This window comes from Spea bombifrons, chromosome 4, assembly GCF_027358695.1.
Source record: "Spea bombifrons isolate aSpeBom1 chromosome 4, aSpeBom1.2.pri, whole genome shotgun sequence".
In the NCBI taxonomy this organism is placed as follows: domain Eukaryota; kingdom Metazoa; phylum Chordata; class Amphibia; order Anura; family Pelobatidae; genus Spea; species Spea bombifrons.
In genome coordinates this window covers 100093729-100165817 of record NC_071090.1, presented here as the reverse complement: position 1 = coordinate 100165817, position 72089 = coordinate 100093729, and the positions used below count along the sequence as shown (strand labels likewise).

Sequence of the window (72089 nt, the reverse complement as noted above, 5' to 3'; positions counted from 1 at the left end):
AGCGGATTGTAAAGGAAATAGTGATGTATCGGCCCCAGAGGACAAAGCCCAAAGAGCTTTGTGATTTCTTAAGCTTGACCAACATTCATGGAGTAAGATGTCCACTACAAAGTACCACAAACGTCTCTGGATTATAAGCATTAGAAGTGACTGTAACCCTTATGTCTTGAGTATACTGTCAACAAAGTCAATACATGATGAATTAATAAACATAGTTACATAAGGATGAAAAAAGACCTAAGTCCATCAAGTTCAATCCTTCTACCTAACCTTCCTACTCTTGATCCAAAAAATAAAAACTTTATAAAACATAAACAAAACATAAACTCAACCTTCAAAGCCTTAAGTACCTCCAATAATAACCCAAAGAAGAGCTGTATGTCTGAATTACATCGAGTTTACCAATAGGCCAAATATATGAGTACATCCCGCCTCACAAATCCACAAAGCGGTGGGTTCCTGTGTTATTATTATTAAATAATGATGATCTACCAGTGTAACGCATCACATATAAATCATAGGATCACGCCACGTGTGCAGAGTACATCGGAACATGTTATCTCGGTGGGGGGCCATAAACTGCACACAGGACGAGCATCTCAACACAGAATTAGGAGATTTGAGAGCGATGGAAAGTGTGACGGGGAGAAGGTGCTCAGGCAGGGCTCTGTCCTTTGGGAAAAGTGCAGTAAATCGAATCGTTCCAATGGAACATCTCCAGAACGATAATAACAGGGTTCTCCTCCGACCTTGGGGAATGACCGTTCTCTTGTCACTGCCACCATGAGTGCATACATGAAACTCCTATGTGTCTCAGCAGTTAAAGGGTTATGCAATTAATTAGGAGTGTTTACAGGGTCCCGTGATACCCAGACACTCTTTGAACCGCTTGTGCAGAAGACATACCGGGAAGTGTCATGGGAGAATGTAGACTGAACTCTGAGAATATTTCATCACCTGCATGAGGACCAGGCGGGCAAATCAATACCGTGTGAGAGCAGCTTCATCGATTTCACTGTTTACTAAAATATTCATGGAGAGAGAGCGTGTGCGTGTGTGTGGTGGGGGTGGTGGAATAGTGTATGTTGGTTGGAACTGGATGAGATATTGCGTGGTGTGTATGGTGCGGTGCAATGTGGGGCTGGAAACTATGCTTGTAGGCAATAGGACTTGGTCTGGGGGCAGTGGGCTATGAGATGAGGTTTGAGGAGCGTTAGTTGTGTTATTTGGGGGCCGTGGGCTGTGTGAATGGGATTTTGAGTTTAATGGGTGCCATATGCTTTGGAACAGTGTTAATTGTGGCCAGAAACACTCAGCACTTGCCCTTGAGTTTCAGGTTTTTTTCTCAGGGCCACACATCCTGGAGCTGACTCCTTTATATTATAACCAATAGGTGCTTTTCTTTCACCAACAACACATCTGAGATCCCTGCTTGAATGCAGGTAACTCAATTCAGAGTATTTTAATTTCCTGACAAGTCAGGGTATTCATTAGGACCATAATTAGAATGATTTGATTACTTCCTGATGGTATATTAAAGGGTTAATATTTTGAAAGCCTCAGGCTGAGCCCATTTACAAAGCCCTGAAGGATACACCTAACCAGTATTTCACCAGCAGGCCAGGTGGAATAAAAAAAAAAGTAACACGGACCAAATTCTAAACATATATAAGAAAAAGGGGATAACCTTAAGTGCTGCCTGGTGTTAGGGCACAGCAAGGCCTGTTGTGGCTGCAAAGAATTGGTTAATGGAGTATCCTACACTAGAAGAAGTTACAGGAATAAAGCAGCTTCAGGGGACAGTCAAACAGGACCCCCGGGAAGCACTTTACCTCCGCTGATTAGTTTTCGGAAAACTGTTTTGAAAGGCACTGGAGATGTGATACAATTAGTGGAGGCTCCTCTGGGAAGCCGCTCGTTCACAAACACATCGCCTACTCACACAAGGAGCTTTGATGTCCCACTGAGTATATGTCACTTAGGAGTCACATTTCCAAAGCTTTGAGCCAGCGATAAAGGGGGGATAATGGGGACTTCTTACTCTCTGAGACAAGGGGAGAAGACAGGAGTTAAGAGTCTGCAGGACATGAAGGAAAAGGGGCTACTGATCAGGCCAGGTGGTATTAATTGACAGTCCCCTGGGTAAAAATGTTTAGCTGCCCCTGTTCTTTTTTTTTAAAGACACACCTGGTAGCTTCGTTCTAAATTAAGCAAAGGAGAGCCCTTAGGAGACTAGAAAACCAGAGCCATGGTGTCCTCTAGGCCCATAGGCACCTCATTATTATTATACCTTTTTTTATAGCGCCATCATATTCCATATCACTGTACAATAGGGACAATGCTGAAAATAACGTAATAAGTATTTCCTTTACACCTTTGCATCTCTTACGTTATTCCTTTAAACCCCCATTAAATCCCATTCCACCCATTGTCAATTTCCTCCTTCGTTTAATTAACCCTTCATTCTTTTCTTTTAATCTGATTGTACCTAGTTGCTTCCTATACCACATTTAGTGACTGGTTGGGACATAACTCCTAGGTGCCAGGCGTGTTACAGATGGAGTGTCAGTGCCTTCTTGCTCCATCATTGGAAGGCTTTGGACGGTCCTTGTACATTTTTAATATAGATTTGTCCTTTATTTGTTCAAAAACTGTTTCATAAGATAGACACAATATAGTTTTCGTCATTCACAGCTACATCTGGGCCTCACTCATGGTGCCCCGGTCTCATCTCCTTAGTTGCCCGACTAGTGAAGCGTTGGACCTCACTCTTGTACTGTTTGAACTGGGTACAGACTAAGGTTTATCTGAGGACACAGAGTCATTAGTCTGAGTATTTTATGTATAGTTAGGCTTTAATAATAAGAACCTGATCACTGTCATCTCAAGGCTTCTCCAAGGTGACCTCAGGTCACCGCAGTCTCTGGGTTAATGAGCAGATTCCCCGGATCATACGCTCTTAGCATCCCAAAGGGTACTTTTCTCACCAGTATATAACAGCTGAAATTCCTGCTTAAATTCAAATGGCTAAATTAAAAATAATTCAAAATATATTTCCCTCCTGACAAGTTTAAGGACCATTACCAAGCCTTTGGTGGCTATAATTAGCGAATCACTTTATCACATAACACATATTTATGGAGTGCCAGCAGATTCAATAGCAACATAACAATAGGGGACAGTGAATATTAACAACACAAAGCACAATTTAACAATAAGATTTACACGGAAGGAGAAGAGGACCGTGTTCTTGCCAGCTTACAATCTACTACGATAGAATGTTCCTTTATGTTAAAGGGTCGATATTAGAGGAGCTTCTGGATGAGCTTATTTTCTTAATGTCCAGGTAGCTTCATTATTGAGTTGATCTCATTTCACCCCCCAAGTTCATCTCCAGAGTTGATCCCCCCCCCCATACAATTTAATTTCACCTAATTCACCACCAAGTTTGTTGACAGGGTGCATAGATTGTGAGCTCAGTAGCGAAACATAGCTGAGGTGGGCTTCGGGTAATTCTGTTTGTTGTGGGGGGCTCAGAACCTGGTGTTGGACGGAGGGGCATCCAGATACGTTCCTGTCCTGGTGGTTATGTTCTGATTGAGATTGGGTTGAGAGGTATATGGGGAAGGGTGTCATTGTCCTGGGGTATCTTGAGTGTTTGTAATATTTTGGGCAATTACTTTATCGCTGTAAATGATTGCCCAATACATATTACACTACGGCCATACTATACCTATAAACCTGGTGTTGGTGTGTTTATTTCGGTGAGGTGGTGACTTCACTAATCCCAGGTTACAAACTGACGATTCTTAGGTTCTATCATTCATGGGACAGTGTGCTGCCCAATCAGCTCTAACCACCCTCTGGTTTAGGGATAAGTGGTTTCATTTATTTCATCTACAATCCCACAGGGTGATATGGCGGCTCTTTGTTTTACCCAAACTGGAAACTTCCTAAAATATTTCCCAAAGCGCTGACTTCCCCTCCTGTTGTGTCTAGCAGGGAACTGTCTGTCACAGCTTCACTTACTCCGGGTTTGTGCCATGATTCCATTCCTAGTGCTGGGTTTTATTACGTGACTCCAGAATAAATCGCTGGCCTAAGGTCTGCCCAGCCCCCTTCTCCTGCTAGTGGCACCATTCAATCAGGTCCCGCTGAGCTGACGAGTGAAAGGATTGGAGGTACCAGGGGAGTCTGTGCTCTCAGACCAGGAAATGTGACTGATTCAGATCAAACAGCATGTGTATGGAGTTCATAAACAAGGCCACTGAATGACAGATCCTCTCATCACCTCCCTTTGAAGTCCCACACATTGGGGTCCCAGTTTAACCCCGCACAGCCCATTACAGACTCTACAGTTGGACTGGGAATGTTTTTTTATTTATCTCATTAGATTAAGAAATAAAACATAGCCAACTATCCTTCTATACTACAGACACTAAATATAGATACATACAAATATAGGTATTTACATGTATAATACATACGTATGAACGTAACGTGTGGAATAGGCAGGGGAAGCGTTTGTCATGGAGATAGATGGATAGATAGATAGATAGATAGATAGATAGATAGATAGATAGATAGATAGATAGATAGATAGATAGATAGATAGATAGAATAATAAGTGTAATAAAATCCATACCTTCCAACTACCTTAGATTCCTAGCTGTAGGTAGAGACCCAGATCCTGGCACTTGAGGCACACTACATGGGCCATTCTTGGAAATTTCACTATTTCTTGGGAAGCTTTTATTTTCCCCCAGAGCGACTGACTTCAATATGGGTGTCACACAGCATCTCTACCTAGGGGACCAAATGCTTTCAAATGCTTGTTTTATTGACCTAGACCTGCGCCACCCGCACCACATTGACCACCAAAGCGACTGCTTGGTCACCAAGCTGGTAGAGGAACCCCACTTCTCTCCAATAATCTTCTCTACAATAATGTAAAGCAAATGCATGCAGAAAAGCGCCTAGTTCACTCAAACCCTGGGGCCGGCCCTGTTTTATATGGGTTTCCATTTGTTGATTTTAAGATCCCATTTGGTTGGAGATTTTTTATTCTTCTGTCCATCAGACCACCTTGGAGCATTGCGATAACATTTTGTAGTATCTCCTTGGCTCTGTCTTTTAACCCAGTTTACATTTTTTCCCTCTAATAGCCATAACGCCATATGAAAAACTGGATCAAAACTGATAAAAGTGCCCAAAAAGAGCAAACTACATGGACCGAATGGTTCTTATCTACCATGAACTTCTATGTTTCTTGACAGTTCAGGGGTACAGTTAGTACCCTATCCCCAATATTAACGTTACTTGTAGAAAATACTCTTTGTTTTAACTGTGTTCTGCCAAATGCATTTGAGGGGCTTGATATACTTCCCAGGCCCTTCAAGCACCCCTAGGGTAACACATACCACAGGTCAACAAACACCGCTTTGTAGTGCATGCATGTAATACCTATTAATTATAATGTCCTGCGCCAATACAAATTACAATTATTGCTCACGGTTTACGTTTTGTAGTTAAAATAACAAGTAGCGAGTGACTCTGGTGTCACTGGCCAGGGGCAAATTGTTCCGGGAATTGTTTTCTTTTTTTAACCCTTTCAGACCCCCGAGTGCTCTTTTCACTCCTGTAGCTTGTTTAAATGCCTGTAAATACTGTTCTCACCGTTTATTATACAGGATCAGCTAGCCAACAGGGTCATGATAATTACATCACTAAATCTGAATCATAAAAAATGTGTTGTATGAGCAAAGATTGACAATGTATGTTTAAGAGCGCCCCTCTCCTCCTCCCTAAACCTGTAAGCTCACAAGACCACAGCCGTCATCTTCTTCTCTACCAGTATGCCTTACTGTATGTTAATCTTGCTGTTAAATTGTAAATTTTAACGTGATTTTTCATTTTCACAGTTCTCCGCAATGGGAATCTGCTGGCGCTCTAAAAAAAGATATAACAAGAGCTTACAATCTAATTTCTCAGCACACTACGCAAAGCATTGCATTTTGGATGTCAGCGGGTACTAGCTCCGATCTGATCTCCCGTCTCTGCGGCGCTTTCTGTCACCGTGGGTCCGGTAAAGCCTTGAAAGGGGTTAAGCAGATAGTGAGTGGAGGTTTTGGTGGTATTGATCTGTGGTCAGGATTGAGGTTCAGATTATTGCTTCGGAGCTGAGCTGTGGATCCTTCATTCTGTGCTCGTCTCTAAGGAGAACTCTGTGCTTATTGTACTTCCCAGACTCCGGCCGGAGGATCCTCCAGCGCTCAGGACTAATTATCCGAACAGTATGTGTGTAATTACACAATTCCATTCCCAGGGCCTCCAGGCTCCACGGTTTAAATGATACAATAACACAAACGGCTCTGCCTTATTGCCCCTTTGCACACTGGCACACTTTCCTCCTGTTTGGGGGCACTGCCGCTCCCCATGTTGTGACTATTTGTGGTTTGAATAATGAACTCTACCTTTCCACACCCAGAGACACACAGCTACACACAGCTACACCAAGCAGTACTATTATGTGTTACCATATTTATGGAGTGCAATTCTGGGGGGGAAAAAGTAGCAAAATTGCCACAATCAACAACAATATTGTAATGTTTGTTTTAGTGGCTGCAACACTTTTGCCACCTTGCACCAGAATGACCCCTTATTCACCTACTCCCAAAGACTATGACCCACGTGCCACAGATGTTGATGTTTAGGGGGCATTTAAAGAAGACCCATGACACTTCTCTTTTTATTTGGCTGCCCTATATTTCGAGTGTGTCTTCTTATTATTATATAATGTGCTTTGCCAATATTTATGTTATTGGATGACAGCTTCACAAAGGAAGTCTGTGTCTCTCTTTTGTGTTGTGACCGAACGTCGGTCCCCGGATGATACAATGCGACGTGTGGGGTTTTCTCTTACGTTGAATTCTGACGCAGGCAGTGGAGATAAATGTCTTACTTCCAGTGGAAAGGTGACAAAGAATCCAAGAACCGGGGGTCAAAATGGAGGGAAACGGGAGATTCCATAATATCTCCACAAAGACATGTTCAAGGAAATAATCGCTGTAGTTTTCAGGGTAAAATAGTATATAAGCATCTGTCAAAGCGACATAGAGTTGATGCATGGTTTGGTGTAACGCAGAGATCTTGATCTGTCAATCTATGATGAAGTGTATAGAGAAGAGCTGTGTAGGTTCTAGAGTACATCGGTGTTTGTGACAAGGCGGGAAGATCTCTTTCTATTCTTCATGTGGCAGCATGAAACAAAAGTGATCTATGTCTGCCTTCCCATGGCAGGGGGACACAATGACACAGGAGGTTTCTTTGTCATAATTGTAGCTTTGACACAGATAATATTTCTGTGCCTTTAAATGCAATCTTCAAATACTGAGGATCTAGGTCTGACTTCCTTTATCAGTGTAGTCATCTCATATGTGACTTCTGTTTGTGTCTAGAGCCCGGGCTCTGGATAAAACAAACACTGACAGGGCATGTGTGTTGTTTGTCAGCAATTATGTTGGACTGCGGAGCGCAGAGTTGATGACAACTCATGTGGATTCAAAGGGTACATTTACATTCCTGGCTTCCTCGCCACTTTACAGCGTGGGGGCTTCCCCGAGACTCCCAGAACACCATTCCTCTTCTCCGCATCGCAATGTGCGATAGAGCAAGAAGGAACACAGAGTAACATTTTGTGTGTACCCACACCATTTCCTCATGATTTGCATGTGGAATCAGGTAACCACGGTCCTACTCTTGTAAGGAATGCTCTTATACCCTCTGCAGCCATTCTATACAGTACTCATGTCATATATACTGTATATAACAATAATAATTATGGAAATAGGAAGAAACCCAGTTTGCTCCGCTGCTTCCATGTCTTCCCAGTTTGTTACTGTTTAAGTTGCGTGTGACGGTGAATTCAGCTGCCAGTGATACATACTTATCACAAACTGTGTCGCAGCATGTTTGAAATAAAAGTCATGCACTTTTTGTTAGAAGACGTTCTTGAGCCGTAAAGCCCCATCACCATATCCATGGCATCAAACACAGGTCACCTGATCCAAGAAAACCTCGGAGAACTGGACCCTTTGGGGAAATCAAAGGTTCCTCTTGACTGCCCCTTGAAGGTGACCAAAGAATGTGAGAAAATGCCATATTTTGGATCATTTAATAAATATGGGGACTGCCTCTTCCGCTGCAGCGGGTGATTGCCACAATGGTTTCAATGAAAAACATTGTCATAAATATAGAAAACATTTATCATTTTTATCATAACCAAATCATGGGACACATATATATATAAATAATACTGAGGTCTTCGGGATTATCATGCACTGTATCTTACCCATTATTAATTTAACAATTCCAGCTCCAACCTTATTGGGTTTGCACCGTCAGGTTTAAACAGAGAAACTATCCAGGTATACTTCCCGTCTTACTTTCTATGGGATCTCTATGGTCTTCCTTTTCTCTTGAGGACCCAGATAACTAATTTCATCTGCTTCAGTCAGGGAGTTGCCCCAGGGCCATAAATAACACGAATAGCCCAAGGAGGATCGTCTTAGAACAAATCACAACTAGAACCGGGAAGCCATTGACAACCCACCTTGTTAATACTTTTTAACCTCTGGCTGACATAATCATGTAGACATCGGGGATCTTCTCCTGGGAGTCAACTATATTGCCCTGGTACACAGCTCGATAGTTCCGCAGGAGGACACCAGCTAGCAAGGGAAGTGGAAAGATATGAAGGAACCAATGCCGTCAAGGAATTATAAGCATTTTAGAGCAAATGCATTCCAGACCATGCTTACAAAGCAATTTTGAGTTGACGTCTCCCCAAGTTCCAGCTCTGGGGAAAGCTCAAAGATACAAAAAATACACAAAAACACTCTAGGTCCGGCAGGCGTGAGATGTAGCTGCTTTAGATACATTGTCCTCAAACCAAATGCACTTAATCACACAAAAGCAGGAGCTGATAGGTTGTTGCCATATAAACTGAAACAAAGTGTCTTTAAGGCTTCTACGTTGTCTTTGGGAAGGAATGAAGTAACAGATCTGCTAATGTTTATTAGCTTAACATTAGCAATTAACATCTCATGGAAATGGAACAGCACCTTTAAATATGAGTAATTGGCATACATGGAGTAGGTTTCCAGTCATAAAGATGGAATCAGTGTGAGAATTGAAGTGTATGTGGGATAAATATTAGACTGTCCTTCACGTGAAAAAGGAGCCATTAAGGTTTGAGGTCTTATAGTGGGCAGAAGGATCAAATGGCTCTTGTCGTTCATCAAATTCTAAAGTGGTTATTTATTATTATTATTTATTGTTTTATATAGCGCCATCATATTCGGTAGCGCTGTACAATAACGAATTCTAGTGCAAAGTGGTTATAGCGGCACAGGCGTTATAGCAACAAATGAAATGCTGCCGGTGAATTACTCCTCTTCTACAACGTTGCACAAAACGTGTCATTAAACACTGCAGTTCAAAAGTTTGGGGTCACTATCTGTTTTCATAGAAATTTCTAGGTGTAACATAATTACTAAAAGGGTTTCTAACGATCAATTTTCCTTTTAAACTTAAACTTGGATCAGCGAACACAACGTGCCATTGGAACACAGGAGTAAAGGGAGTGATAAAGGACCTCTGTACGCCTATGAAGATATTCCATTAAAAAATCAGCCGTTTCCAGCTACAATAGTCATTTACAACATTAACCCCGTCTGCGCTGGATTTCTCATCTGTTTCGTGTTACTTTAATGAACACAAATTCACTTTTCTTTGAAAAACAAATAAGTGACCCCAAACATTTTATGTACCTAGCACCAAATGTTCTTAATCCCTTAAACTCCACAGCATCATTGGGTCTAATCATTCTTCATGATGTGTCACACAGCGAATGATCTGAGAAAAGATGCCATGACCCTAAACATGGAAGAGTGGTGCAGGGCTCTATTAACAAGAGATCTCTAAAGGGAAAACCGAAATGAGGAGACAGCAACGCCACAGATTTCCAATGTCTCCAGAGCCCCTCATGCAAAGGGAACATTAGAGGTCTGCAGCATTCTACTTAACCGGTGCGGTTTTGGTCTCAACAGAAGCAACACAAGAAGAATCCAGGAGGGATGTTCTTATCAGGGTACTTAGGTGAAAAAATATTATCTAGCTATACCTCACCTCCATACAGTGACTATGGTATAACGCTCAGATCTACTATTCAGAATATAAATCAAGACCAAGGACTGAATATGATTTATGGTTTGTGCAAGCAAGCCAAAGGGTTCTTCTCTGCCATCAAGTTCATCAACTTAGCAGTCACCTCACTCATCATCCCCAGTATGGATCCTCCATATTTGACGTCTCTAAAGGAACCTGCACAGTTCATGGCAATATTGAGACATTATTCTGGATCAACAAAGGGTTAAACTTGATAAACAATTACCTATTATTTTCAACCTAAATCGCTATGCTGCTGTGGGTCCATTGGCCGCATGGTGGAATCATACCTCACTACACTTTATATGACATCATTATACATCTCTAACCCAATACATTAATATCTGCATGGCCTCTTCCAGCAAATATCACGATTCAATTCCCAAATACTTATCAAACAAAAGCACATGCAGCAACTACAACGCTACGGAATATGATGGCGCTATATAAAACAATAAATAGAATAATAATAACTAAAAGCTTTCTCAATGCTGGAGGAGTTTTTCCGATACATTGTTTTTAACCTAAAAACGTCAAACACCACGCTAAGTGCCTAAATTCGGTTATTCTCGAAGGGGTTAGTGTTTAGTCCTCTGCTGGAGGGGGGCTTCCCTGTAACTCGTAACGCTGTTGAAAGAAAGGTCCGATGTATTTTGATGGTTTGGGTGCAGACTCGCCAGACTATCAGGAAAATTGACACTAGAGACCTTTTCACGCAGAGCACGTAATTTGTCTACTGTAACAGCAATGTCTAAGTGTTTGTACACCTTTGTAGTGTCTCTTTGGTAATGATCTGTCGATTGAAGCTGGACAGGTAACTCGGAGGTCCCTTGCAAGGTCCTATCTACTAAACCTCTCGTCTACTTGCGTAACTTCAAAGAATTCTCTTTTGCTCGCTTTTATCACAACTTTTCGCAGAACTGAGTTCACCCATTAACACGACATATGGCCTGTGCATTTTGTTTGTCCACCAGTGTATTTATTAGAGAGATATATAGACTAGATGGTTAAAGGGAGGACCCGGTCATCGGAGGTGTATTTATCGAGCTGATAAAAGCGTAGTACATATTCCCCAAAGAATTTACTCCACTTGATTATATACTTTCTGATTCGCTTCCATTGCCTGCCGCCTTTGCTTGTTGTTCCTTTCTCCCACTGCCTGGCCCCATCTATACCCTCCTTTCTGCTTGTGGCTCCCGTCTGCCCCGGCCGGTGCATAATTAGCTGCGAGCGCTGGACAGCAGGGAGGTGGAGTGAAGCGGCGGAGGTACATAGTGAGGTGGACCGGCCATAAATCATGCTGAGGGGTGACAGTGTGTGTTAAAACATGGTGCTCAATAAAGAGATGAGCCTAACCCTCTGATGCCACCTGACCCTCACTAATTGACCCCAGCCTGGGACTGCGATTAATCATTGTGACACCGGGGCTGGGAGGGGAAAGGAGGCAGCACAACACAGACCGCAAAGACATACCTCCAGCACTGAAGTGTTTATACTCACTAATACGGAACGCACAGAACATACATTACACGCAAACCCGACCATATCTGACCTGGGTCTAATAATATGTATCCGGGAGATTCCTTACATTACATACAAACCCAGCACTGTGTGAGCCTGTCCTGATAATCTGCAGTCACATCCCCTTACATTACATACAAACCCAGCGCTATCTGAGCCTGTCCTGATAATCTGCAGTCACATCCCCTTACATTACATACAAACCCAGCACTGCCTGAGCCTGTCCTGATAATCTGCAGTCACATCCCCTTACATTACATATAAACCCAGCACTGTCTGAGCCTGTCCTGATAATCTACAGTCACATCCCCTTACATTACATACAAACCCAGCGCTGTCTGAGCCTGTCCTGATAATCTGCAGTCACATCTCCTTACATTACATACAAACCCAGCACTGTCTGAGCCTGTCCTGATAATCTGCAGTCAGGCGATCATTACCAATTGATGTATAAGAAGAGTTTAAATGCACCTTGATTACCGCTAGAAATGGGCACATTAGTGTAATATGTGAGGTGTGTTGGGGGCAGATGTCCGCTGCCCCCTGGGAATCTCCTCCTCCGCGCACTCTCCAGGTGTGTTCTGCTTGCCATCTGTCCACATTTATCATACCGCACTTTCTAGCACAAAAAGAAAAATCACTGCCGTGCAGGCAGTCAGATATCTCAAGGTATTGTGGCTGTCAGGAACAAGTGTCATCTTACATCATTATTACAAGAAATGGAAGGAAACCTTCAAATATATGAAGTGCCCCGTAACCACAGAATATACATTTACGCAGCCTGCCTCTATATAACATACAGCGCCAGGGCCATGAGAACATTTATAATGAGAAGGCCCCGGGACCCTCTAAAATGTTAACAGGTAGAATCTCCATTACACATAGGGTTAATTCACCAAACCCACCATCTAATCCGTGCAAAATTATTATTATTAATTATAATTATTATTATTATTATTATATACATTATCATGTATAGCCCTCCTTTCTATACATATAATCTATATAGACTAAGACAAACCAGTGTACCTTTAATATTGTTCTAACATCCTAATATATAAAGATAACAAATATAATAATAGCAGATTTACGCAAACATAACATGTCTCGTGTTCATAAATAGCCTACGTATTGTGTATCTTTTTTCAATAATTACTGCTTTATAATGCACGAGAGGATTCGCTGTGTATCTATCTCATGCTCTGTCTTTTCTAAGGCCCGTAGCCGTTGGATTGGGATTTTTAACAATTCTATAATATAGAACTATAATCTGCAATAATATCATACGTCGGTCCTGTAAGCAGTAATGGCTATCGCGGGATAAGCTGACATTGACAGGAGGGGATGTGTATGAGCCGGGGTGGAGGCAGCTCAAACTCTTCTTCTCGGTTAGGTTTTTTGGCCCTCACAGGCATCCTTACAGACACTTAACAAGGACTTAGTGTTCAAGATTTTGGCTTGCGGCTTGCGCTGGCTGGATAACCCACCTCTATGAATGACTAATATATATATAATGTTCATGTGGGGGATATTTCCTATTTAAGAAAAAGCTGGAAAAAATGTATTTAAAATTATTTAACCCGGATCAAAATTCCTATTTTCTTTTTTTTTTTTTTTTTTTTTTTTTTTTTTTAAGCAAGTGTGAGAAATAAAGTAGCTGATCCAGAGGGGGATGATGTTGTGCAAATAATAATAAAAAAAAAAGCTTAAAACTCTTTGCAAATAGTAATAAAAAGTATTAAAATATTTTTTAAAAAATAATAAAATAAATAAAAATAATAATAAAAATAATAATAATAATAATAATAAAAAAATCACTGTTCCATTTACTATAAATATTGTTATATTGTTTCGGGTGTAACAAACAGGTATTGCTGGGGTGGAAATACACCTCTCAGGATGATCTTTCAGCATGTACCCAAACAAATACTGGCTGAGGATCATGGGGGTGGTAATTCAAAACCAACATGAGTGTTACCTTTACCCCAGATCGTAAAATCCACGTGTGTCAGTTGTTTTCTCACATGAAATCTGAGTTTGTTTCATTGTTATAATTTCTTTTCGGGACACATAGTAAATACTATTGGAGTAAGCGTGCTAATAAATCATATTGTTAGAAGTAAAATGATATTTTCTAGTTGAACAGAACATTACAACGGGGCGGACATGATTTAGCAAACAAGGAATTGCAAGAGGAGATTGTTTTTGATAGCAGAGGGCACTGGAGACGCGTTCCATTTTACAGAAATGTTTGTGGATTTCGGCTAATATAACATGGGAAATCAAACCTGCCTCGGAAAAAGATTGTGCTATCTTCACAAATAACAGCCAGAGGTTGGGACATACAGCTCAAAGATACCTTAAGATTTATATTTACATTTACATGCCAATGTGTATATATATATATATATATATATATATATCTAATGCCTAGTTATTGACCTTTGTCATGAGAATGCAGTTGAATGTCAGATGCTAAATGGGCAACTAGTATATAATCAGGTATATATATATATATATATATATATATATATACACACACACACACACACATACTGTATATACATATTATGGCAAGATGGCGGCTTACAGAGATCTTTTGGTGTCACAATACTTCTACTCCCTGTCCCACGTATATATATATATATATATATATATATATATATATTTATGTATATAAACACATATATTGAAAATGTGTTGTTATCCCTTCCTTTTGTCTCTATTAACCATATAATTCGTTTTAGATTGTAAGCTCGCAAGCAGCGCCCTCAGAAGCCTACCATTTATGCCAAGAACGTTGGATTTAAGGCCAAATCACAAACTCATGGACACAGTCCTCAACTCATATAAGGCCCTTCTAGTCTGCCCTTTTTTCCTAATGTAAGACTCAGACCTTAATCACTCCTTGATCTGGTCTTAGATTCAGAATAGTTTTATGTCCATCCCATTCATGTTGAAATCTCCTGACTGTGTCAGCCTCTACCACTTCTGATGGGAGGCTGTTCTATTTATCTACCACCCTCTCGGAAGTAAAAGGTCTGTTGTATCTGTAAACATATCTTTGTTACCATATTTAAATTGTACGGTGCTGCAGTTTAATAAATGAAGACTAGAAATAATATTGTAGTGCCCTTGATAAACGTATCTGTGATACATTCCCCATCATAGCACATACATTGCACAACCCTCGTTCTAGATCCTACGCTACACTCCTATAGCTATAGAAACACCCCCTACGCTGCAGGCGGCTGTACAGGTTAACTCAACGCTAACTTTCCTCCCCCGTTTCAGAAGAGATCCGTGTCCTGTGCGTGTGACCTAAATGTCACCGTGAGTGACATTGTGCCGCCTTTGTGTCACTGTGCTCAGGGAGTCCGCCCTTGCACTAAGCTAATCAAACGCCCCGCGCTGAGGATTCAGGGGACACAGCCTCACTAATCAGGCAGCTAATGAACTAGCGCGTCCCAGGGGCCCCTGCACTTCTGCAAAGGACAGAGGCCAACGCGGTGGTGTCCAGCGTCTCCGCGCTCGATTCAGGAAATCGCCGTGGAAAATAAGTCGCCGGATCCAGGAGCTGCCGTGTCCACCTACACACACACACACACACACAGGGGGGTTCTGTTATTTATGGACAAACCATAGGATTCATAGGAAAAAATATGGAGTATTTAATAGCAAGGATACAAATGTATGAAGAGCATGAGAAATAACTACTTTGAGGGAGCTTAACGACACGCTGTAAACTAAACTATTCATATTTGCCACCTGGGGAATTTGTCTATCTATGATACGATGACCAGAATAAAATCCAGGGTCATTTTCTTAATAAAAAGGAGCAGATTTTAGATTGCATTTGGGTTTATTTAAGCCAGGACAGACATCCATTCACCCCCGTTTGTATTGTATTTTTTCAGCGCTGCGGGGGCATCTCGCCTGGGTGGTCAGTGGTGTATTCTGGCCTTGGCCGACAAGGTCCGGGGGAGTGAAGCAGACTCTGCCGGCCCATTTACATTATGGAGGACAATCTTCATACAGCTTCACCTGGCACTGCACATCCTTAAGTGGCGGAGAGCCAGGATATGGCATGATATCTCAGCTTTCGGCAGTGAGGAGGGTTAACGTGGAGGGGTGGCTGGGCGCTGTTCTTGGTTTAGCCTAGGGCAGTGACATGACAAACGTGAATACATCACTGGGGATGTTAGAAACCTTGGGGCCGTCTCTAGTTATGTCCACCAGCACCTGAAGTCATAAATCTAGAAACCTTTCTGTAGAATGGAACACGTCCCCTAGTGTACTCCTCCATCAGTGTACTGTGCTTGTGGACCTGGGCAGCTAGCTTTTCTAGGCCGTCTACTGGGGAATGTTTTGGCTAGTTTGAATTGAAAGGATTTTTTTTTAACATTTTGGTAAACCGCTGTCTTCTTCAAATAGCCAGGAGGCAGCCTATGCATCAAGACATTTTCTCTGTACATGCCATGGTACCAGGACTATAGCATGTACTGTATGTACAATCATGGAGTGGCTTTTACAAGGATTTGATGTCTACTTTGCAACTACCAGGGGTCCAAAAGAGTTACTTTTCGCTGCATTGCTACAATGCTGTGAAAAATATTCGCCCCTTTTGGATTTCTTCTATTTTTTGCATATTTGTCACATTTAAATATTCCAGATCACCCAACTGATTTTAATATTAGACAAAGATAACAACATGATGCCAGATCTAAAGAAATTCTAGAACAGACGAGAAACATTGACATCTATCGGTCTTGAAAGGGTTGCAAAGCCATTTCTAAGGCTCTGGGACTCCAGCGAACCGAGGTGAGAGCCGTTATCTACAAATGGAGAAAACTTGGAACAAAAGCGTGAAAATCACTGCTGACCAAAAAGAACACAAAGCCTCATCTCACATTTGCCAAAAAACATCTTGATGACCCCCTAGACTCTTAGGATAATATTCTGTGGGCTGATGACATAGGTCCTGGCATAAAGCTCACACAGCATTCCACAATAAGAACATCAAACCAACAGTCAAACATGATGGCAGTGTGATGGTCTGGGTCTGCTTTGCTGCTTCATGACCTGGGCAACATTCCATAATTGATGGAACCATGAATTCTTTCTACCAGAATGTCCATCCATCAGTAAGTGACCTAAAGCTCAAGCACAGTTGGGTTATGCAGCAGGATAATCATCCGAAGCACACAAGCAAGTCCACCTCTGAATGACTCAAATGAAACAAAATTACGTTTTTGGAGGCCGAGTCAAAGTCCTGACCTGAATCCTATTGAGATGCTGTGACATGACCTTAACAAAGGGAGTCCATGCTCAAAAACCCTCCAATTCCACCAAGAAGAGTGGGACAATATTCCTCCACAGCGATGTAAAAGACCTATCCCCAGTCACCGCAAACGCTTGATTGGAGTTTTTGTGACCAATAAGTATAAAATCGAGAAGAGGGTTAAATACGTCTTCACAGCACTGCATGTAGGAAGGCTAATCAAATAGCATTAGTGGACAGACATGAAAGTGTGACCTGTTTTGATAACATAACATGTTCATCCCTCGTCACCCATCATCCCTCATCACTTGAAATTTAATTTAAGTCACAAATGTATTTACTGATCAGGATAAACATACTGATTTTCCGCAAGCAGTTGTGACTGATTAGTATGGGACATATTCACACATCTGTAGTCATGACAAGGTGGAGGAGGAGAAGGAGTGGAGGAGTCCCGGGAGGATGTGCTTACGACAGCAGCACATAAGGGATACGAGCTGTGTTTGTGTGAGTGTGTGTGTATTTCTGTGTGGGAGTACACCAATTGTATTGCATTAGTATAAACAGGTCCTCAGAATATCAAGAAGAAACAAGTCCTACAAAAGGGGCAACCATGGAGACCAGACAGCATAAGGAACGGAACCCTACTACTTATCACACTGACCCTACCATGGGATGCAACAAACATCAGAGGGCCATGCATTCTGTGAACCCAACTCTATGATTTAAGTATAATGGTGCAAATATGGGGGTAGGGTAGGGTATCTCTATGTATCCTGGATGCCAGGTGGCCGCACACTACAGAAGTAGGCCAGTGTTTTGGAAGTCACCACTACCCGTATGCCACCATAGTTGAAGATCCATTAGTTGTAGCTGGCAGGTTTAACTAGTCTAAAACTAGACTGTCAGAGGTTTTGTGCGTAATAGAAGGAAATTGTACTGAGAGGGCGGTTAATGCGCGGAACAGCAAGCCAGTGGAAGTGGTAGAAGTTAATGCAGTGAGGAAAGTTAAACATGCATGGGATGGGCGCGTGGTTGTCCTTAAGAGAAGATAAGATCAAGGACCAAAGAGAGGTGTTTACAGTGGGAATAATGGACAGACTAAATAGAATGGATATAATCCCCTGTTGGATTCTTTGTTTTTATTGAAGAGTGAAAAATCCATTATTTTTATTTGAGACTGCGATGTCAAGGTGATGAATAATATATAATGTATATAATAATAATATATATGGATATATATATATATATATATATACATGGCCTCTCCTGTTGCATGCACCTGAATTTTATCCAGAGGGACATAAGGGGTCCCAAAGAGGGACTGCTCCTCCAGTGGTGGCTTTGATATGGGCGGAGCTACCCACACCAGGGGGAGGTTATCCATGTATGTGGGCGGAGATAGCTGTGCATATAGGTAGGGCTGGCCCCAAACGCCTTTTAATTTGTATGGAGGAGGGAGTGGGCGTGGCTAAACACTGCTCCCGCGACCTGGAAATTGGGCATCGGCTTACTTGGAGTCCCCAGAGAAGATCGAGAATGCAATGCACTCTGGGAAATAAAATGCCACATTCCATTCATGCAACGTCCTTCCTCTCTGATCATGTTTATTAATGACTCCTACCAATCCCAACCAAACAGAGCAATAGCAAAGTACTGGAAGGCCTCAAGCTACACCCCAAGGCCCAGTGACCCTCAAGGCCCAGGGTATAAAAGTTACTGGGTTATATAACCAGTTCTTTCGGGGATGCAAGCTACATCTTTCAGAGCTGATTTCACACCTGATCTGATAAAAATCTCCTGAAGGCTGAAAAAAATTAATGGGCTTGTCAGAAATATTCTCTTGTGAGAGCACACGTGTTCCATATTTCCGCAAGTTTACATGCATTAACCCTTTCACACACCCACGCACAGGGTGAAATGTAGAAACGCAGACACACATGTGCAAAACAAAAGAGAATGCAATTTATATTGGGCTTGTGCAGGCCTGGGAAAATATCGTTTCACCGGGCCAAGTTACTAGTCAAGAGGAGAAATGTTTCTACTCCATCTAATAGAAGGGCCTCTTGGTTTTCAGGAGCCATAAGCAAAAAATAAAATAAAAAATTGGGCCTCATTTTTAACTCAATAAAAACTATTCATAAGCATAAGCTAAAGAAAAGACTATTTTATTAGGAAACGGAATCACACTTGTTTTGCTGTTTCTACTTTATCCTCTAGATAAATAAGGAGGGCCAATAAGGGGGGCCTTAGACCAATAAGGGGGGCCTTAGGCAGCAGCCTAATGATCTACTAATATGATAGTGCAATTTATTTTTTGATACAAGGAAAACATTAATGTTTCTACATGTCTGCTGGTTTTCCTTGTCATAGACCATGGACTCTTGCATGCACCGTGCACAGCAACAGCCCCACCAGCTATGCATCATATATGGTGCAGCCACCCCAAAGTCTCATTATCTGTGCCGTGGAAAGGCCAGCCACCAGATTGCTAATCCGAGGCCAGTGAAAATGCTTTCCATACTACAAATTAGTTATTCACTGGGTATTACTTATTAGGTACCAATTTAGTTATGTCATTAGGATTTCAGGAAATTAACCTATTTCGGAGTTAATTGGACTGTGCTTAGGCCTTATGCGGTGAGCAGTCTTCCTAATTGCTGGGTATCAGGTCACTGTGACAGACTGAGTCTGTCTGCGGGAATTTATTGAGTTAATCAGTAATACTGGCCACATTTGTCACTGTGACTTGCAGCCATCTGTCAATCCACGTGTCCTCCACCCTCCAGCAGTGATCAGGTTAACTACACCACAAAGCCACTGAAATAACAGCTCCCTGGCTGCACAGTGAGGGAAAGGATGCCTGGGATTCCTCTGGCAAACGGCGCTGGTCATTAATTGTGTTAACAAACGCTTGGTCAGAGCGTTCGTGCAACAGCTTCCTCTGCTAAGTGAGTGCAGAGGGCATTGTGTGTGTTTGGATGGGTAAGGAGATGGGGAAGAGCGGCTATCTGATGCAAAGTGTTATCCCGTGTCAAATCCATAAATAAATCATCAGCGTTGAAGAGTCTGCATATGTACTGCCATTGCACCACAACTCAAACCACACTCAGCATGCCAGAATTAACCCTCGGCGACTCAGATGAAAACTTCCATTATCCACAACCAGTTAGGTAGGTGAGTAGGTTTGTGTGTATTTCAGAGAAATTCTTTTCTCTGTTTGCACATATTTGAGGTTGTTGGCTCCTCATCAGTCTGGTTGCAGCTTGCTGTCCAGGGGTTAATGGGGAGGAGGTTTAATTGCACCTCCCCCAACACATTAATAAGGTTTTGGTAGCAGTATAAACTGCTTTGTGTGCCCACTATGTAGGAGGTGAGAGTAGGTTCTCACCCTATTGAGAGTGTGCCTTGACGTGGCGGGTGAGCTTAATTATGCTTTGGCCAATTCATATAACCAAAACCTCTCATTTATATTATGTTTATATATTTGTTGCCAACTTTATTAGGGTAAGAAGCGCAGACAGTTTTTGTTTATTGTGTGTATTTCACCAAATACTTGGCCTGGCAAGTCAAATGGATCTACCCAAGGGGCATTTGCCCCGTTTGCCCTATGGCCAGTTCCATGGTATTCCATAAACATTTTGCCTTGCCTCAAAATGGCGCACCAGTGACATCCCAGCTTTTTGCAAGCAGAGAACAGTTGCCTGCCGTTCTAGACTTAGGTAATCTGGTAACCCTTTTCTTTAGAACATCACTACAGCTTTAATATAACATGGATGAATCTCCTTTAAGCAAAGAGGACCAGATAATGAAACGCACAACACTGCAACTGTGTAGAAAATGATTCTCGTTTCATGTGAATACCTGCTGGGAGACTGGGACAAGAAGGCATCAATTTGGAATGTATGACTCTGGACATGGCAGGGGTCGATACGACACCCTGACACTACATTTCTATAGGCACATCCCCTAATGCGCTGGCTTTTTGCTGTTTAATTAGATCCTGCCAGATGTCTTCAGTCCAAAGGGACCTATGACCCAGATTCTGTAATTAGTAAACAATTTGTACACAGTTTTCAGATCTAACTAGCTCCTTGTCCTTGGAGTTTCTAAAATGATTACCTGGGTACCATTAGAACAATTTGTTCTCATCCATAAGTATTATGGGATTTGTATTCTGTTTGTGCTCACGTGAGCCATGAAGAAGTATCACCAAGCGTGGAAGGTTGGGCTATGATATGTAAGACGAAAAAGAGCTTGACTGGGGGTCATATTCAACATTATTCTAGAATTACTAACCACCACTCAGATCAGTCTACAATGGTGTCTTTGGGAACCTAGAACAACGGAAGACCTCTGACCCCAAATCAAATAAAAAACACCTAGTATGGAGTAAAATAATGTGTGTCTTCATTCTCTACACAACACTTTCAACAAAACTCATTACCATGGATAGAAGATACCAACCTCCATCCAGCACTCATCTGGTGCTTCAAACATAGGTTAGTAACTAACTAATAGGTTAGTAAATGGGTGGACATCAGGGGTTATGTGGCCAATTTTGTGGCAAGCAGGGGATGGTTATCAGTGGTGCAATATGCCTGGAATTTGGATGAGAGAAAAAAATCCCTGGAAAATAATTTTGCTCTTGGAGATCAGTGTCTTTTTTTTATATAGCAGACGGAATCTCGTAAAAGCGTCAATGTCTTTTGGAGAAAGTAATGCTTTAATCCCGGGTTTTTTGGTAGGTTGAGCGTGGAGTGCACCAAGCGGCTGCTGTCAGGATGATCCAGACGCCCTTCCAAAGCGGAGGAAAGCGAGAGGTATGCAGAACAGATGTGGGCCGAGGGTCAGCCCATCTGACAGCGCTGCTGATTTAGGGGTAAGTGCACACACATTAACAGCATGAACACGCCGAGGACATGCAGAGGGAAGTGGGTAGGAGCTCTCACTTACAGACATATGCTAAGAATCAGGGAGCATAAATCAAATGCCCCAAAATACAAGGTGCAGCTCCCCTCAATCTGACCTGTGTGAAAAGTGTGCTTTGTATGACTTATGTGCTTAACTCGTATCCTGCCACGCCGCCTACAACATCTTATAAATTACCAATTTATGAAATAAAATACATTTTTTTTTATGTATATGAATGATATAACCAAGAATCTTTTTGAACTCCTATGTGCCCCTCTAATGGAAGTACAGTCCTTCTCCTGCCCCTCTCCCCGATGCCTGTTTTTCCTGGGAGCTCAGAATGTTTTTTGGGTATTAGCGTATCCAGTGCCATATCATGGCCTAGGGCAGCCGGTCCAGGGGAGCCTCATTCATCCCAGCTACCGAACCTGGTGCTTCTCTGGACACAAAGAGGAGGGGCTTTGTGTTAGCTCCACCCATTCACTATAAGCTTCACCCACTTCTTGCTTTGTTCTGCCCACACCAATAACTTTACGCATTTACCCACCTACAAAGCCTTTTTTCATTTTTATTAGAGAATAGGGACTTGCTCTTGAGCCTAGGGGTATATGGGATGTATATGCAGCCCTAGTCATGGACTGATGGTGCTCAGTTGATCTCACTGGTGCTTCAACACTGTTTAGTGGAATGAAACCGTATAGGAATTCCTAGAATGGCCCCTGACTGTGCACGGCATGGGCTATGAGACACTCATCACAAAAAGCGAATCTGTTGAACGGTAATATTGTCAGTAACGAGAGTACTAATGAACACATGGCCGCATCTCCTGACCCGGAGCGATATATCAGTATACGGATATGAGGCTGAGGTTGACACATGCTTTATGGCGGTGGGATGGCGGATGAATGATGTGACTTTCCTGCTCCAATAACCCGAAAGGCCCACTTAGAATTTTGAGGAGAACCCAGAAGTTTTATTACGGGGGGGGGGGATTTAAAGTTTCCCCAAATGAATAATGTTGCAGGGATGTCCAGCCTTTAGAAGGGACTGTCCGACTTAGAAACATAGAATTTGACGGCAGATAAGAACCATTCCGCCTATCTAGTCTGCCCATTTTTTCATGCTGTAAACCTTAATCAGTCCATGGTCTCGTCTTCAGCATGGCCAAATGTCTATCCAATGCATGTTTTAATTCCCCTCTGTGTTAACCACTACCATGTCTGCTGGGAGGCCAATTATCTTTAAAAATTGCATGCTATAGTAGGCTAAGCAAATACATGCTTTTTTTTCCTATGGTAATAACCTATCAGTGCCTGCTCTTGTGTCACATGTCCGTTACAAAAGGGTCAAAAATGGACGTGGTTAGAGAATTATTTCTCGGAAGGGTGTGGGCATTTACCTTACTAGGAATGGTGTTTCTGGTGCTGCATTTAGTTATTAAAGTGTTAAACTTAGCAGAGTCGATGGAACAACACCTTAAAAGAGAAATCTGCTTTATATCCTTCAGAATTCCGGAACGGCCAGACCATTATTAATAAATGACGAAATACTTTGGAACCTGTGGGATTTTCTGGCAGGTACAAAAATCCCTTAAGGGTCTCACTTGGCCCCACTTGGCAGCATTTGGACAGCCGTTGTTATTTTAACGAGAAATCTGCAATACAAACTATTAAACAACTATTTTGGTTGCATCGCTAGGGTGCATGGCTTTACCAAAAAGTGCTATGTGAAGAATAATATATTTTATTAAAACCACTTCATTTATAGCCACTTTTCTTGCTGTTTATATAAACTTCCCATTGTGTTGATACCCAACATTGTGAGCTATAAAAAAGAGACATCAGGGGAGGAAAGAGGGGCAGAGATGATATGATAAGAGGTGATATCTGTCATTGGCTTTCGAGAACCTCAGAGGTCTCTTCTTCAGATAGAAGAAGAGGGACTGTCCCTCCTAAACAGGGACACTTATGTAGTGTGTTTAAAGCACGAGGCATTTCACTTTCTGCCCAGTGAGAGCCGGGCAACCTCTCGCCCTTTTCTCCCATACTCCGCAGCCATGCTGTGAAAGGTTGTCCTTCCCTGCGTCTAATACTATCTCCAGCCTCAGGCGATATACTCTGTGTGCGCAATGCACAGGCCGGCAAAATCAATACCGGCTTGATACTCTTCCTGTGACAAGTGAATAATGAATGAGGTCCCAGAGCAAGACCACAAGAGTTGGTTTAACCCATTGAGGATACCAGGAAAAAATAAACTCTCTTCTTGTACTGTAATGGTTAAAATATGCCATACCCTTCAGCTGCTCACATCACCCTCAGTTAACCCATGGATGTCAGCGTCTTAAATCATTTTGAAGATAGTGGATTGTAAACATACATAAGGAATAATTACAGGGACAGTTCTAAAGAACCACTATGGGCTTTACATGACCTCGCATTAGTAGCGACACTGGTGTAAAGGAGGCCCCCATGGGCCCCTAATACCAGCTCCACCAACACCCCCCTGGACATACCCCTATACCTCTAGGAATATGACGCTATTCCCAGGTGCTCAGACACAGTCTGTACGGACCTTGAGGGGCCTACCCTCGCCTGAGCCAACAAAGGTAGGTTGTGTGTGTAAGCGTAAATGTTAGTGTGTGTATGCAAGGATGTTAGTGTGTGTGTATGTTAGTATATGTGTGTAAGTATGTTAGCGTGTGTTATTCTGGGTGTGTAAGTATGATACTGTGTATGGGTTAGCCTAGGTAAGTGGTGCCTGGATGGGGGGAAAGGAAGAGCAGGAGAAATGTAGTATGTGTATGTAAGTGTACGGTGGTAGAGTGAGTGGATGTTAAAGTGAGTCTGCGTGTTAGAATGTATGGTAGTTATGGGGGGGCCTTGAAGAAATACTGCACACAGATGGCATTAACCATAGGCTTGCCCCTGTTCTCATAATGTGTGCCTATGGGAGGATTCTAAGGCGGAGTGATGGGTGGGACTATCTCCATAGCTGGGAACTACCCAGAATGCCCTACCAGGAGCTCACACTCTCATTCTGGGGGGGGGGATTAATTTGTCAAGGGACCGGGCTAGTCCCCCACAGTCTGAAGTGGGTGGGAAGTGAGCAGGAAGTAGGTTGAAAGTGGATGGGGTAGGCAGTAAGTGGGCAGGCAGTGGGTGTGGTCAAACACTGCTCCTCCCCTGGAGAAAGAAGAAACTGGCCCAGAGGCCTGGGGAAGCAGGGCTTTACCCATAGACTCCGGTTTCCCCATTAATGCACCCATATTAAACTGGTATACTCAAAGGCACCTTGAAAATTAAATTTCCAAAAAACATACCATCTATAAAAACTGCCCTAATAAACCTATGCTTGGTATAGTTACATAATGCATGGACATTCTCCGTACACAGTACTGCACTTGGGGCAAGTATTCGGAGGTGGCAGATAGGCACACTGATGCCCTTCCCAGGGCTGGCATAAGTAAAACCTACACAAAAGGCTTCCTTTATCTTTCATAGGAATTCCTAAAGCAATCTGGTAACGATGTTAAACCAGCGCTGTTATCACACATACCCAGGCTCACGAGTACCCCTACATTTAGGCAAAAGAATCCGTCTCATAAATATTCTGTTTTGGCCTTAGAATTGTGCCAGAGCTGGATGATTTTTTTTCTGGATATTTATATTGCTGTCACACTCTAAATTCTCTGTGGAATAGGCTCCATCTGCCTAGAATACAATGGGCCACTGGGGGATCGAGATACTGGGAATCTATCCTACATGAAGAAGGAGCCAAGGTGACAGCAAGGGTGGGGACAACACAAAATCAAAACAAGGACTCAGGCCAGATTTTACGCATTGAATCCAAAGTGGTATATATATCTATACACTTCCAATACAAATCACCCCGGTCTACGTACCCCAGATATGTTTCCGAGGCAATTCTCTAGGTTTTTATTATTTCAGCCTTGGGTTTCGCTAATCCTTTATCCTCCTAGAGGGAGCTCGGGGATTAAAGCCAACACTTTACAAACATGGATACACCGTGGAGGAAACGCGTGTCTTTAAAGAGCTTCTCTTATTTCCTGCAGAGGGAGACTTTAGATTTTCCCATTAACTTAGTCTGGATTCTTAGCTTTAACAATAGCTTTACACGCATGAATTTATATTACAGTCTACTTGGACTTTACAGTTGGTTTATTATGAGCTCAGAGCCTTCAGTCTGAAAACTTTACAACAAAGGTGAATGGGGGATTAGAAAAAAAAGCATATTACAAGGCATAATGCAATCAACCTATATTAAATACAAAGCCATGAGCCTGTCCTGATAATCTGGAGTCAGAGCCCTTTACATTAGATAGAAACCTAGCACTGCCGAAACCTGTCCTGATAATCTCCTGTCGTGTCATTTTATATTAGAGACAAACTCAACACTGTCTGAGCCTGTCCTGATAATCTGCAGTCACATACCCTTACATTACATACAAACCCAGCGCTGTCTGAGCCTGTCCTGATAATCTGCAGTCACATCCCCTTACATTACATACAAACCCAGCGCTGTCTGAGCCTGTCCTGATAATCTGCAGTCACATCCCCTTACATTACATACAAACCCAGCACTGTCTGAGCCTGTCCTGATAATCTGCAGTCACATCCCCTTACATTACATACAAACCCAGCGCTGTCTGAGCCTGTCCTGATAATCTGCAGTCACATCCCCTTACATTACATACAAACCCAGCACTGTCTGAGCCTGTCCTGATAATCTGCAGTCACATCCCCTTACATTACATACAAACCCAGCGCTGTCTGAGCCTGTCCTGATAATCTGCAGTCACATCCCCTTACATTACATACAAACCCAGCGCTGTCTGAGCCTGTCCTGATAATCTGCAGTCACATCCCCTTACATTACATACAAACCCAGCGCTGTCTGAGCCTGTCCTGATGTCCTTAGAAACTTATGCAAGGTGAACATCACGTTTCCCCTGGAATTCTCGAGATGATTATGGGAATCGGGTCCAGAGATGCCAAGACACAGGAAATTAGCGAGGGACTCTGTCAGCGCCATCAGCTGTTATATTCATTGTTCTTGGCAAATTTGGACAAAGCCGGGAACACCTGGGTTGGCAACCATCCCGGCATTGACTAATGTACCGGGGAGAGGAGGTCTCATCTGTCTTGTGCGGGGTTTCTTAAACCTCGCCTCAGAACATGTGTTTTCACTTTTCCCCTTTCTCTGCAGGAAATGGCAGGACAGTGGAGCTGCGGAATAAATGAGTTCCCCTCTTCAGGGTCAGGTCCTCAGAGACTCCTCCAAAAATAACTGTCTTGTGAGAGCTTGTTAATAAGCTTCGGCTTCTACCCAGCGTCTTCAGAGACTCGGAGATGTGACACGGAGAGAGGGGGGATATCAGCATCCCTAACTCATGGAAATAGATGCTGGGACTCTGTTGGAGAAGCGGTGCAGCGAGGGTGAGGGATTTACAGGAAAATCCCACCGAGGTCTCACTGTACAATGTAAAACAAAACAAAACAGCCCCCATTACTAAGACTTCCCATGACACAATCATTGTGTCAAATTAGAAACCTATACTTTGCAGTCTTTCAGATGATATCATAGTGAAGTTAACTCTTGCATGGTCAGCTCACTTTAAGCCTGTTTTATTACTGGTAAATCGTTTCAGAGATGCAGAAAGATACAAACTGGTGTAATCACCATGGAAACCAATGGCACGTGTCTGCTAATTGCACCTGCTGATTGCACCACTTTTATCCAAGGGCCCACTTCTGCACCATGAATCTTTTGGGGCACCACAACGGCCTGTGTTACGAATATGTTAATACACAAAAGATAACTTCATCAACATTGTGGGGACACAATATGGTATTTTTGTTAAAAGTTCGCTATTGTCACATCCGCAAACTTAACTACATTATAGATCACACTTCTCTGAGTAAGAAGGAAAAGGGTAATAGGGTTATGTCCCCCGAGGCACCAGATCTTCTGTACCCCTCTGATCATCTATACATTAATGCTAAGGTCTATAGCAGTCAGTAACAGGTGCCATAATGGCGTGTCATTTTTGTTAGTGCAGACTTCACATTCATATGAAAAGAAATCTAGATTTTTAGAAATAACCACAGCCAAGTTATAATTGGTACCCCTAGCCAACACTGGCTTCATTCAAGATAATAATATAGACTGGAGCACAAATATAAACCATAACAATAATGAGCATAAATATGTTTAAATGTATTTATTCATACGCACAAGTTCATTCACCCACAGTAACATCTGATCTTGTGTACTTGATGGATGCTAAACCACAATGCTGTCAGACAGAACAATGGTATCTGGTGTATTCATGTTCTGCTATGAAGGCCGTCAGGGACATTATTTTAATTTTTTCCCCATTCATACTATGAGGGGGCCTTTATGGACATTTTTTAGACTTTGTGTGGTACAAGTATGTTTTTTTATATCAACAGATTGTCGAGGCTGGTGTGAACTGATGTTGTGGTTCAGTTTATACTATTAGCCTGATTTTTGGAAATAAAAGATACCCGGTCACCTGATTTTGGACAACAGAAGGTTAGATGGACAAATGGTTGTGTTTCAAGAAAAAACACAGATGTTCTACAAATCTTGTAGGCTTCCTCTGGAAAGGAACCAGGTTTTTCTCTGCTTTTATAACATTATGTTACCAGAAATATTCTCATTCAAAACCTCTGTTTCACTCTCCCACAAATCTATGACTTTTTTAGTACCTTTCTCACAAATACTTTATGACTGTCCTCCAGGCTGAAAGTCAGCATCTGAAGGTTTACGTGGACACAAAGCCCAAGAATTGAATCTAAATGACTACGTTATTATGAGTTGGACCGAGACTAAAACTCTCCCGCCCTAGTCTTAGTAGGCATGGTTGGTGTCACTAGGTACGGATATTGAACATCACATGGCGGTAACCGTATGGTATCCAGGCCAGTGGCATCTGCCATGTGTGACCAATGAATAAAATGGGATCTAGTACAGAGGAAATATTTAAATACCAGTAACTTTATCTAACAAAAAACATGACCCTCTTAGTCTTACTTTTACCTCTTCAGTTGTCTACAAGGGCTTCAGATATGAGGAGCCGAGAGAGTCAATTAGAACATTGGACATTAATGCTAACTTTTTAAATCTGATGTTATGACTTTTTAACACAACACAAGCAATTTTTAATCTATCATCTGCAGGAAAATGCGTGTCCAAGGGGTTGGTTTCAAGGAGATCTCTGATCTCCCCGAAAGGCCTATTTACAGCATGGAGGTCTATGCCCAGCAGGCACAGCCTCTGTAGTATGTTGTACCTGGCACTGCACATGCTACTGAGCTACGGCACAAAGCTTAGAGAGCCCGGGGAGAACGTCCGATGGAACGAGGAAGGGAATTCCAGAGAAGGGGTACAGCACAGGAGTGGGAAGACGTAATAATGACCGTAGAAGAGAGACGTGGGGCACGAGAGGAATGAAGAGGGTGCATAAGGGTGCATTTGGATAGGAAGGTATAGATATAAGGGTGCAGAGTTGTTAAGTGGTCTGTAGGTCAGGGTGAGAAATTGTAATTTTATTCTGGAGGGTATGGGGGGGCAATGTAGTGATTGGCTCAGGAGAGCAGTAGATGAGGAACGGTGACAGAGAAAGATTAATCTAGTAGAACTAGTTTTAAACTAGCATTTTGAAATGTGTCACTACATAATAAACATCCCTACTTTAACTTAAAATGGCTCAAAGTGAACTCAAAAACCATCAAAATGTATTCATTACATCTATATAGGAAAGAAGCCTATCTGCGGCTGCTCCTTGAGATAAATGTTTGTGTAAATCTAACCCATGGCATTTATTTATCGCATCATATATTTATATCATTTATATCATCACAATTCTAAAACCAGCATCACCAAACAAACAGAAAACAAAAACAGCATTACGAAGCTTGCAAGATTCCAACCTTTATTATAACACAAAATATCACACAACGTTAAAAACTAGAACGGTAATGAGTAAATTAATGGTAAAATGTCACTAAAGACAGAGAAAATTATTTCTCTTGTAAATAAAAAAAGATTACCTTTATTAACCCTGTGGACAAGCGGTCCATATAAAATCAGTATACACTACAAAGCAAAACCTGTAAATATAAGTTATTCATTTTTATAATTATTCTTTATTTATGTAGCTCCAACAGTTTACACAGCACTTCTCACAATACATATATTAAAAGGGTATGACAAAAAAAACAGATTAACCCAAAAGGATACGTAAAGAAGGCCCTGCTTGCAAGCTTACTCTCTAGGGGATATAAATGTACATTTTAATATATAAATATCCTATATTAATATTATTTATTCAATATGAAATATTATATTTTATAGCTAAATATCCTATATTAATATTTTATATTAAACATTATAGCTAAATATCCTATATTAATATTATATATGAAATATTATATCTAAATATCCTATATTAAATTCTATATTAAATATTATATCTAAATATTATATATACCGGTATATATATATATATATATATATATATATATATATATATATATATAAATAAATATATAATCTTACATGTAGCACCAAGATTCCATTAAGCTCAATGACCGAGATTCAAGAGATATTTTATAACCAAGCCATTTATTATTTGGCGACAAAAAATTAGGAACTGGTAAATATTTTTACATGAAGACTTACATGGAGCTGATGCCTATAGATTTAGTATAGATGTGTTTTACTGACCCAAACCAAACCAGTAAGACAAAGGTAAAGCGGTTAAAAAAATAAATATAAAAAGTACAGTTAACTTGTATATCTCAGGTTACGTACTGAGTGCTGTATCATTTTTTTTCTGGTATATAGATAAGAAATTGGCACGGAGCAGACATTAAAAAAAAAATAAAAAATGAGCCCACTCATAGAAGTGACAGATCTGTAAGCCTGACAGCTGTAGTCGTTTGAAGAGTTATTACGGGATAATATTCTGAACACGTTTTGGGGGAAAAAACATTCTTCTTATTAGTAGGGGTAAGCATGGTTTAATGAGGATGTTGTAGTAAGTATATTCCAGCTACGTCTTACAAAGCTTTTGATACAGCGTTTCACAGGGGAGCATTACAATACAAATCACACGACACAGGCGAATGCTGGCAAGTACAAGTAGAAAAAAACTGGATACCTCTTTAGCAAAGGAGAATACAGTATATAAAAATTATATATATATATATCAAGGATAAAAAAATGGCCAACTATAGAATACAGAAAATAGATTAAAATGCTTTATTGTTTTTTTATGTTCCTGTTAATCACAATGTAACTGATAAGCTGAATTATGGGTATTTTTCTCAGTTAATATTTTATAAAGTATTAACAAACATTACTAAAATCCCTGCTTTTATTTTCTGCACCTATATGTATATATATTCTGAATATATGTTCTTTTATTAATTTAGCACCAACAATTTATGCAGTGCTTCTTACAGCACAGAAAACCGATATATTAGTTAAAGAGGGCTCTACTCGTATGCTTACAATAAAAAAAAAAATATATATATATATATATAAATGATATTATATATATATAAAAAAACATATATATATATATATATATATATATATATATATATATATATATATATATATACATACATTATTACTTTTGTGTATCCAGCTAGATTTAAAAATCTACAAAGTACCATTGTATGCTGCAATTCATACGCGTATTATGATGTATTACGTTTTTTTTAATTTTAGACTCTCAAAGAGCAACATTTTTGATATTTCTTTTTACTGGGAGGCCAATTTCTGTTCTAAAGCGAAAAACCATACATTGCAAAACATGCCTAAAGAGCATGCAATCTAAAATTCACTGTTAAGAACTGTGATTTATCAACTAAATGTGTTTGTTAAAATACACTGAAACAGATGAAGCAGTATATATATATATATAGGAAGAATACTCTGAAGTATTAACTAAGGCCCAAGATGAAATGGCTGTTAAACGATAAATAAATATAGTTAAATAACATGAATTTATAAATAATAACAGATAGATAATTTGGAGTGATTTTAATCTCATTACATGTGGCAGGTAGTTTGAGTGGAATAAATAAACCAAATTCTAAACTATTTTCTTCAGAATTCCCTTTTCTTCTGTGATGTTATAAACAGATACAGATCGCCCCCTGCTGGAGACAGATAAAAAGGCAGGTTATATTCCTCAACTCACAACAACATATAGCGGTGTTTTATTATTATTATTATTATTATTATCATTATTATATTTTATTTATATAGCGCCAACAATTTATATAGCACTTAATACAATACATATATTCAAGGGCTATGACAAAACCAGAAATGGCAAACAAACCGATACATTAGGTGGAGAGAGTCCGGTTTGCAAGCTTACAATCTATTCACTAAAGGGAGAATTTATAGGAGAGTTGTGGTTTCAACTTCACTAATCATTATAAAGGACCAAGACTTCTCACTGACTTAACTATACATTATTGAGGGCCAGCCAAGCTCTTCCTACAACTGGAAAAACTCTTGTGCCAACTCTCCCTTTGGTGAATAAACTTTGTTGCGTCAAACGAGGATTTTCAAAAAGTGATAGATCAGCTTAAAAAACCATCTAGTATGTAGTGCAAATAAACCTAGAAGATCTCTCATTTACATTTCTTCCTATGAAGATTTTTTTCAGGTAAAAGCAACACAGAAACTTTTAAGAAGCTTTTAGTCTATGGCAACTTAAAAAAATCATGTTACGCTGTAAAGGTCGTGTTACGCGGCATTTTGGCTACAAAGGTAACAGAAATCGCAAACAAAATATTAAAAGAGAAGAAGAAAAAAAAAACACTTTTTTCCTGTCAGCTGACGAGCGAATGCAGCTGAAAATGATTTTTCCCAATAAAAAGATGATTATTACTTGAGAACAAAAAAAAAAATAAACATCTGTGCTGGATATAGGATCTGCCAAATACCCCCTTTCCCTCCCCCAACAGCTCCGTCAGGAAAAAAACACAGAAAAATACTCAATTAAAGGGACCGGACCTCCTCGTCAATGCGCTGCTCCCTGTGTCTTTCATGCTCAGACATCATTTTCTTTAACTCTCTTAGATGTAAAGTCGCCTTACAGGCTGAAATCAGTCATTGGTCTTGCCTTTGGGATAGGTGTGCATGTTTAAATTCCCTGACTGTTAACCTCTACCACTTATGCTGGGAGGCTGTTCCACTGATCTCCCACTCTCTCAGTAAAGAAATACTTCCTTGCATTATAGCTAAACCTCTGGACCTCTAGTTTTAATCTCATTGCTACTGCATAAGAGACTTCATTATAAACCACAATTATTTTTATTTATTGTTTATGTAACACCATCATATTCCGCAGCGATGTACAATTACAGGGGCATACACCCTCTACGGCAAGTGTGAAACCGATTTCTTCCTATTCTCCCACGCTGTGATCATATATAAAACTTTCAAAAATCATTGCTTTTGCTATCAGTATGTTATGGTTGATATCCCTGCTTGAATGCAGGTGACTCAATGAAGTTTGGAATGTCAAGTCAGGGTTTCCATGAGAACCAGAATAGGGCCATTTTGGTAACACATTTGGCAATAATTAAATAAAAGGGTTAATATTTCAAGAGCCTCAGTTCATTTAGAAGGTTCCCAGGCATGATTAATGACATCATAACGTGACTTCCTGTCCACAGCCGGTCAATAGCTGGTTTGCTGGGACATATATGGTATATACCGTGTGTATATATATATATATATATATATAATATGTCGCCTCGCCTTCACTCCACTGTCCACGAATGATTTGTTTCGAGCGACTGGGGGCCCCGAGTAATATATTGCCCCCCACGTCTGGCTATAAGTCCTGAGACTCCCGGTAATTGGACTGCATTTTCACAGGGAAATCAAACACATCCTACCGCAGCGAAATGCGAGGAAAAGAAAAGCAGGCAGAGGAAAGATGTGGGTATATCAGGATACAAACGAGTCGCCGGGGACACGCATTCCACATACATGATGTTATTGGAGGGGCAGATACCGGAGAGAGCACCTGCAAAGCTTCAATTACATGCCTGTTCTGAGCACCAGCGGCCCGGCTCGGACATGCCAGGAAGCATACATGTTATATATCAAGCCCGCTGCCACGGGAGCAGCCATGGACTATATCAGCCAGGAGCGTAGAGGGGGCCGCCGGTGCATCCAGCAGCACTATATAATGGTACGGAGTATCAAATCACAACGATATACTTCATGGAGTCACCTGCATTCAAGCAGGGATATCAACCAAAAAGACACTGGTAGCAAAAAGCAACCCATTGGCAATATATATGTATATAATATATGTGATATTATATATCACAGCAGTGTTGTATAGGAAGGAGTCCACTGCAGATTGCATCACCCAGAGAATCTGCCCCTTCACCTGAGACCGGGGTAAAAACCCCTGAGCGTTCTCGGGACGCACGCTGCTCAGCAACTCGTACATTTTGCCTTCTGATTTGCACTCTTGGAGAACTGAGATTTCAACATTTAAAGGATTAGCTTATACTCTTTGAAATAAAATAAAGAAGCCACGCGAGGGTCGGTGCTCTGGGAACATCATGCCCCCACCGGTGGATCCGCAGAAAACGTTCAGGAAAGAATAAGGGATCTCAATATTTAAGGAGATTTAAAACTTAGATGTAACGTAAGGACTTTTTTACTTTGCTGAGAGGGTGGTAGATAAGTGGAACATCCTCCCAGCAGAAGTGGCAAAGTTGTGAGCATTTAAACATAAAAACAGACTGCATGTAAGACAAGACCAAGGACAGAAATGGCAGCCTAGATGGGCCAAATGGTTCTTATTTGCCAACAAATTCTTTGTTTCTATGTAACAGCTGGAGGGCTGCAATTTACTAAACACACTCAACATACATTATCCATTAACCCTGCCGATATGCGGCATACAGATTACTGGATATTATTCATTTATAATAGAACACATGCTGACCAGGAGTCAGGGGGGATGCAACGTGGGGGAGCTGCATGCCGCTCACCTCTGATTTACCCTCATAATAATATTGAGGACTGTCATTAAATGATGTTTAGTATCATCATATAGAATGTTTACATACACATAACCAATAGAAATAGGGGGCCATAGGCCATAACAGCTCTGTAGGATGACACACAGTGTAATAAATAAATATATATACCAGTAGATATATATATATATATATATACACACTGATTATACATGATATACTATATATATATATATATATATATATATATATATATATATATCTATATCTATATATACACACAGTATATACATTAACATATGTATGAAACAATGTACAATCATTTAGGAAGCCTTACCAGCCTAATTATCTCAATGTTAACACCTGTCCAATATAAATAAAAAATTCAAACCGAACTTGATAAATAGGCTTTGCTGCCTGACCCCAGAGCTAACAATCTACCACTGGCCCGAGAGAAGCTGTCTGCTGTTTCTGGATCTCTTACAGAACGTCACGCTTCATTTCCCCGCGAGCGCAGGTCTCCGCAGCCAGCTTTGCTTTCTACTATTCCCACAGTCTGATTTTTTCCCCCCTTGCCTTTCTCTTGAAGGTCAAAACGTGGAAAATAAATTAGTACATTTTCCAGGTTTTGCCAAGAAAGTTCATTTTTCTAGTTCCGCGCGCCCCCCCCCTTCATGTAGTGTAATCTGTCCCTGTTAATTCACTGGAGGTTGTATGGGATCTGGCGAGCGTCTTAACCCTTAAAAAATAAAACGACTTCCGGATAGATTTCAGTAAGTGCTCAAAAAAATAGAAAAGCGAACGAGGTGTTTATTTTATCAGCTAAATCTCTCTTTCCCTTTAAAAAACACAAACAGATATAAAAATCAGTGGAAGGAAAAGTGTTGCGCAAGAGGGAGTGTAGTTTGGTATGTTACAGGTAAGGTGGGTACGGGTAGCTTTGGAGGTTTTGACTCGACATCATTGGGGTAGTTTGACATAGTGGCGGAATAAGCAATTCCTGGGAATTGGGAACACCCAACAACTGGAATACCTGGGAACTTTTGGCTCTGGCTAGCTGGAGCCTACAAGGCCAAGACTACCCGCTGATGTCCGTGGGTGGTCCCACTGATGCCGCAGCCGTTCCCCCTGATGTGGCGGGACACATCCCTATTTAAGAGGGAAATGGGCGGGGAGTGGGGTGTGTCAGGACCCCGCTTCCGCGACCCGGAGGATTCGGGTGTCTACCCAGGGAACCAGATGGTTCCGGAGTCTCCGGGTTTCGCCATAAAATGCCTCGTTAATAACACCCACACCCCACAAAACAAACACATTCCTCTTTGCCTCCGTGAATTGTTTGAGGGCAACTCCAGCCATGTGCCTCAGTTAAAAAAGCAGCCGAACACGTAGCAGATAAAACACTCAATATGCGCTGACCGTCCGATACACATTTATGGAATGATGCCCACGGGGGGCCAGCATGGGCTATATTGGGCCCTGACTGTTGTGCGGAGGAGGGGTAGGCTTTTTGGCAGGAAATTTGGGGGTGGAGTTGGGGGTAGATTATATAAGTGGCTGCTTTCCCAGACTCCGGAACCATTCTTGTGGTTAGCTTACCTGGTTGCGTGTCCCACCCTCCCTCCCTTTATATTTGTATTTTGTGTTTGTGGTGTTTTGTCACAGTCTGTGGGGCGGCAGCTTGCCAGGTATCCAGGGGGTTAATGTGCTGGTAAGTGAATTGCTGGTAACATCTGGTGGGAGGTTCTTGGCTGTCAGTGCTGAGAACCTCAGGTCAGGGTCGGGGCATCCGGGTAAGTCCCTTCCTTAAGTGGTATTTGGTTATGGTACCTGGATTACTTGGCAAGCTTGGTGTGTTTATTGTGTTTATTGTATATATTTACATGTTGGTGTTTTGAGTCATTGTCCTTGTTAACGCACCTATGTTTATTGTTTCAGGTTTTGGCGGGACAATGACTCTAATAAATAAAATTGTCTGTGGCCTTTTCTTATCCATATTCTATGGTGTGTGGTGTCATTATTGGGGTTAATGGGGGGTTAATCCTAGCCTGTTACCTGTCCCTGCCCCTAGGCCAGAAGGTGCCAACGCAATCCAATCATAATCCAAGTACTTCCAAAAGTCGTATACTTCCCTAGCATCCAGATCTGCAAGTCAAATATAGTTAATAATAGAAATGACTTCTGCTGACGGCCTACAGTCCAAGAGCAGTAAAAAAGGCTAACATTGCTGCGTATTTATATGTTTTTGCAAATACATAAGTTATATATATATATTACATAAACGATACATAAAAGTACACTTAGGGATGGCTATTATGTTTTGTGTTCAGCCATTAGCGGCGTATGGGCATTTATAACTTCACCTATTAATGAAAAAATCCCCCACCGCATATATTATTAAAATGAAAATGTGAATGGAGGAGAAATATTTCTGGAAAATCATCTGCCTCCCACCTGCAGGCCGTAAATATGTGTCATTATTTGGTAAAGGGTGATTTTCGATGTTTTTTTTGGCAGGCGGAAGCTCCTCAAGCATTAGAAATGAACAAGAGTTCGAAAATTGTCAACCTGCATTCCTTGTTGAGGTTCGTAGCCAGCGCGAGCCGCGAAAGCATCGGCCTGGGGAATTGCTTTCTGTTGCTCTTGGCTGGAATGTTTTTCTGGAAGCATTTCCACTCCATCCCCGAGCAGTCAGAAAAGGGTTTGTGAAATATGACACAATAAAAGCCATTCATTACATCCGCCCCTTCTCGCCCTCTCCAAACAAAAATGGCGGCTGGGTTCCAAGTCTACGCAGGGGGGCAGGAAGGTGAGGGTCAGAGACCAAATTGGAACGGGACCAACATTAACACTGGGATTGCGCACTCTCGAGTTAGAATGTGCAGCCTGTCTCCCTTCCCAATTCACTCCATCTTTCTTCCACCCTCCTTCTCCCCCATATCTCCTCCCAGCCACTTTAAGTAGTTAATTGCTCTGTTCTGCACAACTTAGCAGAACGTTCTATTTCTCATATACAAGTCTACTGGTGGGACTATCATACATGGAGCTGCAGGGACGATCCCCGGAGGCCTGGCCTACATCTGATCCTGCTTTAAATTAGGCCCCCAACGTCCTGCCTGCGCTGTATTTTAATGACATGAAGTAATACCATTATACCATCCTGTGCGGTGTTGTGAAGTATGAAAATGTGAATGATGCTTGGACTTCTTCTGCCTCCTTTAGTTAAAAAAAAAAATAAAAAAAAAAAGATTAATGTTACCCTATTACCTTTCACCAATCCATGGAGAAAAAAAAAAAATTATATATACATCATACACACCATACATATTTGGTAAATGTTAAAATAAAATGATATTGGTAGACATATGTGCCTTAATTCTGCGCATGTAGCGTAAAAACAAATATTATTTTATTAATATACCCTTATTTAGCCCAGTCTTTTTTTTTTTTTTTACACAAACAGATCAAGTCCATAATATAACAGCTAGTCATGAACCATAAAATGTATCCGTCTTAATCAACCAGCATGACCCTCTGACTAATAAAAGTCTATGGAGGAAAGGACTTTATTAGATAAACAGGACTTCATTAGCATCGCCATAAAGTGTCAGCCCCGGGTGGTGCTTGTGTAGGGCGTGTTAGCCAATCATCACATGACTGCCTGTAATGGCGGCATCCATGTTTACAGATAAAGGAAATTTACCGGAGTAATACGAAATAAAACGCATTTTTGTTAAGCGCTACCATACATCACATCAGCGTCCGTGTTCTACTTAATATTCTTTCCCTGTGAGGCTTCCCATCTAACTTTCTTTTTCCCGGGATCTGCATTTAGATACAGACCTAAACTTCCCCGGGGTAAATCTTACAGTAAATATGTCCAAAACAATTACCTTAAATGACAAACAAAAAGCAAACCGTTGGTGGTCCTTGACGGCTGGTTCAATAATCATTTCATGGTGTGAAATGCTGCAATCTGGCCCCCCCTTCTGGGGGGGCTTATTAATGTATTTATAAATGATGTGGATTCCGCTAATCTTATAGACAAAGAGTAATATTCTTAGATCAGAAAGCGGGGTAAAAGGCACACCTGAATCCAGTTTAAAGTCATATGACTTCCGAGGGGTCTCTATTATCCTCGTCTCCTCCTTGTACTTACATGGAGCAATTCTGCAAAATGGCCATTTGGATTTGCCCCTTTCCCCCAGCATTTTGTATATTTTGGACACTTTAAATGGGAACATTTTCCTACTACTGATTGGCTGCTTCAAAAAGCCAATCAGCGTTGAGAATCTTCATCCCGGGGGAGCTCAATGCCTTTGGTGAGGCAGTCAGGTTCGTTACACCATCCCTTTACTTCAACATTTTTTTTCCCCCCCGTCAGTATTATATGCACCCTTTTCACGACTCTTAAAAATGGAGAAAATTCTGTATATTGCACCCGAGATTTTATACTACTTTCCCTTTTTATTGCTGGGGATGAAGATCCGATTTTCTCCCCGGGAGAATTTTTGCTGTAATACATTTAGCTGATAGCAGTAGATGTAGATGTCACGTTAACGAGGGAAAACCTATACGCATTATATATATATATATTATAGGATAAGCGATTTATATATACCTCGCTTAGTTTAGGGTGTGACAATAAACTGTAGTTACACCCCAAAGCATCACTTTCCCTTTTTACCCCCCCAAACTCCCCCATCTCTTCTTAACAGCTGTGTCTGTACATATATGTAGATTGCACACGCAGTACATACAGGAGACAGTACACAACATAACACTGTTCGGACACACGGCCGGCTTGATAGTTGGGCTAAAGAAACCAAATACAGGTAGAGAGAAAGAAAGAAGAAAAACCAGCAGACAAGTACACCATACTTTTAGGACCTCTGTCAGTCCATTTAACTATTTACAGTATTAATAAAATCATGTCTTTTGTTTTTTTTTTTTTTTTTTATTATCGGGGAAGTATGGGGAACCCTGCGATAACACAAACCAGACCTTTTTCCCCCAGCATGCCAGCCGTCTGATGTCATATTAGATCAGCTGGCAGTTTCCCAGCACCTTTTTTTTTTTCTTTTTAAAGCGTCAGTGTTACCATGGTAACAAGCGGCCATATTAAAGAACAGAACAGGAGCTTGTCTTCGCCCAGATGGAGCCTAGCATTTTAAAGTAAATGACAGGCATCCATGTAACAGCAGTCTCACAATTACTTGCAAGAGCTACGGCAGAGGTGGTAGGAGAAGGTTGTCAACGTATTCTTAGCGATCGCTTAGTGCAGGGCTCCAGGTGGGAGAGAGAGCTGGCCGTCTGCGCCCACCCTGCTTGCTACATATCTCAGTGGGTTAAAAAGAAACCCAAGCTTTCTACTGCTTACAGGACATGGAAGATCAGGAATAAAATAATCTTGGATTGCCAGGCTGTCGCTGTCCTTCTCCATGCAACGCCCCGCCAACCCCAAAACCCCCATCAGATAAACATACTATCTCCCGCAATACAGTCACATTAAGGAGTCACGGGTTATTCAGAAAGAGTAAGTTTAATTACTTGGAGTAGACTTATAATGGCGAGTTACAGACGCTGCTCACCAGGACGGAATGAAAGCGCTCCGGCGGAAGCGAGCAGCAGCCCGAGATAACTTAGTATGAGTGAGGTTTGTTTAATTATTCTCTAAGAAGCGCAAGGGAACAAAAGGTTTAGAGTTTGCTTAAAAGAATGATTATTTCCCTTTAATCATCCCGTAGAAATTGGTGTTCAAAATAAAAACAAATGCTCCGCTGTGTTTTACACGGATAACGCGAGGAAGCGCACACAGCAGGAGCGGGATAAAGCCGTACTCGGCAGGTGGTACTTGAAATAATCCTCACACCCATTTAGAAAGCCCAATTACCCATGAGTGGTTATTAGCCATTTGATGTCAGCTTACTCACAGTACGGCCCTTGGGGATATACCTGAAAAGCAAACATCTTTGTACTTCAACCGCTTGTTACGAGGAGCTGCACTTAATTGGTTAAGCACACTAAACCTCAATTTAGTTGGGATTTGAGCAAACCCTGTGTGTTTTATACACAAACACATCGCGGCAGGTCAACGAGAACTGGCAGATTTCAGTTATTCAGACCACTGCAAGCTGTTAAGAGGACTCCTGCGAAGAATGCCATCTGCAGATTCACCGAGGCTCCACCGCTCCTGCGCAGACTGAAAGTTTTATAACTTAAAAGGAGAAGCCTAACAAATTAAAAATGGGAAAAATATATATATTTATATATTAGGACTGTATAACCTCAAAGTTTTACCATGGAGTTCAGTAGATTGTGCAAGAAAACCTGCAACAGCCCAGCAAGTATCCTGCCCGGCCAGGCAACAACAAAAGGGGAGGACTAGCCAACTAAGCAGAAGAGACATGAGCCTAGAAAGCTGAACTACAGCTTCACCCACCAGCGGCATTCGGAACATAAACCCAGCCGGCAATGGCTGCTGACACTCGCATTTGTATAATGTGTATTTTTAATATAAATGGCATTAAAGGTGACATCTAGCCCTTACATGTAATGGACTATGAGAAGACATTGGATCACATTCATTGAATGTACCTGCTCAGAAAATCCTACAGAAGTGGTTTATTAAAGGCAATAAATTTATTAATTGCAGCAGTAATTTACAGCTCTGCTTCAGATGCGTACATGTAGCCTTATCAAAGCCATCATGCCCAAAAGGAGGTGCAAACATCCAACCATATCAATACCAGCGCTGATCAGCGACTTCATAAACCTCAGGGTCGAATTAATGAGCAAGCATTGTCCTGCTTTGCATCTGTAAGAGCTTCTGGGCAAAGTGCATGACACACATAAGACTGGAAGACCTAAAATACATCATTTAATGTAGAACAAACACATAAAAAAGGAAAGACAGCGTAAAGAATCAAAACGCAGGCTTGGGTATTACAATGAACATACAGTATGTTAAACGCGCCGCCACCAAGCTGCGATGAGGAAATAGACGACATTTACAAAAAAAGACGTGAACAAAACAACTGGACAAAAACGAGATATTTGTTGAATGTGCACAGCAAGTCTGATGCAACCACCACAAACTATAGAGTTATACCAGCTTTTATGTGGAATATACAGATATTTCCACATTTAGAACAAATAGGGAGGAGTGCCATCTGACACCAGTGAAGATTTCTCAAACCCTAACAAAAACCTCAATTAAGCCTGGAAAACCAGCGCCTAAAAACATTTTGCAGTCTTATTTTGAGGGCATTCAGCATCAGCATTCGAGCTCAAGTTGTTCTTGAAGTTGTTGAAAGAGGAGCCACAACTGGATTCATAAAGTCACCATTAAACAGAGTTCCCTCCACAGTTACCTTGAGCTTCATTTTCTTTTTTGAAAGCCACACATTGAAGCACCCTGGCTTCTGGGAGGGATACCTCAATCTGTTTCTTCATCAGCTTTAAATAAAACTTACTCTTGTTTGGAACAATCCGACCTTCTCCTGAGTGTTTTAGGCAAAGCTGTCGTTTCCCGTAGAGCAGACATACAGAGTGTTCTCCTCCTGGATTTCTTTTCTACATTGGGGGCAGCCGGGGTTTTCTGGTCTTCTTTGATTGGACTATTTACCTTATCTTCTACCAGCCATTTAGGGCTTTCGGTTTGCCTTGCCACTGAGAAACTTACGGACCTTCTTCCTTTCACCTCTTTCCGGTTATCCTCCTGCACCCAAGAAAGGCCGTTGGCATCAGACTCTCTCCGAAGCCTCATGCTGCGTCTCACCTTCTTCCCGTTCTTTGCACCAAACTGTAGGGGATTATCCATCAAGGCAGCAATTTGCCCAGCACTCGGTGACACAGCAGAATGACTGATGCCTCCGTTTTCTAGACCCTCATCAAGGACCGTGCAAGTTGTGGTCATCTGGTGTGTTACAGATTTACCGACCACTATGGGCTTCAATGACAAAACTGTGCTTGGAAAGCTTTGAGTGGGCGCCTGCTTTTGAGTGGACTGGACAGTATGAACAGGTTGTGGGTCGTCGGCATTGCCTGCTGTAGTCTGTGAACCGTGCAAACCATCAAGTCCTGCCACATTCACCGCGGTTACCTCTTCTTCTAGCAGGGTTTGTTTTGGTTCGATATTACAGCTGACAGATTGCCTCTTTGATCTGCGCCGAGAGTTTATGCTACTTGTTTTGCCGACTTTGGTGCCTGGTGAAGTTGCAACAGTGCCCACTACTATAGGCATAGATATTCTACCCAGTTCCTCCCCCACTGGTCCTTCGGGATTTTGGGAAACTTTGTTGCTTTGGCCGGCTATCTGTTGGACTGCGTCAAGGATGGACATAGTATCCTGGGAAGGTTCTGCTTGGATTAAAGGTGTATTGATGTGGTCATGCTTGTGTTGGTCAACAACTTTACCATCTAATGTGCCGTTTGCTGTATGAGCCGTCTCCATCAAAGAAACATTTAAAATATTGGGTTCCTCTTCTTTTTTCACACAATCATCTCCAGGCTCTTGAAGCCCAAAGTCATCGGTGTTCCTTTGCACTTTTCCTTGAACTTTACGAATAGATTTTGCCTTTGGAACTTTCACTATTTGTTTGCGTGTAGGTGTTACAGTTGTACCTAAGATATAATTAAAACAAGTTAATGCGCAGAATTGCCACATATATGTTTGTAGAAAGTTTTGTACATTGAAGCCAATGCTTCAACACTGAAAAATAAGTAGCTTTGCATATTTATGACAAATGTGAAATACCTGAAGTGAAATTCCAGGCTGCGAACACAGGGGGTGTTGGACAACATTCGGGGAGCTCTGGAATAGGGCTCAGGAGTGGCTTCTTAGAAACTGCCTGCAGCGGCTCATGCTGCACCTTCTGTACAGATTTCTTAGGCCTTCCACGGGTCTTTTTCCCTTTTCCACGAATGGCTTTGATCTGAATAATATATAGAGAGAGCTTTAATGTTCAGTGCTCCAGAAAACTTCAATAACTGTACTTGGATAAGAGATGGCTATCCTTTCAAAGATTAAAAAAAAAAAATAAAAAAAAAAAAAATATGTTGAGCAGTGACGTACAACTGATGCTTTTTTTTTTAGCATGGAGGGCTGTATGAATTTAAGTCCATACTTGGAGACCCAAAACCCCCCACCCCCTGTTATATTTTAGACCAATACAAGGCCATGCTGTTCAAAATCCCTCTGAATCACAATGACACTGACATTTAACACACCTGAGCTTTCCTGGCTGCAACCGGCCTCCTGTCTGCACCCTTTTTGGAAACTCGCTTCACTTTAGCAGCCTTGCCTTGGTGTTCACTTTGTGAGCCGTTACTCATGGTACTCTCCTCCGAAACGCAGAACTGACGTCATAAAGAAGAAGAAAATAAAATTAATGCATATACGTTATATACAAAAGACTGCAAAGATTCTACGTAGACCTTACATGTATCGAATATGGAAAAGCAAACATAGGCTGTTACGCCATACAGAAATCTCTTGTCTCTTCCAATATGTCAGACAAGAAAATAAGTAATACCTCTCTCTTTAAGGCAGAACGAGTAACCCTGCTACCACGAACTAAGGAACCAGACTCTGGGGTGGACACAACAGTATCTAGAAGGGAAAAATTAGGACAAAAATGATTACACGGCACCCACAAAGAACAGACAGCAATTACTTAAAGAGCAAATAAAAGTGTTTGACCGGTAACAGAAAAATACCCAGAATTTTGGAGACAAACTTTGAGACACAAAGAAAATTGACCCATACAAAAGCATTATAAAATAAACCAAAGCCTTGGCTTCACTGGTAAATCTTAAAGACATGATGGCAACCCTGAAGCCCTGAAGACGAGCGATGCTTCAGGCAAGCTTCGGGGTAGGAGGGGATATTTTTATACCAAAGTTTGAGTGTGTCTTGTATGAATGTTCAAACAAAACAAGGAATCCCTACGTAGAACAGCTTTATCAGATGCTAATGTGCACCGTTTAAACCGTAAAGAGTTTGTAGATGACTAAATAACCATTTGCTAGAATATAACCCCTTCAACGTGCTCTTAAATCATAGCAGGAACATTCAGAAGATCTCTAGAGTCTTAAGCAACGGTCTGATGCAGAGGCTTCCTGGCCAATAATCTTTATATTTAAAGCAGAATCTCATTCCCAATGAACACCTCGTTCAACCCACCATAGACTATCATCATAAAAACGAAACAAACCGCTGAAATTAACCCCTTAAGGACAATGGGCGGTCCCTAAACCCATTGAAAACAATGCATTTTGAGCCCGTACATGTACAGGCTTTGTCATTAAGGGGTTAAAGCCGAGCTCATAGGGTCTGCAAATCACTAACAACGTATCCATCAGCATTTACCCGCGGGATTCTGTGCATCTTCTTGGTGGACGGTCTGGCCGTTTCCTGGAGGCGAGGGTTTGTGCTGCCAGCTGCATGGGACCGACGTGCTTTCTTGCATTACGCTTTCTGTGTTTTCACTGAGCAGTAGCTCGGCTTCCGCACCTGCAAAACGCATTAGGTTCAATACTTGCTTTCGGCTGAATGTCCATTTAGAAATGAAGGGTGCCTAGAAAAGTTATGGCAGCAACCAGGCATTTTCTTTGGTATCTCCTCTGGGGGGTGACATAAAATCAAACTACTAATTCAACAGCGCTTAACCAACTCCTTCTACATTTACCAGTCGGACTCTGTGCGTCTTTTGGAGGCTCAGCTGGGCTGCGTTCTGGTGAAGACTGCGGTAAGAAGTCATCCAGAGAACTGGAAGTTTGGGGTGTGCTCAGTTTTATGCCGTCTGCTTTTTCACCAGGAATCTCATCTTTGTGTCCTACAAACATACAAAGTTATTAGTACTTGGGATAAAATATCTTCCCAAAAAGTTTATTGAAGGGAGCGTTGCCAGGAGAGCTTGCAGGAAAATTGTGTTTTGGGTCCTTGAGTTGACGTAATACAGCTGCGGGAAGAGCTTTCACCCCAATGACTGAATTATAAATTATACATTGTACAGGGTGAGCTCAGCCCTTCATGCAGGAGAAGCCCACTAGTGTTGGCCCTTCATAATGAATAGTGAAGTAAAGGAGTTGATACCACAACTCTCCCTTTAGTGAATAAACTCCAACATGTATGGCTATAAGTGGGGTACCTGGCAAGGAGTCCGACGAGGTTGTGTCGCAGCTAAAGGTCTCTTCATCAAAACACAGAGAGAGCGGCTGAATCGTCTCCTCCTGGTGAAAAAAGTGAAATAGTAAGACAGACTAATTCAAGGAAACAGAACAGTAGACAACCAGCAAAACGTGACTAGAGATTGCGTTTGGGGTCTTGGGAGACCCTAGGAATCTACCATTGTGACTAGAGGGCACCACTAATGATGCCACAAGGGTCTGCATATAAATAACTGTCTCCTCTTCTTCTCATAAGTTTCCATGCATGTGTGTGATCATTGACATTGGGATCATCAAAAAACCCTACAGGGTCTCCGACACTGACTGATCCGTCCCACAGTGTCAACGCTTACATCAGGGGACCCAACACTCAAATGTCTATCAGTGCGTTTAAACACTGGCTCTGCCAACGTTCCCGTGCATCGAGAAACTATTATATCCTATTAACTGAAGCAGCCAGATCGTGCAACTTTTATTATAAAGACACCTGAACTGAAAATACCGCAAGCTACAGATTGTAGAAGAAAGCGGTTTATCTAGAGAGATACAAACAGAGCGGGGTAAAAAAGCAGTTGCAGTCCGAGAAAAATGCTACATGCTCCTTTCAGTGTACGCCATGAAGTGTTAGAAGAGAGAACTCACCGCATTGTCAAAATCTGGTTGCAGAAGCGACTCAAAGGGGCTCTGAACGGTTGCCTTCGCTGCTCCCGGCGTCATGTTACCTGGCGTACGATGGTTATACGGGGTGCTCCCTCGTCGAAGAGGGGTGTCAGCTGGAAGCGTTTTATCAAACAACTCAGGGCTTAACGCCCTTCCAAAAGTAACCCTCTTCTTTTTCACTGAATCCTTGGCGCACTCCAGTCTACTGAATCTAAAGTGAACGTTCCCATCTGAAAGAAAATTATGGTATAAGCCAAACATCAAAAAAAAAAAAAGTTAACCCATCCCAGGTCCTCCAGGGCTATTCTTCAGCAGGACGGAGGCTCGAGAGAGACATACGCAGTGAATAGGGAGACGAGAAGGGAGAGAACGCCAGGGCAAGAAGCTAATGAGAAAATGCTGGTCCTGCAACAGGTCTATGATGTAAAACAATGACAAAAAGCACAAAAATATTTTAGTTATGCAAGAAGAAGTGATGGAGACAATTGTTAGAGTGAAATAATGGACTTCAATGATTTTCTGCAATGATTGGGGGGTCAAAGTTCATCCAGCGTAATGAAGCTTAACACATACACAAGCAACAAAATATCACTAGGCTTCTTTATTAAACAAAGGAAAGCATATAAAGCAAATTGTCAGGACTCTGTTGAGCACATTTATTCTCTTTACCATGATCCGAGGAATGTTCTGCGGTAGAAGGCAGGAGATCATTCTCTTCTTCAAGCTCCCCCACTGCAAATCTCTAAAAAAGGTAAAACTTTGTCATAGAAAGCAATGAAACGCTGTGACCCTCACAATGCTGAAAGCGTGGAACGAACATTTTTTAGGATGTGGGGTTTTTTTTGTATAACGTTGACTGCTATGTTTAATCCCTCATTGTAATGCAAGGTTTTAAAGGGACAGTGGGGCCCTAAACAATGCATATGAAATTACTTTGTAATTATTTTTAGATTCATTGTTTGAGGGTTGGGAGAATCTGCAGCTTCCTACTGGCCTATAAGTAGGAAAATGCTCTCCATTCATTCACAGGGGGATCTGATTAAACCCCCTCCGGGGTGTGTAGAGAGCTTACTCTGTAGCTGACTGGCGGCAAGTAGATCACATGCAAGTCATGCGCAACACTGATCTCCGTACAGCAAAGACACTCACCACCATGGGATTAATAGCTCTTCTCGGAGTCTTCTTTAATGCAGGTCTGATGAATGGTTTGGGACACGGATAAGTGGCAAAAGGGTCCTCTATTTCCGGGAGCTGTTTTGGTGGCGATGATGAACCAGGACTCAGCAGATCTGCAAACATCACTTTCCTCTTCAGCCGTGGTTTGGAGGAGAGAGGCGCAGGCTGCAGCTCTGCTGGAACGTACACAAAGACCAATGTTTTTAATACATCTTATATTCTCTTTGTACGGCATTTTACCCTTTGGGGATTTCTCGGGGTTCACCAAGGCGAGTCTAGACATGGACCTCCTTGCTCTCTTGTGCCTAGAGGGATACCAACCGTACCCCACTGACCAGGCCAATGAAGGCTGAAATGTAGATCTGGGGGTTGTTGGTGCCCTTGTGCAGAGGAAGTCTGCCTCTCATTTCGGTTCTGGACCGTCCTTTTGGGTGGGACAAGACTGATATGTAGATTGGAGATTTTTTTTCTGTAACGTCACAAGAGTGCAGGGACGCACCGTAAAACAGACTATGGCTGTCTGTTCTTGGTGAGCATGTCACATTTTTGTACGGCATGTTTTTAGTACATCATCAACGTAAACTGCTATCAATTTAAAGAGGATGATGCAATTGTGATTACCCTCTTAATCACAACATTAAGTTATTGTACAATCTGTACCTTGTGTGCTCCGGAGATGATCTGTAGGATGTACTCTTACCAGCCTGTAATACTAGTGTCAAAAACTTCTGATGGTAGGTTGCCAAATACCCCCTCCCCCTTCCATCTTTCTCTACTACCACTCCTCTGCTTGTGACCTCTAAGCAATGTATTATATCCAGGACTTTGATTGCAGCCAAAAATGTTTATTTTTACCCCCCCCACAAAAAAAACTGTTTAAGCAATGAATTAGGGACAACCTCACAAATTTAAGTAAATGTGGTAATAAATGTTAACGAGCAAGACTTCTACATGGTACCTCTTGCATTGTGCAGTCCTATCATCTAACCCCATGTTTATACCAAGTAAGGACTATACTCACAAGCATCATATTCACTCAAACCTCTAACATCATTACAACTTACCTGAGGACACAGAGACACTGGGCGAAGGTCCCGAGGCCAACGAACACTCAGATTCTGTGAGCGTTTCCTCACATGTCAGTATCGTATGGCTTTCCTACCAATAAAGAACAAAAGGAGTCATCCTAATGATATGTTCAAAATTATTATTTTCCAAAAAGGGGACCTATTTGCCATGTTCTCAAGCTTGCTGCAAAGGAGCATCCAAAACATAAAAATAGACCAGGGGAAAGTCTGACACCAAACGGTTTTTGCACGCAGATATAAAAAGGTATAAAAATGACAGCCCACGGCTAACTGGCACTAGTGTGGCTCTGTTCATAATAGAAGACAGAACTCTGTGGTTCAAATAACAGAACTTTTTGGTGTGTGGTCTTCCTTTCAACAAGGAGATTTATGTGCCCACCTCTGTTAATACCACAAATTATGCACATATGATGCACCCTTGAGAGTTTGGTTTCAAATAAACATAATGTACGTCATCACAACTTAATCTCTTGTTGTCATGTGGAGGGACTGCCCCCCCCCCAGAGATGACATCAAACTGTATTAGTCTGGGTAATTATAAAAGGGAAATGCAGTGTATGTACTGTGATGCTAGAGGAACTCACCAGGGCATAAAAGGTGGCAACCTGTCCTACACTCAAACTACTGATGCCCTACAAGTCTGCTTCTGGGGAACCATCATCAAATGAACACATGGAACAGAACGGCTTCAGACTGACTATTTTTCCTCAATTTTTAACTGTTTTAAACAGTTAAAAAAAACTGTTTTTTGTTTTCCAAAGTGTTTCTAAAAATCTTTTGGGAGGAATGAATGCACACAATAAGTGAACATGTGACTAGATCCCTGTTTCAACAAAACAAAGCCTTTAAAAGAGACCCTAAAGGCCGCAGCTTTAAACCGAGGGTGTAGTAAAAAGGTGTATACACAAAATTGTAGCAGGGAAAAGAAACATTTTTTCCACAGAAAACACACAAATGTAGCAATATGTATGAAAATTATGTATATTGTATATGTAATAATGCTTTTAGGGTAATATTACTGATCGAGAATATACCTCTGTATTTCCTGGCGTTTGAGAGGCCAAAGACTGATCCCGTTGCTTTGTAGGGCCGCTGAATGTCATCAGATCCACATCATTACAAGTCTTCTTTCTTTTCTCAGGTGGCTCAAATCCCTCCGCTTTTACACCACCTGCAAAACCATAAAGCAGGCTGGCAGTGAGCGATATTACAAACGCATTACTTTTATTTAATCCCAAGGGGACATCCAGCTATTATCTGTGTTAAAGTGACTCTTAGCTGAGGTGTCCCTTTAATAAACACATTATGCAGTGTACAACAGCTGATAAATCCGTAAATCCGAGTACTGCAATGGGATTCTATGCTCACCACTGTTACTCCGAGATTCCGTCTCATCGGAAAATCCAGCAAAAGGGATATTTCCTTCATTCTCTTCAACTGCCTGGAAAGCATTTCGAAAGGCAGACATCTTATTCTTCAGAAAAAAATTCCGTGGAGATGTAAATGGATTTGCCTGGGGAAAGCATAGAAACATCAGACCTGATCATTTTTGAATTTCAGCATAGTTTTTCCCACTGAAGAGCTTCGCAAGTCGCCTGTCAACTCTGTCTTTAGTAGAGTTTATTCACTAGAGGGAGAGATGAGGTTTAAACTCTTTGACTTCATTAAACGTTATGAAGCTCCAACACCAGCGAGCTTCCGCTGCAGGAAGATCTTAGTCGGTCATGTAAAATGCCGAGTTAGCCGAGCTTTCTCCAAAGTCAGCACTGGACCAAGCTCAGCCCTTCTCGGTGGAGAAACTTGCTGGTATATAATGAAGTCAATGAGCTGAAACACAGCTCTCCTGCAACATCTCCCTATAGTAAATACATGCCAAAGTATGATGAAAAGACAACACTTCCAACTACTTACATATGCAAAAGGACTAAAAATCCAACTTACCGAGAGATCGGGTTCAATCTTCGCTTTGCTCCTCTGCTGAGCAATCTGACGGATCAGAAAGTTCATCTCCGGGGAGCCGCGGACACCGATAGTAGACCTGCGTCTGTACTTTAGCTGGGATTTGGGAGATTTTCCTACAATTTCAAATGAAAGAAATATTTATCTGGGATTGTGAAATATGATAGAAAAGATAAGAGCTTTGATTGCTGGCCTATGACTCATTAAAGACTAAGAAAGTGTAAGTAAAGGTTTAATTATTTGGGGGATTGTCTTCAATTTAAGGATCTTAATGAAACCATTGAGTCATCCGATGGCACTATAAGACTGTGGGATGCGAGTTGAGAAGCTCACTATAAGTGAGCTGGGCCTGTAAGAAACATATTGAAGTCTTGAGACTTAACCATGTTAACTATGCATCTTGCAGGGCTAGCTCAGCCCTTCTCGCAGAACCTCAATGGGATTGATCTTTTATAATGTGTAGTGGAGCCCTGGAGTTCAAACACGTAACCTGCCTAGAAACTTCCTGAGTAGCGAATGCACTCTATATAAAACTAGATTAATCTTTGTATATCAGGTAAGGAAGTATATACTCCGTGATAACCCGAAATAACCCGAAAATTGTGAGCAACCGCTTCGACCCAACATGTCCTAATGATGGAATTGCCTACTTTTATCCCGCTGCAAAGTGAATGTTTAACATACCAGCACACCGGTTGGTGAAGCTCTCAGGAGATATGCCAAAATCAGCCGCAGTGGCTTTGGAGAAGTCCATTGGAGTATGGCCGGGGTCATCGGGCAGATCAGTCACCTGGATGTCTCTCTTAGGAGTGGCATAGTTCCCATCTCTGGGGTCAGGGTTTACAGTCTCATCATCTACCTGCTGGCCCAGGCTGGATTTAGAATGAGAAACTCTGCTATCTTCTAGACTTGAGCAACTCCGGACCTGATCACAGGTGCTACTCCTTGCATCGCGCTCGGGTTCCTTTGAAGATTCTGGTCCAGTTTTCAGACACGTGTACTTTTCCTTGGTAAAGTTTTCACAGCCAGCAGGCGACATGTTTTCCTTGTGCTCATCATCAGGTGCGTATCTATTAGAACTTCTGCTCGTTGAGGTGAGCAACTTGTTCTGAGACAGAGGAGCACCTTCCTTCTCTTCCATGAGATCATCCTTTTGGCTTTCCAGATAGGAGACGGCAATCTCCTGCAACGCCCTCCTGGTGCCCATTGCCTCCTTACCTGTCAATACAGAGAAGCAAAACCAACATAGTCAAAATAAATTAAATGTTAAATGAACACCGGTATAGTAAATTCGCATTTTAGCCTTGATTTTACTATACATTACACAGGGCCAACAACCGTGAGCATCTGCTGCAATTAGCACTTGGCAGGCCCTATGCATAATGCATAGGTAAACCAAAGATCTTCAGTCATTGAGCTATGCATTACACAGGGCCACTCCAGCCTTTCTTGCCTGAAAAAAAAGCTGCCAGTGTTGGCCCTTCATAATAAAGCGTGATGGCGCTATATAAAGCAATAAACAATAGGGGAAGAACCAAAACGCTCACTTTAGTGAATAAACCCCAATATATCGTTTGCTAAAAGCAAGCTTAAACAATCTATTAATGAATGAAATTAATTCACCTAACAAGCGGAACCGCGTTACCGACCAGCCTCTCGGACACACAGGACAAGCTATTCTATAACATTAACTCTCCACTAGCATCATATGATTTAATGACTGGATTAAGCAATCTGTAACACATCCATACATAAAGACATGCCTATACATTCACTATAGCTATCCCTATACACGATAATACACAGACGCTGAGGACAAAGCAGTTACGAACACAAAGTTAATGTATGACACACAACATACATGACTTATACCGTTACATGTGTCATACATTCATAAAAAGAAAGAATAAAGAAAATTCATTGTTATCAACGAGAGTCACGCAATGTCTCACCTCGTCAGTTCGACTCAAATTCAAATCTGCCGCTCACTCCCTGAAACCCTCCGCGGACAATAAAATAGTTCGGAAAGGCCAGCCTTAACTCCTCTATTAAGGGGTAAAATAATTATCCCATTAAAGGGTTATCATGATGCAGTACAAACTACAAGGTTATGCATTTGTAAATACCACGAAGCGAAGTGGTAAAACGTATTGGTCGACTCGCGGAAGGATATCGTGTAGAAATAGCCGTTACAAACTAGTGAAGTCCCAGTAGGCGTGTTTATTCTGGCGCATGCGCACTGTAACACAAATCGACTTTTTATGACAGCGCTTCACAGTGCCATCTTTGTATCGGGCATAATACAAGACCTACTTAGAATGACAGTCCCTCCGCCTACATTATATGTTTGATTCCATCACAGTGTTCTCCAGCCATTAAATTCGCAATTACGTAAATACGAACAGCGACTAATGTAAACTAAACTGTGTAAACAAAATGCAAGTAGACAATGACATGAATAGCTATGAAAAGAGCGTACAGCCCTTCACCCCTTAAAAGAAAAGTGTCCCTCTGACAAGTTCATGTATTAAAAAGCAGTAACCTTTTTTAGCCATATACTGATAAACGAAAGGACGAAAATGAATATTCTTCTCTGCTGTAATTTTACTAAAATAGAATGACCAGATTAGATGCACTGGGGTCGCTTGTATATTTACTGCGGCTCAATAGCTTAGTTTTAGGCTCTTTGAGCTGATATCTACGCTACGCGCATGCGCGTTCCCATGCCCAACATGGCTATTGGCAGAGTTCACGTGTTTTCAGCAGAGCTGAAGCCACGGAGCTTCTTAGGCCACGCCCTTTTATGGAAGTTCTCTAGTCCCCGCCCGGTAACCTCGTATTGGTCTCTTGGGTGCCCAGGTCTGTCTGTGATTGGCCCCCACTACTCGCTGTCACATAGTCTAGCTTCTCTCTTCCGGGTTGGTGTTGTGGCTGCCCGGAGTTGGAGGAGTTGCCCTGAGTATGAAGAGGGTCACCCTCTTTGCTAAGGGGAGCGCCAGGCAGGGCAAGGTGAGGCTGCGGATAGGGTTTACAGCCCAGATTACGATCTGATGACCTGGCTGGACTAAAGTCGATGAGGAGTTTGTGCTGGGATCCTTTTGTTACTGGGTTGGGTCAGCTATGGTTAGAATGTGACCTGCGAAAGCAGAAGCAGGAAATTCTGACCCTTTTAAATCTTTAACAAAGTACAGGAGGAGAAATTAAAACAGGATCTAAAACTAGAGGGTCAGGGGCTTAGATGTGATGTCAGAAAGTTTTACTTTACTGAGAGGGTGGTGGATAAGGGAAACAGTCTCCCAGCAGAAGTGGTAGGGGTTAACGCCGTAACGGAATTAAACATACACTGGATAGGCATATGGCTCCTGAATTAAGGTCTGAGTCTTTACAACAGACAGGATGGGCTGAATGGTTCTTATCTGCTGTCAAATTCTGTGTTTTGTAACAAGTAATGTACAGTGGGTCCCGGTTATTACTGATTGTGTCACAAAGCCAGGGATAATTGACTCCTTCAAACTCCAACACCCATCCGCCATGACATCTGTGCTTGTGTGAGCACTTTGATACCTATGCTCATCACCTGGCAGGTAGAGGAGGGTGTCGGGGGTTGATGCGTCTCACCTCTGTCTCTCTCGCTCAGGTGGTCCCGGTCTATGGCTCGCTCTCAGATCTCCTGTCTCTTGCCAGCACTAAGCTGGGGATCTGCGCAACAACTTTCTATAATGAGAGAGGAGGACAAATCGACGACGTCTCCCTTATCAGGTACGTAAACTGCGGGCACCAAAAAACAAGCCGATTCCGTTTCTCGTATTGAGGAACTTCTCTCCTCCTACGTGTCTTTCAGGGATGACGATGTCCTGTACGCGTGTGAGGAAGAGCCGTCTGCAGGTATGCGGGGTTTCCTACTTCCTTGAATCATATGCATCCATGCGTCCTCCTTTATACAGCTCTCCCACCTGTTTGGGACACGGTCCCTCCTTTGCCCCAGGCCAGGGTGTCGGGGTGCTCTCTTCTCATCCTCGATTCTTAGTTTGCCTAACCGCTCGCTTATGCTGCGCCAGCGCCTTCGGTTTCACTGCGCATGCTGCACATACTGGGGTTTCTGGAATACCCAGAACCCTTATCGAGGGTTAAAACATAAAATTTGGTGGCAGATAAGAACCGTTTGGCACATCTAGTCTGCCCATTATTTTTCCAGAGGCCTCAGACCTTAAGTGATCAGTCCTTGGTCTCATCTTACATTCAGGATAGAATTATGCCTTTCCCATGCACTTTTAAATTCCATTAATGTTTTACCCTCTACCACTTCTACTGGGAGGCTATTCCACTTATCTAGTTGCACATTATATTCTGATAAATGCTTTCAATTTTCCATATGCTTGCCATCTTGTCCATTACTTTCTCCCATTCTTCTTTGTCTTTGTTACACACCAGCCATCTCTTAAATTCTCTTCTGTCTTTATCTATTATATATACATTCTCCTTCTGATGATCTGATGCTCGGATACACTAACCTTCCCGTTTGCTGTCATATTCACCCTCCTCCATACTTTGCTGTCACATTTGCCCCCCCCCGTTGGATGTTTCATTAACTCTCACCCCGATTATCTTTCCTCCAGACCCCATGAATGGCTCCACGATTACAGAGCAGCTTACGGGAAGTCACACAGACTGGCTGACGCTCAACGTCGGGGGGCGATATTTCACTACAGCGCGGTAAGAGTCGTGGAGCCGTGCTCAGAGGGGGGACTGGAAACAATGGAGACGTACAAACCGTTTAGATGATGGCATTCATGCTGGCTGTTGGGTGATTGTTGAGGAAGAAGAGCCCTGATTCGGTTTTGGGGCAGATACAAGGAAGAGGCCATGCGTGTTGCTTAGAGCTTCTTGTTGTAATTTACAGACCGGTGACGTGTTGTGGAAGATGGCGGCATTCTCTCATCTCCTCTGCTTTCTTCCTGTAGGAGCACGCTCGTCAGTAAGGAGCCGGACAGCATGCTGGCGCACATGTTCAGTGACAGAGGTTTGTATCGAGACCGGTGTTATGTCCAAGCCGGAAAAGTGCGTTACAATCAATTTCAAAAGACAGGCATTATAAGTGTTGAGATGTCAGGTTGATCTCACGTGGATTCCAAAAGTATTGCCATTTTCTCTAGTGCATTTGTCTATAGGTATGTATTTTAAACAGCCTTCCAGTAGAAGTGGTAGAGGGTAATAAATATAGGGAAGCCATTCATTTTTTTTTAATAATTAGGATAATAGCTTTTTTGCCAATGTCTGTGCTGGATCCAAGCTGTGTTTCCATACGAAACTCTGCCATTTAACCCGCCAGCTGCCTGACTCCCGATATTACAGCGAAGAGTGGATGCTCTAGATTTGGAGTACCGGCGCATGCACGCTTCATGGAAGTGCATTCCTTCTTCCTGCCCATGACATCCACCAGACAGATTAATGATATTTGCTTTTTTTCCCCAGATGCCTGGGGGAATAAGAGGGATGACAAGGGGGCTTTCTTGATTGATCGCAGTCCTGAATATTTTGAGCCTATACTCAATTACCTGCGTCACGGCCAACTGATAGTTAATGATGGAGTGAATCTGCTGGGTGAGTAGTAGTGTATGTTGGAGTGAATCTGCTGGCTGAGTAGTAGTAGTGCATGATGGAGTGAATATGCTGGCTGAGTAGTAGTGTATGTTGGAGTGAATCTGCTGGCTGAGTAGTAGTGTATGATGGAGTGAATCTGCTGACTGAGTAGTAGTGTATGATGGAGTGAATCTGCTGGCTGAGTAGTAGTGTATGATGGAGTGAATCTGCTGGCTGAGTAGTAGTGTATGATGGAGTGAATCTGCTGGCTGACTGGTAGTGTATGATGGAGTGAATCTGCTGGCTGACTGGTAGTGTATGATGGAGTGAATCTGCTGGCTGAGTAGTAGTGTATGATGGAGTGAATCTGCTGGCTGAGTAGTAGTATATGATGGAGTGAATCTGCTGGCTGAGTAGCAGTGTATGATGGAGTGAATCTGCTGGCTGAGTAGCAGTGTATGATGGAGTGAATCTGCTGGCTGAGTAGCAGTGTATGATGGAGTGAATCTGCTGGCTGAGTAGTAGTGTATGATGGAGTGAATCTGCTGGCTGAGTAGTAGTGTATGATGGAGTGAATCTGCTGGCTGAGTAGTAGTGTATGATGGAGTGAATCTGCTGGCTGAGTAGTAGTGTATGATGGAGTGAATCTGTTGGGTGAGTAGTAGTGTATGATGGAGTGAATCTGTTGGGTGAGTAGTAGTGTATGATGGAGTGAATCTGCTGGGTGAGTAGTAGTGTATGATGGAGTGAATCTGCTGGGTGAGTAGTAGTGTGTGATGGAGTGAATCTGCTGGCTGAGTAGTAGTGTATGATGGAGTGAATCTGCTGGGTGAATATTAGTGTATGATGGAGTGAATCTGTTGGGTGAGTAGTAGTGTGTGATGGAGTGAATCTGCTGGCTGAGTAGTAGTGTATGATGGAGTGAATCTGCTGGGTGAGTAGTAGTGTATGATGGAGTGAATCTGCTGGCTGACTGGTAGTGTATGATGGAGTGAATCTGCTGGCTGACTGGTAGTGTATGATGGAGTGAATCTGCTGGCTGAGTAGTAGTGTATGATGGAGTGAATCTGCTGGCTGAGTAGCAGTGTATGATGGAGTGAATCTGCTGGCTGAGTAGTAGTGTATGATGGAGTGAATCTGCTGGCTGAGTAGTAGTGTATGATGGAGTGAATCTGCTGGCTGAGTAGTAGTGTATGATAGAGTGAATCTGCTGACTGAGTAGTAGTGTATGATGGAGTGAATCTGCTGGCTGAGTAGTAGTGTATGATGGAGTGAATCTGTTGGGTGAGTAGTAGTGTATGATGGAGTAAATCTGTTGGGTGAGTAGTAGTGTATGATGGAGTGAATCTGTTGGGTGAGTAGTAGTGTATGATGGAGTAAATCTGTTGGGTGAGTAGTAGTGTATGATGGAGTAAATCTGTTGGGTGAGTAGTACTGTATGATGGAGTGAATCTGCTGGGTGAGTAGTAGTGTGTGATGGAGTGAATCTGCTGGCTGAGTAGTAGTGTATGATGGAGTGAATCTGCTGGGTGAATATTAGTGTATGATGGAGTGAATCTGTTGGGTGAGTAGTAGTGTGTGATGGAGTGAATCTGCTGGCTGAGTAGTAGTGTATGATGGAGTGAATATGCTGGGTGAGTAGTAGTGTATGATGGAGTGAATCTGTTGGGTGAGTAGTAGTGTATGATAGAGTAAATCTGTTGGGTGAGTAGTAGTGTATGATGGAGTAAATCTGTTGGGTGAGTAGTACTGTATGATGGAGTGAATCTGCTGGGTGAGTAGTAGTGTGTGATGGAGTGAATCTGCTGGCTGAGTAGTAGTGTATGATGGAGTGAATCTGCTGGGTGAATATTAGTGTATGATGGAGTGAATCTGTTGGGTGAGTAGTAGTGTGTGATGGAGTGAATCTGCTGGCTGAGTAGTAGTGTATGATGGAGTGAATATGCTGGCTGAGTAGTAGTGTATGATGGAGTGAATCTGTTGGGTGAGTAGTAGTGTATGATGGAGTTAATCTGCTGGGTGAGTAGTAGTGTATGATGGAGTGAATCTGTTGGGTGAGTAGTAGTGTGTGATGGAGTGAATCTGCTGGCTGAGTAGTAGTGTATGATGGAGTAATTATGCTGGCTGAGTAGTAGTGTATGATGGAGTGAATCTGTTGGGTGAGTAGTAGTGTATGATGGAGTTAATCTGCTGGCTGAGTAGTAGTGTATGATGGAGTGAATCTGCTGGCTGAGTAGTAGTGTATGATGGAGTGAATCTTTTGGGTGAGTAGTGTATGGGTAACACTCCTGTTAGCGGGGTTGGAGTGTATGGTGTTGGAGTGTATGGTGTGTATGGTGTGTCGCTGGCTTCTCACCTAGGATTTGTTTTGCAGGGGTTTTGGAGGAAGCCAAGTTTTTCAACATCGTTTCTTTAATCGAGCACCTGGAGCTGGCCATAAAGGTGGGTTCATTTACTGTAACCTCTACTGTAGGCAATCCTCATGGCCCCTTCCTTCCAACTGCCCCGAAACTGAATGACGAATGCTCTTCCTCAACCGTCACCGAACTGCCAGCATTAATGCAGTCGTTTAAATGCTTTGTATTTGGATTTAAATGACCGCTGTCCTGGTCTGGGGCCGTTTAGCTCTCATCCTTACAATCAGACCAGGATAAGCACAGCACCGATCACACTTCTGTCATCTGCTCCACATGCAGTTGAACTTTAGTGGCTTTAAGGAGATCGACTCGGCATTTAGAAATGATCATTACTCTTGACAAAGGCGTGATTAGTGTTGAAATGTCAGGTTGATCTCGCGTGGGTTCCTAATTCTTTGCCACTTTGCTGTTTTCTGTAGTGCAGTTGTTTGGAGGTATGTATTTTAAGCAGCCTCCCAGCGGACGTGGTAGAGGCTAATACGTATAAGAAATTTAACCATGCATGTGATAAAGCATAAAGCTATCCTGAAAAAAACAAAACAGTACAGTCATGAAGGGGTTAATAATAATAACCCATTTATGGCATTTACTAGGATAGTATATTTTATTTACATAGTCTCTTAACCTATTTCTTTATCTCTATACGCATTACTGGGACTTCTAGGGCATACACTCGTACCAACCAAACATTCTGGGGGGTTGGGTCCCAAGGAGGGACTGTCCTTCCTGAAAAGGGATGCCTGGGAGGTAAAATGTGTGTACTTTATGACAGCTGGCTGGGTGCACATGGAGAAGAACCTAGCTTCTGATCCAAGCTTAGAGATGAGTCATAAAACCATTAACTCCGAAGAAGTAATGTCCCTCGCTGGCTGCGTTGCCAAAGGATGGTTGTTATATTATTGTTACTGATGAAAGATCTTCACGTGTCTCTGCAGAATTCGCAGCCGGCCGACGATCATTCTCCCATCTCCCGCAAGGAGTTCGTGAGGTTCCTTTTGGCCACCCCAACCAAGTCAGAACTGCGATGCCAGGTGCGTGAGACGGGATAAGTAGCTGCTAACTTACGTCTGCGCTCCCGGGGGCATGGATTATGGGGCCATTCTTTCCTTTTTATGTCCAGGAAGTATGTTTGTTCTGAACCTGTTGCTTCTTTTGTTAGGGACTGAATTTCAGCGGTGCCGATCTCTCCCGCCTGGACCTGCGATATATAAACTTTAAGATGGCAAACCTGAGTCGTTGCAACTTGGCCCACGCTAACCTGTGCGGAGCCTGCCTGGAGCGGGCGGACCTGTCTGGATCTGTGCTGGATGTAAGGACCCCCCCACTGTAACCCTACAGCTCTTTTTATATTGGAACAGTAAAAACCAGCACTGGATGATGGGAGTTGCACTCAAAGGCTGGGATTTTCTAGACCCTTCATCATTGTCCATATTCTGTCCACCCTTTATTTGCCTCCTATATACCGCAGATGTTCATGAGCGCTCTTGGTCTGGAGAAGACCTTATGCATCTCTTGACCCATAGATGAGCCTTTAGCCGAAGCGTATTTTGTGAACAGATAAATGGCGGTAATGGGTAAAGACGCAGCAAGGCATTCTCGTACGATCTTTCTTTGGCCGCCATGTTTATTGTCCATCTTTTTTTACAGGGAGCCAACCTTCAGGGTGTGAAGATGCTCTGCTCTAACGCTGAAGGAGCTTCCTTGAAAGGCTGTAACTTCGAAGACCCGTCGGGCCTGAAGGCAAATTTAGAAGGTAACAATCTTTGCGTCAGAATTCTTGCCGCAGCGGAACTGCTTTATGGATCTGAATGATGTTCTTGCCTTTGAGACTCAAAAGGACACATATTATATAACACAGTATAATCCAGATCCAGAAAATATAATAATACGGCAGAAATATCACAAATTCCACGCTAGGACACTTAATGTGAATACGATAGCGGCCATCTTAAACCCCTTTTCCCGTTGGTTCCGTTATAGTTCATTCCCAGTGAGTTATTTCCTCCCTGGTAGTTAAAGGGACACTCCGGTCATCACATGTACTATTAAGCTTAGAGTCCCCTTCAAGCGCATGGAGTGATTTATACCCAGCATTCTCACTGTCAGCCAGATGGACTCAAGCGAGAGCTCCAGAGGGTCTAACAAGACCCTCCATGCACACCCAGCCAAAGCACTCCCATTGATTTGAGTTAGAGCCCTTTTCTGCCGCTGATTGGATGCTTCAGGCAGCCAATAGCGGCATGATGCTCTGTCGGCAGGGGGTGCTGGGTGTTGCAGCGCTAGAGATGCAGTTTGTAAAGGTAAGTGGCTTTAGTTCTTCCCGCAGTCCATGTACTTTATTATTATTATTTATTGATGAGGCTTCACTGCTCAGTAAATTCTCCCTTTAAGTTCCTCATCCTCGTTTTTTTTGGTGCAATTTGTATCTGAGATCCTCAATTATCTTAAGTAGTTGGTGCATAACAGCGCTTTAGTGTTGAGTCAGACACTTAACTTTGCTTTTCCTTTTTTATTGTTCTTAAATGGAAAAACCTCTTTAGGAAGCATGTTGCATTACACCTTTTATGTCATTTTTTTATCTTCAGTCTGATAGAAATTCCTGTTTAATGGAGTTTTAGTATTTAGCGTTTTACAGGCTTATGATTTCTTCGGAAGCACAAATCCCCTGATAGGAGCCACTCGTGGCATCGGCGTTATTCGCCCGTCTCGGTAGTGAGCGGCTGCTCGGCCGTGAAGCGTGAGGGGCTGTGACTTTCCTTTACCTTTCTCCCCTTTGCCCTAGGTGCCAACTTGAAGGGTGTAGACATGGAAGGAAGTCAGATGACCGGCATAAACCTCCGGGTTGCGACCCTGAAGAATGCCAAGCTGAAAAACTGCAATTTGCGCGGAGCTACTTTGGCAGGAACCGATCTGGAGGTGAGAACCGAAAATAACGAACCGATCTAGACACTAAGACAGCAAAGTGACCTGTAGGGTGGTCTTTGAAGAACTTAAGCTTATCTGCAGATAGGGCACGGAGATCTCTTCTGAGTAGGAGGCAGGAGAATGGCATGTAGGTTGGCAAAGCGTTATACCCGATCTGGAGATAAGGAAACCCATTTACTTGTAGGTCAGAGAATGAAGGTTATGGTAAACTTTTCTGAAGAGAAGTCAATGTGTGACGTACGGTGAAAATAGGGTTAATACAGTGATCCGAGACTTAATCGCTGCATTACTTCTGCCTTCACCATGCACAATCCAGCAGAAGTCATGGAACTGACCTCAAGGGTTAGGCAAAGCGATTGAGGCTGAACCACGTGATTGTATAACAAACAAAGGTCTTACCTGAATATCCTCAACCCATGAATTTCTCTTCTTCTGTCATTCCTTTCTTTATTTTGATCCGCTGGTTTCCCCTTTCTCCAGAACTGTGACCTTTCCGGGTGTGATCTGCAGGAAGCCAACCTCCGCGGTTCCAATGTTAAAGGAGCCATCTTTGAAGAGATGCTGACGCCGCTGCACATGTCTCAGAGCGTCCGATAGACCCGTCACGCACTCCTCTAAAGCCAGGCTCCCCCCATAACACTCCGCGCGGGGATGGACACGGATCTCTTCATTCTTACCAAGCCAGATCCGTGACGACGATCGCCTTTTGGCAGAGAAATCCCCGCGTTGCATGTTCTCTGTTCCACCTACCTCCTGTTCCGTATATAAACCTGCTAGGGCTTTAACTATAGTCACGGGTGTCCGTGCGTCACGAAGGACAGGACAAGCGTTAGGTCCGGTGTGTTATGTGCCTGCAAGCGACTACCAGAAACGTGCAAATTCTGTGGTTCCGTGGGTTTTATCACGTTGGCTACCCGACTGTTTTGTAAAATACGTAAGCGTGGGACATGCTGGGACTTGGGTTTATTACTTGCACTGCAGGCAGGCGAGAAATTAATAATTATTCCCTTTTTACGCTCCCTGCCTTTTGCATATTAACGACGCGTTGTATTTATGTATTTTTTTCGTAGGGATCAGGAGTTTCAATGAGATGCTGACCACATCTTAAAATATTTAGCGGTCCTTCATAAGAAGAAGAAAAAAAATAATCACATTTTTGATAATGCTTTAAATACAATCCTGATGATGCGTTCTGTGTTCCGTTCCATGCAGAATAGTGCATGTGTGTGTGTGTGTATATATATATAATATATACATATATACATTTATATACATACATATAAAATCCTGTTTAAGGTGCCTGCATATAATTGAAATATATATATATATATATATATATATATTTATAAATTATATATGGGCACTTCAGGATTTTTACAGAACGGAACTGAGGTTCCTCTGTGTTTCTCATCTCTCGCATCTACGCAATTACACGTTGGTAGGAATCCATGCTCTCCATAAGGAGTTGTATCATATATATATGTATTTAGTATTGTCCCCCTGGGCCACATGTCGGTGTCAGGACAGGGGTTACCGAGTGCCTTATTGCATCTATCACAGCTGCTTTTGAAGGAAGTTTTCAGTTATGCAAAATGACGGCAAACCTTTTGCTGAACTGTTATCCCTCTTCTCCTTATACACAATAAATATTTTTTTGGCTGACGTGTTTTGCCTCTGAATGATGTAAATGGTGATGTCAAAATCTTTCTGCAATATTTATCGTGAGGACAGGGGGGAAAAAACAGTTATGGAAATTTTTTAGTTAAAGGTGCACACTCACAGAATAGTGAATATTTATTAAAACAAAATACAAAATCATGTGCCAACGTTTCGACCCAACAGAAAGTTGAGGGAGTTGAAGCCATAACCCTCTCTCCAACTCCCCCGTTAGTGAATAGATCCCAATGTACTTTATCTCCGTGGTGCAGCCATTATCCCGTCTCCAAATTTTTTATATATTATATTCTCCTCTGACCTCCGACATCAACAAGGCATTTCGTCCACACGACTGTCGCTCACTGGATATTTTCTCTTTTTCAGACCATTCTCTGTAAACCCTAGAGATGGTTGTGCGTGAAAATCCCAGTACATCGGCAGTTTCTGAAACACTCAGACCAGCCCGTCTGGCACCAACAACCACCATGCCACGTTCAAAGTGACTTAAATCCCCTTTCTTCCCCATTCTGATGCTCGGTTTGGACTTTTAGCAAATTGTCTTGACCGTGTCCACATGCCTAAATGCGTTGAGTTGCCTGTATAACTGTACATTTATTGTCCCCTCAAAATAACAACACACAGCCATTAATGTCTAAACCTTGGCAACAAAAGGTTTATATGAATTAAATTATAAATATAACAGTTTATATGAATGTTTGCATTAAATACCTTAGTTCATCATACACACAAAATACACGTTTGTATTCACACTAGCCAGTCCTAACAATACACATCCACAACATTCCATGTTCATCACAAGTACACGGCTTATTCATGCATTTCTATTTATTAATCTTATCATTCTAATCTACACATTGCTGACATGTAATAATAATCCTCTGGTGAAGAGATGGTTCAGATTTGATTCTTCTACTTCCAGAACACCCAAAAATTAATGGGCTTTCTTGCCAGCTTTGCTGATTTTCTCAGCTAATTTAGGCCAGATTTTTTTCATAGCCTTCATCTTCAAAGATTTGGATGCATGCTTCTTCTCCTTGGACATGTGTTTAGAGATCCACTCGAGGTAATACTGGGTAGAGGTGTAAACTCCAGGGTTTTGCTTCTGGCCACAGCCGGAGCCCCAGCTGGTTATGCCAACCACGGTGAAGAACTTTGCTTTGGTTTTTTTGCACATCAGAGGTCCTCCACTGTCACCCTGTGTGAATCAAGAAAAGAAAGCATTTCTTAAGAAAACTATTAATAATTACTACATCCTCGGATGTTCCTCTGCACTGTTTTATGAAACAAATACTGTACATGATTTCAAAAACATTAACAATGTATCATCCGTGAGTTAGAAGTGAATGAGGACAATAATGGGCTTACCTGGCAACTGTCGATACCACCCTGTTCATATCCGGCACACAAGTTGTAGTCACCCAAAGCTCCATTGTACCAGGTTGGACGGTTGCAGCGTTCCACTGGAATTAAATTCACAGGAGCTTCCTGGAGGACGTCCGATGTTTCAGTGGCTGATGAATAAAAGAGTTATCAGATACAGGGCTGGCCTCAGAAATCTTGGTGCCCCCTCCCACCCCATGCTCCTTCCATCACCCTTAGAATGGAGTGACCTGGCTCTAAAGCTTACAATGGGGCCACCAGACCCCAGTGTCCAGAAAGATAAGCACACAGGGATAATGAGAGAGTCTATTCTTATATATAAAGTCTATGGATACTTACAGGCTTCTTTAAGGACGCCCCAGCCTGCGATGTAGCATTCGTCCATTTTGTCCAGAATGGCTTGTTTGGCCGGGAGACACGCTGGCTGAGTGTAGTCATCAAATATCAGAGGCTTATTCAGCCTGAGCAAGGTGATGTCATTACTCTCCGTTTCCGGGTTGTAGTTCTCGTGTTGAATCTTTTCTTTTATAGCTCGGATCTGAGCCTTTGTCCCCATGTCTGAAAGTTGGTTGGCGCCAAACACAAGTCTCCAGGTATGATAGTCACTGAATAAACCAAAGTACATTTTATTAGTGAATTTACTTTTTCAGCCATTAATAAATCCCATATTGACCTAAGTGTATGCCATGTTAGTTTTTTGTTTACTTACTTGCCGCGATCTTTGAAACAATGGGCAGCTGTGAGAACCCACAAATTATTGAGGACAACGCCGCCGCATAAATGAAAATACTCGTTGTCAATGTCCTCCTGGATGCTCACTGCCCAGGGCCAGTTACCGGGCTCCGCATCCTTTCCCCCCACCACGCGGGAGCCACGGAAATCCTCCGCTAGGGGTCTGTTTCCACAGACTGAAATAAAAACAAAAGGTCTTTTAATAAACAGGATGTCCCTGTAATCTGTAAAATGTAACTTTATTGGTATTTACACAATATGGATAATCTAGTATGAATAACACATTATTAAATATATTTGGTTTTAAAACTACTTGTCAATTATAGGCATTAACCTGTTTTAAATACAATGGGGAGGTGGGTTAAATAGTTAATAGTAGAATGAGCTGTAAAACTATAAAACATCCATAAATTATAGAGTTAATAATGACAGTCATTGCGGTACATAATCATCCCTAAAGCCCTTGATGCCAAATAATCTGTAATAACCGATAAACTCACCTCCATGTTCTGAGCTCTCAGATGACACCAAAAGAACCCAAATAATAACACCGATCAGGAACAGCTTCATGCTGATACATCCACATCGAAAAGCTATCTGAGTGTGCAGTAGAATGTGCAGCCTACTTCTAACTAAGGGAGTTATGACTTCATTAAAGCAGAATCAATTATTAGTTCACAAAACGTGAACGTGTGAGACACGGCAACATGATGAGGCAGGGGAGAAAAACAATAAACAAATATATAAAAACCTATTACATAAATGTACAAAAGTACACTAATAACACAATAGCATATTTTATAACAAAGTATTAATGCTCTATGTTACATTAAATGTAATTAATCGAAACAAGAGAATGTAAGACCCAACTTGTCTTATATTATTTTATTTAAAACTATTTCATATAGAAAACTTGTTTCTGTGTTTCGGAGGTCATCCAACTTTGTTCATATAACCTTTGACCTTATTTAAAACAGAGCGCATACCCAGTAATGCTTAGCCTTGTGAATATTATTCTTGTCACCTATGATATGGTGCAAATTTGACCAGTAATCTAACTGTAAATTGGCTCAACAGTATGTTCGTTAAAAAAACATTTAAGAAATGACAGTTACTACTCCATCTGGTGTGTAAATAGATCTATACATTGGGGTAGTGACGAAGACGCAGGTTCAGCCGTATCACGTGATGAATTCCCAATATATATATATAATTAACATAGTTGCTTGTAAATAGTGTTAGCTGGGTGCTGATTCCTGGTTTAGCTGGGTTTGAATTGTCTGAATTATCCCCGGACCGTGACCTGACTGTTCTCGGCTTTGCCCCGTTGCCTCCTCCTACACTCTTACTTGCATATTGACTTTGTGGATCATCTCAAGCCTCACGGCTACCAGAATTTGAGGGCTCGACCAACGAGGAAAGATGCATCCAGGATCCTCCGCTCCAAGACCGTTACACTTTCCTAGCTTACTGTTTTTTCTGTCATTTATTGATTCAGTCATATCTATGATTTTTGTGTCAGGTTGGCAGAGACCCAGAGAAACAGCATGTCACCGAAAGTCAAACCTGCAGCGTTCCTAAATATAATTTAAAAAAAAAACATACATAAAATTTGATGTTTGATGTAGTTTTGTTTCTATTGATAGCCTTATGCCCTGTGCCTACCGAATGAATGAATGAAGGATGGAAGCACAACTGCACATGGGAGGATCAGCTACATATTAATGTCTTTATATTTAGAATGCAATCAGGGCCGGCCCAAGACATAGTGCCGCCTGGGGCAAAGTTTGAAATGCCTCCCCCCTGCTGACGCCACTGCTCATTATCTACCCTTCCTCTTCCTACCTTCTCATTATCTCCCTCCCTCCCTATTATCTACCCTACCCCCCCCCTTTGTACGTCACTTACCCTTCCAGCAGTCCTGCGGCTAGTCTCCCTGCTCTGCCGTGGTGCGCGCTGCTTTACTGCTGAGCGCCGGAAATTACGTCATATTCCGGCTCTCAGCATTACAATCCGGCACCGAGACCAAGCTAGAGGAGAGAAAGGGGTGCCAAGCGGGTACTGACAACTTGATAAGAGAAAACCACTCGGCCCCTCTCTCTCCTCCGCTTCAAAAAAAAAAGGCGCTTGGGGCGGCAAAGTGCCGCCCCTTCAAAAGTGCTGCCTGGGGCAATTGCCCCACTCTGCTCCATGGCAGGGCCGGCCCTGAATGCAATGTCACAAAAGTCCCTATTGGTGTTAATGGTCAGGTATCCTAAAACACTCGTGGCTCACTTGTAATGTGAGTGAAAGTTTTCATTTTTCTTTTTTATTCAAACATGGTGACATCTCTGGGGGATGAATTACCATGAAAAACACTTTAATTCATCAATTTAAAGATTGTATACAATCTTAATAAATACAGATTAATACTGAGAGCTCTTTATTTTTGTGTACATTTTAATTTTTTTCAATACCTTATTTACCTTACTTTATTTTGTGATGATTGTTATTTGTTAAAAGAAAAATAAAATGAAAAGCAATAACCTTTGAAAAAGTAGTAGTGTAGTCCCCCCTTCCTGAACCATTCTTAGTAAAAAGATAAGGTGATATGTTTTCCCTTTATTTTGAGGATATATATGGATTAATTATGGACATGGATATTTTATGGATATTTAATTAACACCCATAAATGTGTCACCATAAAACTAAAATTAGAAGGACTAGGCTGACATATGTAAAGGTCTGATTCTGTCCACCACAAACCATACTCATAAATAAAGTAGCGAGTGAGAGTGTACGCCAGGAACTATAGAATTCATGCTCTAGTTTGCATGCAGTCAGTGGTATAACTAGAAACAGGCTCCGCAATTTCATCAAACATGTCCCATATTGCCAACTTTGTCCCCAAGCAGCTTATGAGTGCCATCCTAACCCTGAAAAACTCTGCTGGTGCCATCGTTGTCCTCAACCAGCTTGTCTGTGCCATCAATTGAGGATTTATTAAAAGATGACACCTTTTATTAAGCCAACATGGAAGCTGTGGTCACATAAGATTTTGGGACCTACAAAGTCTCCTTTTTTTTTCCAATCGTTTCCCTAAAGCTTATGTGATTTTTACATCTTTTTCTATGATCACCTTAGACAAGCGGCTTTATCTTTGTGATAGAACCTAATTGGTTAATGAATATGTGGTTTTAAACAAAAAATCTAACTAAAGCTTTAAAATGCTTTTTTTTGTCATAATCTGGATTAGACAGCAGGGGTCTCCATGTCAGCCTGATCTCCCCGCTTTAAAAGTTTGTACAGGGGTATAAATACAGAGCAGTAAGAGCAGAGATCTCAAGATCGTGAAGAGCAGGAGCATCTACCCTCAACCAGGTAATTCACCAAAACTATGGATGAGTTTATTCACTAACTGGTGTTCGCTGTTCTGAATTTATTTGATTAATTCAGTGGTCAGTCTCATTTTTCAGGATGAGACGCTGTGGAGCTCCAATCCTTGTCCTCGTGGTCCTCTTCTTCTTCCTTGACCATGGTAGCCACGCTCAGCATTGGTCCTATGGTCTGCGTCCAGGAGGTAAAAGAGACGCTGAATCTCTACAGGACTCGTACGAGGTAAGGACAAACACACTTTCAGTGCTTAGAGGACGGTGGGCTGGAAAAAGTGTATAAAAGCTCTGTTTAGGTTAGTACAGTGCCTTCCCCGTGTGTCTGGGAAAGCGCTAAAACAAGACCTTAGGTGCATCCAATTCTAAATGTTGCGCGTCAGCCTCCACTTTCAGATATAATCCTGGTACTAAGGCATTTGGGGAACATTTTGCAAAGGGTGCACATTAATAATGTACTAAGTTATCTGTTGCCTGTGAACATAGACACAGTTAGGACAGCAGATAAACCATTCGGGCCATGGTTATCCTGTATTAACTTCTGCTGGAGTGCTTTTCCACGCGAAAGAAGCCCATCTCAGATTGGACTTGAATCCACAATCCCTGTATTAGGAGGCCAGTGTCTTATCCATCCTTATCCACACAAGCGGTAATAATAAGTTTGAATTGATGGCAAGATTCCACATTTTGTTATATCAGCGAATTTCATTTATTAGGGTTTTCAGAGATCCAGTGCCAGGTGCTGCAGGGATCTCCAGGATAGTGACATCCATGTCACACAGTGATAGGTCCCTGTGGTCAATAAGGACAGTATATAATATATATACATATGGAATTAATATGTTCTTTTCCTTCCATCAGACTCCCAACGAGGTTGCCTTGTTCACAGAACCACAGCGTCTTGAGTGCTCGATCCCTCAAAGCAGACTCAATGTCCTGAGAGGCGCCCTGGTAAGTGCCACTAAGCATAGCATGTACGACAAGACGTCACATGAGCTCAATGTATATATCTACATGCATACAGCCTTCAGCAGATGGTGCGACGGAATATTTACGAGTAGTTTTGTGAATGGTGTTAGCTGGGTATGCGCTGAATTCTTGCTTTGTTTTGTGTAATTATTGATCATTAATATTCTAGCAGCAACCCAGGAATACGAATGCTTTTTAGGTTGTGGGCTCCACTTCAGGCATCTGTTTTTTGGGGGGGACAGACTCATTCAGCTCTGGATCAGCTCCGTGACATACAAAGCAATGGAGAGGCACTTACATTTCTTTTACTCTGTATAGTAAAACGTGCTTACACCATCGCTCCATCTCTCCTTTGATTTATACGCCATGGAGCTGATACAGAGCTGAGTAAGTTAAACTCCGCTGTAGTATTGGATACATGGGATCGAGACATTGAGAGGTGTTTTCTGACTGTTTCAGCGCACAATCATTTTCTACTTTTTATATTTTAATATATACATATACGGTATGTATGTATACATATACACACACACACACACATATATATTATACATATATATATATATATATATATATATATATATATACACACAATATACACATACACATATATATACACACAACACACTATATATATATATATATATATATATATATATTGTCGAGTGGTACTGACTTTTTGGAACCCAGCTGTATTTTCCCCGAGGGTGGTTTTTTGGGGAGCTCGCTTTTTTTATTTTGTGCTCCTGTATAACTAAATTGTTAAAGACATTTCACTGATTTAACGATACATCATACAGGGCCTGCCAAGCCCTTCCTATAAAAGCAGCTCACAGGGGATGACCCTTTATAATCAATAGCAAAGTAAGGGTGTTAAACCGACAAGTCTCCCTTTTAGTGAACAGACCCAATAGGTTAGTGGAAGAAACCTGGAAAATCCCATCATATAGGTTTCGGTGTTGCATAGGTCCATGTCTCTTTCCAGGGCACCAGTAGGGGGCACTGTGGCATCATATGGCTGCCGCTGATAATGCTGTCTTGTTACAGATGAGCTGGCTGGACGGTGAAAACCCTCGGAAGAAGATGTGAAATATCGCACCCTTCTGTGTAAATCCTAATAAAGCTGATATGCTGCATACAAAGCATCTTTTGTGATGTGTAACCTGGCTTTGCTATCCCGATCAGCCCGTACAGCTTTGTTTTAGGGAATACGTATAGCGGCATGGTCCGGGCAGGGCTTTACCCTGAGCTCTTCTTAGTTGTTTTTTGCCATTAACCCCTACACGGCCAACGAAGCAGCTACATACTGACCAAATGTCCCTTGAGGACCAGTGACATACTAAAATGGTTAAATAAAGCGTTAAAATGACCCTACTAAAATACTTTGCTACGTCAACTTTCCCAAAAAAAAAAAAAAAAAAAAAAAAAAAAATAAGATTTTTTCCTGCAGCTTTTCTTTTTATGGTCGCTATTGGTGCCCCCCCAACTCCCAGCATACCACATTTGTTTTAAAAAAAAAAATCTAGTTTGGAAACAGCGACGCAAGTCATGCATATTTTAGGCTCGTAACTACCAAAATAGATGAAAATATGAGTTTCCAAAACAAGAACAAATACCTAAATAAATCTTGGGTTTTTTTTGTTTTGTTTTTATAAGTGAAACCATGGAACATTTGACTTTGGCATTTTCTTAGTCGTTCCCACACAAAATGATGGATATACATATCTATCTATCTATAATATATAAATAAAATAAAAATATATTTATATATAAAATTTCAAAAGAAGGCTCTACTTGTCCTAAGGAAACTATGTAATTTGTAGGGGTTACACTGAAGAGTTAGTGGGAAAAGACCCAGCAAAAAAACACAAAAAAAGAGCTGTTTTTTGGAAAACATTGTAAAATAACAGGTCCTTTAAGAGATTAAAGAGTAGCCATGCAAAGACAAGCCATGGTTGCAACTTTCT

At 41.9% G+C, this 72089-nt stretch overlaps 4 protein-coding genes across 5 annotated transcripts; 2 read left to right on the top strand and 2 right to left on the bottom strand.

Annotated features, from left to right (window-relative positions):
* Positions 1-41642: 41642 nt before the first annotated feature.
* CDCA2 (cell division cycle associated 2) lies at positions 41643-52292 on the bottom strand. Its single transcript, XM_053464437.1, has 15 exons — positions 51759-52292; positions 51057-51190; positions 50484-50628; positions 50150-50286; positions 49092-49185; positions 48001-48203; positions 47521-47593; positions 46834-47081; positions 46173-46254; positions 45711-45857; positions 45392-45535; positions 44556-44632; positions 44251-44379; positions 43778-43955; positions 41643-43644 (listed from the first exon to the last, which is right to left on the bottom strand). Exons 1-15 carry the CDS (start codon positions 52279-52281, stop codon positions 42491-42493), a joined length of 3468 nt encoding a protein of 1155 aa, XP_053320412.1. The 5' UTR covers positions 52282-52292; the 3' UTR covers positions 41643-42490.
* Positions 52293-53984: 1692 nt separating this feature from the next.
* On the top strand, positions 53985-62593 carry KCTD9 (potassium channel tetramerization domain containing 9). Its single transcript, XM_053463230.1, has 12 exons — positions 53985-54083; positions 54712-54833; positions 54916-54959; positions 55691-55787; positions 56036-56094; positions 56547-56675; positions 59029-59096; positions 60007-60102; positions 60231-60380; positions 60719-60824; positions 61854-61987; positions 62477-62593. Exons 1-12 carry the CDS (start codon positions 54036-54038, stop codon positions 62591-62593), a joined length of 1170 nt encoding a protein of 389 aa, XP_053319205.1. The 5' UTR covers positions 53985-54035.
* Positions 62594-64604: 2011 nt separating this feature from the next.
* On the bottom strand, positions 64605-66355 carry LOC128491491 (acrosin-like). Its single transcript, XM_053463810.1, has 5 exons — positions 66286-66355; positions 65763-65961; positions 65393-65658; positions 65039-65184; positions 64605-64868 (listed from the first exon to the last, which is right to left on the bottom strand). Exons 1-5 carry the CDS (start codon positions 66353-66355, stop codon positions 64605-64607), a joined length of 945 nt encoding a protein of 314 aa, XP_053319785.1.
* A 2715-nt stretch (positions 66356-69070) lies between these two features.
* Positions 69071-71264, top strand: GNRH1 (gonadotropin releasing hormone 1). Of its 2 annotated transcripts, none has more exons than XM_053464871.1 (4): positions 69071-69145; positions 69228-69382; positions 70015-70104; positions 71170-71264. In XM_053464871.1, the coding sequence occupies exons 2-4, from the start codon at positions 69242-69244 to the stop codon at positions 71209-71211; spliced, it is 273 nt and encodes a 90-aa protein (XP_053320846.1). In that variant the 5' UTR covers positions 69071-69145; positions 69228-69241; the 3' UTR covers positions 71212-71264. The 2 variants fall into 2 exon arrangements, with proteins under 2 accessions (XP_053320846.1, XP_053320845.1); XM_053464870.1 differs by having other exon boundaries at positions 69089-69145; positions 69241-69382.
* Positions 71265-72089: the final 825 nt, after the last annotated feature.

Bases quoted from the DNA above. Each gene is read 5' to 3' on its own strand.
- GNRH1 (XM_053464871.1), top strand. From the start codon at position 69,242: ATGAGACGCTGTGGAGCTCCAATCCTTGTCCTCGTGGTCCTCTTCTTC. The intron at 69,383-70,014 runs GTAAGGACAAAC...TCCTTCCATCAG, and splicing joins CTCTACAGGACTCGTACGAG to ACTCCCAACGAGGTTGCCTT. The intron at 70,105-71,169 runs GTAAGTGCCACT...GTCTTGTTACAG, and splicing joins ATGTCCTGAGAGGCGCCCTG to ATGAGCTGGCTGGACGGTGA.
- LOC128491491 (XM_053463810.1), bottom strand. From the start codon at position 66,355: ATGAAGCTGTTCCTGATCGGTGTTATTATTTGGGTTCTTTTGGTGTCA. The intron at 65,962-66,285 runs GTGAGTTTATCG...TTTTTATTTCAG, and splicing joins TGAGAGCTCAGAACATGGAG to TCTGTGGAAACAGACCCCTA. The intron at 65,659-65,762 runs GTAAGTAAACAA...TGGTTTATTCAG, and splicing joins TGTTTCAAAGATCGCGGCAA to TGACTATCATACCTGGAGAC.
- KCTD9 (XM_053463230.1), top strand. From the start codon at position 54,036: ATGAAGAGGGTCACCCTCTTTGCTAAGGGGAGCGCCAGGCAGGGCAAG. The intron at 56,095-56,546 runs GTTTGTATCGAG...TTTTTTCCCCAG, and splicing joins GCACATGTTCAGTGACAGAG to ATGCCTGGGGGAATAAGAGG. The intron at 60,825-61,853 runs GTAACAATCTTT...CCTTTGCCCTAG, and splicing joins CCTGAAGGCAAATTTAGAAG to GTGCCAACTTGAAGGGTGTA.
- CDCA2 (XM_053464437.1), bottom strand. From the start codon at position 52,281: ATGGGCACCAGGAGGGCGTTGCAGGAGATTGCCGTCTCCTATCTGGAA. The intron at 47,082-47,520 runs GTAAAGAGAATA...ATTTTCTTTCAG, and splicing joins AGAACATTCCTCGGATCATG to ATGGGAACGTTCACTTTAGA. The intron at 44,633-45,391 runs GTAAATGCTGAT...TTTCCCTTCTAG, and splicing joins AGATGCACAGAATCCCGCGG to ATACTGTTGTGTCCACCCCA.